The sequence below is a fragment of the Leptonychotes weddellii genome, chromosome 4, assembly GCF_054177405.1.
Source record: "Leptonychotes weddellii isolate Sample4059 chromosome 4, ASM5417740v2, whole genome shotgun sequence".
NCBI classification, from domain to species: Eukaryota; Metazoa; Chordata; class Mammalia; order Carnivora; family Phocidae; genus Leptonychotes; species Leptonychotes weddellii.
Genome location: NC_138372.1, coordinates 109,887,686 through 109,959,774, shown reverse-complemented (window position 1 = coordinate 109,959,774; position 72,089 = coordinate 109,887,686). Strand labels below are relative to the sequence as shown.

Genomic DNA, 72,089 nt, shown 5'->3' with positions numbered 1-72,089 from the left:
AACTGAAAACATGTCTTTTTTCATAATGTTCCTTCCAACATGATGGAGCTTACATACTAGTATTAATCACTCATGTTGTATTCTTTCTGACCCCATACAAATATTGGATTTAATGGTATAGTAGGGAAATGTTAAAAGAAAAAAAAAAGAGGTCAAGCAGTTTCTCTATAAGCTCCACCGTCCCTTTACTATTTGGCTACTTTATAGTAAATCAAATCCATTTTATATAATGAAGTTTGTCTTTATTATCCCATTATGGCTGCCTTAGAAAAGAAATCATGTGTGTGCTTCAGTTTGGGGTCATTTGTAATTATAAAAAGATATGCAGGAAAGCTATGTACCCCTCGTATGCTTTTAAAATCTTCTCCTTTGGTTGTTCTGCACGTTTTTACTGTTTTATAAAGAAAGTGTTGGAAAGCTGTGTTTTTATTGCCTTGATGCCTTTAATAGTACATACTGTGAAACTAAGCTGGATACCTGATTGATGCCATTCCTACCTGTCTAGGAAGATAATGATCAAACATCGAGGGGTCTGTTCTCCAGGTGATGAGTGCATGGAACTCCCATTAATGTTAATGGGAATCCTGCAGCTAAGCAGAGTGACTGGAGACAAGAGGCTGAGGTGTGGTAGGTCCATTAATACTTCTTTCTTTCATAGCAGCTGGTTGGAATATAAGTAGTAAGCAGTCCTTTTGAAGCTAACAATCAGCCATATTTAAAAAGTGAGGCTTGTGCAAGATATGTAGATGTATTGTCAATAAACTCTTTGTATAAAGTATACTTATGCCATATTTTACTATACAAAAAGTGTTCATATGAAATGCTTGCTTTTTTGAGTAATGTTTCCGTACTGAATCTTCCTCAAAATGGCTGATTAGAAGTTGATAAGGAATATTGATAATTTGTGGCTAATTGAAAAAAACAGATACAAAATTTAAGAGCCCCCCAAAAAAGTGCTTTAACAAGTTGATGACATACACTGATTAAAATCTAGACAAGACAAAAAAGTATAATACACAGAAAATATGAAATTTCATGCTTAGGCTGAATTATTTAAAAATATGACTTTTTATATGCTCGTTGCAAAAGTCATTTTGAGGGTTGTGTAATGTTATATGGAGTAAATCTTCCAAAATGTCTGTTTAGTACTTAGGTTCCTACACATTCATAATTTTTATGCCTTTCAGTTGGATTATTCTTGTTAGTAGTGACTCTTTTAATCCCTAATAAATTTCTTTTGCATTTAAATGTATTTTGTTTGATATGTATATGTAAATATATATGAGTTTCAACCAAGTGTGTTGTTGTCATCTTTTTACTCAGAAATTTCTTATGATAATATGTTTTGGGTTCATCTTTTTGTAGATAAAATTGGATGTTATTAGTTGAATCTGAAAATCTCTTTTAAATAAATTTATTATATAATATATGATAAATGCAGAATAATATATTTAATATATATTTGTGTTTTTTATATATGTATTTATACAGGTATACTTATCCAAGAATAATAAGAAAATGAATACTTGTGAACTCAGTGTCCAAATTAAGAATTCGGTTATTTTCAATTCAAAATAAATGAATAAGTAAATAACTAGCAGGTGGAGAGTCTATAGCCATGGAAGAAATGATGGAGAGGGAGTGTTGGAGGTCAAGTCTCAAAAGATAGTTTGACATCTGATTGTCAGAGGCATTGAACACTATGCAAGGAATGTGGGCTCAATCTTGAAGACATCGAGGGAGCACTCCATGTTGTAAACTGAGGCAATGTGATCAGATTAATGTATTTCAGGTGATATTTTGATGGTTATAGGAGATGGACTGAAATCAAAAGACAGTTGTCAGTCATAAATGTGGTAGTGTAAGTGATCTTTGATGTAGGAGATATTTAGGGCTGGAAAAGGTAGAAATAGGAGTGAAGAAAAATTTAATTGAAAAATATTTGATGGTGGATTTACAGGCATTGGTGACCACTTATATGGGAGAGGGAGGAAGATTTGAGAAATAGTTTTAAGAGAGAATGTCATCTTTTGAGTTGTCAAAATCCAGGGGATAGGTGAAATATTACAGGGAAAGTGAAGAGATCTGAGGACATGGTACTGAGGAACACAGATATTTATCAGGCTACTGAGAAAGGGCATGTGAAAATATGAGGATGAGTTGGTATCTGAAGTCTTTTGATTATTTACTTCCTATGATGAAAACATTTAATCATTATGGATCTTAAAAGTAATGTTTAAAATGTAAAGTTTACACTCTATTGTTGTAGATAAACTGTTGTGTTTATTGAAGCTTTGGGCTTTGAGGTACCTGAATTTAATTGAACTTGCTAAATAATTAAGATTGTTAAGAGCCATAATCAGAGATTGATATAATCTCAGATTGGATTTAAAAGTGCTTTGAAAAGGGTATACTTGTAGGAATTAGGCTGATATTGTGATCAACCTAGTTTTACCTTTCATAAAAGGTCATACAATAAACTTCTTTTATGTCATCCACTAGCCTTAGAATGGTGCTAGACTTAGTAAACACACAATATATATTCTAAATTAACTTAGATATTTGAAGTATATCAGGCCATAAAGATTAGCTACTGTTAATCCAATGGTATGGAAACTTCATTTGTTAAAATTCAGATATCATGATATGGGATATATTTTTTAATTGTCCTACCCACTTTTAAATGTATCTGTCATAAAGTCTTGCCTCATCATAAGCTAGAAATTATGGCAACAGTGGTGTTTTTACAGTCTAGTTAAAAAAGGAAATTACTAATGCAACCCTTTACTGATGATGCGGTCAGCTGCCTAGGGTCTCAGTGGCTTCACTTCATTCAACATGAAGAAATATAAAACTGACATATAAAAATTCCCCAGAGGGCCTATTCATAATTGTTATTTTTTTAAACTTAATAAAAGTTTTTACACAGATAAGGCCTTAAGATATCCATATTATTTTCTATTTTTTTAAAGATTTTATTTATTTATTTGAGGGAGAAAGTGAGAGAGAGAGCAAGAGAGGGGGCAGGGTCAGAGGGAGAAGCAGACTCCTCACTGAGTGGGGAGACCGATGTGGGACTTAATCCTCGGACTCTTGGATCATGCCCTGAGCCAAAGGCAGACACTTAACCAACTGAGCCACCCAGGGACCCTCCATATTCTTTTCTAAATAAACACACTAATTTATGTCTCATTGTAGACTATAAATTTGATTTACATTTTCTTCTATATGTATGCTTGTTTTTTTTGCAGTCTTAAAGAAGCCAGATTATCATTTTATCTAGTCATTATCAAAGGCTTTATATGATAAAAATATTAATAAAGCATTCATTGGCTTCTTTAAATTGATGTTCTTATACTATAATTCACATAAAATAAAAATAAACTGAATGCACCCATTTTAAAGCTAATAGTTTGGAGAGTTTTGATACATTCATATACCCACATAACCACCACCCTAATCAAGATACATGATTATCTCAAAAACTTTTTTCATGCCCCTGGTGTCCCTTCCTGGGCAGTCTCTCCAGCCCTCCCCAGGCGCTTTTGGTCTGATTTCTATCTCTATAAATTAGTATTACTTTTTTAGAACTTCATATAAATGGAATCATATAGTGTATATGCTTTTATGCCTGGCTTCGTTCACCCAGCATTTTTTTAAAGATGCATCCCTGTTGTTTGTGTATCAATAACTTGTTTCTTTATATTGCTGACTAGCATCTGATTGTATGAATATGTCACAATTTGGACATTTGGTTTCCACTTTGTGACAATTACTAATAAAACTGTGAATATTCATGTTCTAGTCTTTCCATAGTTAGGTTTTCCTCTCTTGGGTAAATGCACCGAGATGTGATTTTGCTGAGTCCTGTAGCAAGTGTATATTTAATTCAAAAAGATTTAGCCATTCTAGTGGTAAGTAAAGATAAATCACTGCAGATTTAATTTATTTTTTAATGATTTTTAGTGATGTTGAGCCCTTTCTCATAAGCTTGTTGATAATTTCTATCCCTTTTGTGAACTGTTTATATTTTTGTCCATTTTTATTGTTATATTTTTTATGATCGAGTTGTGTTCTACATGTATTCTGGACACAAGGTTTTTGTTAGGTATATGTGTTATGAATATCTTCTTCCAGGTTGTGTTTTGCTTTTACATTTTCTCAATAGTATCTATTGAAGAACAGGTTTCCAGTTTATCATTTGTTTTCCTTTGTGTTTTGCGTTTTTTTTTTTTATGTCCTATTAAAGAAATTCTTGCTTATCTCAAGGTTGCAAAGATTTTCTCTTGTTTTCCTCTTAGAAACTTTAATTCTTTAGTTTTATGTTTTGTTTTATGATCTATTTTGAGTTTAATTTTGTGTATGGTGTGAGGCAGGATTTGATCTTATTGGATATTTCATTCCAGTTGTTTCAGAAACATTCATTGAAAAGATTATTTATTCATTGTATTGCCTTAAATTTTTTTTATATATGTAGGTCTAGTTTTGACTTTCCATTCGGTTCTATTGATATATATGTCTATTTTTATGTCATATCCACATTGTCTTGATAATTTTAGTTTTATATTAAATATTGAAAGTCCTTCAAATTGTTCCTTCTTTTCCAAATTATTTTAGCTAACCAAGGACTTTTGTATTTCCATATATATTTTATTATTTTTTTAAATATATATTTATCTTAGAGAGAGAGGTGCATTCACGGGAACGGGGGAGGGGCAAAAGGGGAGGGAGAGGGAGAGAGAGAATCTTCAGCAGACTATCTGCTGAGCATGGAGCCCAACTTGGGGCAATCCCACGACCCTGAGATCATGACCTGAGCTGAAATCAAGTGTCAGATGCTTAACTGACTGAGCCATCCAGGCACCTGCATATATATTTTAGAATCAGCTTTTGAATTTCTACAAAGAAACTGCTGACCTTTTGATTGGAATTACACTGAATTTATATATCATTTTGGGGTGAATTGACACCTTATTAATGTTAGTCTTCCAAACCACAAACGAGGTATATCTCTCCATTTATTTAGGCTTTCTTTAATTTTACATGACACTGTTTTGTCATTTTCAGTGCATTTTTGGTGGTCAAATTTGCCATTGAGTATTTTATACTTTTAATGCTATTGTAAATGTTTGTTTGTTTGTTTTAAAATACATTTCTATTGTCCATTGCCATTGGATTTGGAAAACTTTGGTCAGGGCGCCTGGGTGGCTCATTTGGTTAAGCGTCTGCCTCAGCTCAGGTCATGGTCTAGGGGTCCTGGGATCGAGCCCCGCATCAGGATCCCTGCTCGGAAGGGAGCCTGGTTCTTCCTCTCCCTCTGCCCTTCCCACCAGCTCATGTGAAACATAAAGTTTCTAGCATGTAATAAAAATTCATTAATCAGTGTCCATATTTGAATGAGCATTAAATTCTGATGTAGTTTTTTCATTCAGATTTTGACTTAGCACATATTTGTTACTTAAAGTTTAAATTTCTTTGACATGTTAATATGATTAACTTTGTAAACTGAAGCATAATATAGATGGTTAAGCGTCTGCCTTCTGCTCAGGTCATGATCCCAGGGTCCTGGGATTGAGGCCCGCATCGGGCTCCCTGCTCTGCGGGAAGCCTGCTTCTCCCTCTCCCTCTACTGCTCCCCCTGCTTGTGCTCTCCCACTCTCTCTGTCGAATGAATAAATATAATCTTTTAAAAAAAAATCAAAAGCAATGTTTCCACTAAGAAAGCAAGCTTCTGAATTTAGTAGGGCCAAATATTTAGAGTTTGTGGTTAATATTTTTAAAAAATATGTTTCATTTGCTTTGTTGCCCACTAATGACGCTAACATGTAAACAGGAATAGGTACCAAAACTTTAAGATAAGCATTAAAGTCAACAGAACTTAAAATCTAGAAAGTCTGTTCATCATGTAATTCATTTGTCATTTTAAAATAGAATATCATAATTTTTTTTTAAGTATTCCAGCACAAAGCACACGAGTATATTGCAGGAGAATAGCTCAGTAGTCCCCACACTCTAGCGTGCATCAAGATTACCTGGAGGGTTTGATAAAACATTCTTGGAACCCACACCAGAGTTTCTGATTCTGTCGGCGGGAGTGGGAAGCCCAAATTTTCACTTCTAGCATGTTCCCAGGTAATGATGCTGGTACTGGCTTGGAGACCTTTAGAACCATTAGTCTAGACTTGAAGCAATGGTTCTCAAACCTAGCTGCACATTGGACTCATCTGTGAGGGTTTTCTTATTGTTTCTTAGTACAGATTTCCCAACTGTACTTAAAACTTATTATATCATTATCTCTGGGAGTGGTACATTGGAGTCTGTATATTTTTTCGAAACTGCCTAGATGTTACTGATGATCACCTGTGTTTTGGGAACTACTGCTTTACCACACTGGTTCTCAAACGTGGCTGCACAATGGAATTAACTGAGAAGCTTTTAGAACTACAGGTACCTAGGTCTCACACCTAAAGTTTTTGACTGACTGGTTCTACAGTATGTTCTGAGCAATAAGATTTTAAAAGGTATTTTTTTTATTTTTAATTTTGAGAACTATTGCTCTTGATTTTTTATTTTGTTCTTTAATGTTGGCTGTTTTCTTACCATATGCTTCTTTCTGATGCCCTACACATATTTTTTAAAAATCTACTATGAGCAAAGTGTTATGCTAGCTGTAATATAAAATATGAAAGACTAGAAGGTAAGTCTTTTTCCCTAAGTAGACTACAATCTAACTGAAGAGATTAAGGGATATGGACATGAAAAATTAACTAGAAATATAAAGTGTCTGGGATTACTTCTGCCTGGGAAGATTAGAAAAAACTCATGTAATACAAGTAAATTTAGTGCTTCAATCCTAGCTAACTGAAGCTTTGAGGGTATTTGATTTCCAGATTTCAAGAATATAATATTTAAAGTAAAGAGAGATACCAATAAGAGAAAATAATTATTTAGTCACTCATGTATATTAAAATATAAGGAATTAATTTTAATGATAATAGTAATTATGATATAGTTTCTGGCAAAGATCAATAATTGAAAGACTATTTTTGAAAAGCATATAAAACAATTCTTATCTTTATTGTGAATTTTCTGAATATTCATTTGTATTTTGTCCTACAAAATGGTCAATATGACTCCTTTTTCCTGTGTAATTTGGAGTTAAATTAGCACATTTGGTTAGAGGTTTATGCCAATGATGCCAATCTAATTAGTTTGTTCCCCCATATAAACTAGGTAGCTTTGCTTTGTTTTCCATCCCAAATTGCACCCCAGTGGCCATTTTGAAATTGTATGACATTTTTACACAAGATGTCTTAATGAGGAAATGTGGATGTATTAGTGAAATCCATAACCTTTATTTCAAATAATAAATGTGTTTTGCTTGATTGATGCCGAATCAGTCATGTAATCTTCACATGTTAATTTTATCTAGTTACCTGTCTGCTTCTTCATGTGGCATCTCTTTGTGGGCACCTGGTGATGTGAAGCTTATCTGGGTGACCCACCAGTCAGCTGATGACACCCCTGTGTTCTATTTAAAAAAAAAAACTATTGTGAAAACTCTGTCTCTTGAGAAATGCCATGGCCTATTTACTTTAGAATTCACAGGTCCTGAGTTTTATAGTATGCTGGTGGATTTAAAACTTAGAAAACCCATTATTCTCTTACACATTCTGTAATATATGTATCTAAATGATTTTTTAGAATGCAGTGGATGTCTAGTTCATGTCTCCTAGGTTGAACATTGTACTCTTTGTATTTTGTAATCACTTCCTGCTTCAACAAATTAAAAAGAGTGGCAGTACTTTTAGTAATCTCACCATGCCATAGTAACAAACCACTGTGCTTTTAAACAGGATGGATAAGAAAATAACTTGGTTAAGATACTAAGTTGTTAAACTTAGTATCTTAACTAGTATAAACAACAGGAAAAAAGAAAGAGGAAGGGGGACCCCTTTAAACAAAGGCTAATGTTGAAAGCTTAGAAAAGGAGAGTACCAACCACTTAACAGCCTTGATTCTGACAATCTTGAATGAAACATAACCCTCTCCCAATATTTTTAACATACCACATATGAGTTCTTGATATTTCATGGAAACAGAAATTTTAGGATAGCAGTAGCATGCCAAGGAGTAGGTAAATATGGGATTCATGCTGGAGCCTGAATAGACAGAGGATTTAGTAAGTGACTGAATGTCACAGCATCAAGAATGATCCCCCAGGATTCTGTCTAAATAAGAACATGGATAGAGGTGCTATTTACTGAGATGTAGAACACTGGAATTGGGCAGTGATAGATGATCAATGATTGCTTTTGATTCAAGTTTGAGATCTTGTGAGACATAGTGACAGTTGGATTAAACGTTGAAAATAGATCTGAGCTAGATATATACATTGAGGATTTGTTGGCAAAAAGATAGCCTTCCAAGGTATAAGAGTAAATGAAATAATCTAGAGAATATGGTATGAGTTGAATTTCAAACCCCTGGATTCACAAGTTTCCAAGCCCCTCACTACCCACTTCCCCCAAAAACGAATTGTTGAAGTCTTAAATTTCAGTATCCTATAATGTGGCCTTATTTGGAGATAGGGTCTCTACAGAGGTCATCAAGTTAAAACAGGCCATTAGGATTCTAATCCAGTCTGACTGATGTCCTTATGAAAAGGGGACATTTCAACACAAACACATGCAAAGAGAGAATGTCATGTGAAGATGAAGGCAGAAATTGGGTGATGCTTCTCAAGGAATTCCAAAGAGTGCCAGCAAACCACCAGAAGTGAGAAGAGTGGCATGAAACCAATTCTCCTTCATGGCCCTCAGAAAGACACCTTGATCTTGGACTTGTGACCCTCCCGAATTTATGAGAGAATACATTTCTGTTGTTTATACACCCAACTTGTGGTACTCTGGCAGCCCTAGCAAACTAATAGAGAATGCATGTTCAGTGAAAATACGAGATTTCAAAACAGCCCTGCAGTGCTCCAGTATATAAAGAGAAGAAACAAACCCTAAATGAGGCTGAGATTGAGAGGTCAGAGAATTAGGAAAAATAACAATGGTGTGATATCATGAAAGTCAAGAATAAGGAGAAAGTATCAAGGAGGGATTGGTCACCTGTCCTGCATGTGACTAAGAGACAGGCACTGTGTCTTTAATGTGATATTTGGATCTAAAATGTTATGATTCTATTATTTGCTTTAGGGCACAGTTTGATCAAGGAAAAATAAACTCATTTTTTATAAGTTATAGTCCTAACAGCAGGGTCACAGGTTGCCTGTTGGGCTCAGAGAATCTGTCTTCTCTAGAGACACTGAATGATGTTTTCAAAATTTTATCAGTAGATAACTCCAATTCTGACACCAATCCCAGTGTGTGGGTTTCCAACACCACCAAGCAATTTTTTGACACCAGTAGGAAGTCCTACAATTGAACTCAATTCTGACACTATCCACCTGTAGATAGCCTCTCATCCCATACGTTAAGGGCTCACCTCAGTCTCACAAGACTGTCTCCCACTTCAGATGCCAATTGCAATTGTAGTGCTTCTGACCAACTGCCTATAAAGCAGAGATTTCTACAACCCTCTCCTTGGAGTCAATTAATTTGCTATACCAGCTTACAGAACTCTGAGAAACATTTTACTTACTAGATTACTAGTTTATGATAAAAGAATATAACTCATGAACAGCCATTTGGAAGAGATGCATAGGGCAAGGTATGGGGGTGAGGGACAGAGCTTCCAGGCTCTCTGAACACACCACTCTCCCCAATCTTCACATGTTCACCAACCCTAAAGTTCTCCAAAAGTCGTTCTTTAGGGTTTTTATGGAGGTTTCATTACACAGGCATGCTCGATTAAATCATTGACCACTGGTAGTTGAACTCCATCTCCAGCCCTCCCTCCTCTTTCAGGAGATGGGACTGAAAGTTCCAACCCTCCAATCATAAACTTGGCCTCTTTGGTAGTTCCCATCCTTAGGTTACGTAGGGGCTTTTGAAAGGTCATCTTATTAAATAACAAAAGATACCTTTTCTGCTCTTATCACTTAGGAAATTTCAAGGATTTTAGAGGAGTTCTGTGACAGAAATGGGGACAAACACCAAATATATATTCCTTACTATAAATTACACTAGCACAGTAACATAGTTACTTGGTTCACAATTAAAAAGTGAAAAGTCCCCTTCCTGTTCCTCCCAAGCCATCCAGGTCCCCTCCACAGGGGTAGTAGCTATTTACTCTTTTATTTTGTGTCCCTCCTGAGATTCCCTAGGCATATACAAGTATTTATAAGAAAATGTGAACATATATTCTTCTGTCTTTATAATATAAAAAGTGGCATGTTATAAGCATAGTTTTGTACCTTACTTTTCCCCTTGATAATGTAATTCCAAGTTCTTGCCATACTAGTATACAAAGAATTTCCTTATTCTTTTTTATAGTTTATTTATATTCTGTCTTCTGGATATAATTTATCTAATCAGTCCTCAGTGGATGAGCACTTCTGTTGCTTCCCCTTTTCTAATAGAAAATATTCTATCATGTTGTATGTACTTGTATGTTATTTGAATGTGATCAAGTTTATCTGTAGGATAAATTCCTAATAGCGGTATTGCCAGGTCAAAAGATGATGAGCTTTTAATTTTGATGGGTATTGCCAAATTGCACTCTGTATGGGTTTCAGCAATTTGAATTTACACCATCCAAGTAAAATAGGATCTGTGTTTCCTGTACTTTTCCCAACGCAGTTGTTACCAAATTCTTAATCTTTGTCAAGTTGGTAGGTAAAAAATGTCATCTCGGGGTAGTTTCAATTTACATTTCTCTAATTCTGAGTAAAACTGAACATCTTTTCTTCTGTTGAAACATTTGCTCATTTTTCTATTGGGTGGTTAATTTTTCTTATTATTTTGTAAGGAGAAAATTATATATCAGGGAAATTGATTCTTTTTCTATGATGTGAATTGCAAATTTTTCCAAAGTTGTCTTTTTTACTTTGTTTAGAGTTCCTACCACCCCCGCACAGATTGTTGATTTTTACAAGTCAAATTCATTAACATTTTCCTTTATAGGCAGACCCTGCTTTTCTGTCCATTGGGCACACTTTAGACTATGGTGTAAACTGGTTTTGCCTTAATCTCAAATGACATAATGACATTAACTGCATATAGTTAGGATATTAAATGCTTGTTAATGTATTCCATAGAAGTTCTTAAAAATCAGTATGACCTCTTAAGTCATTTAAGATTTTTCTCCAGTCTTACTTCAGTCTTAAAGATGGTTTGAAAAAGGAAAGAAAATGGAAACTTTAACCTAATTTTGATATTTTTTAAATAAAATTGAACTTAATGAGGATGAAATAAATAAAATCTTAGAACATGTTTGTTAAGCATAGCTAGCATTCCAAATGTTGATTTTTTTTTCTTTCCCTCTGGTGTATATTAAACTACATGTAGCCAGCCAATTTTTTTTGGTGGTATTGTGAAAAGATAAACAAATCCTTCAAAAGAAAAATTTTAAAAAGGATTTCATGAAGGAGTCACTTAAATTATCATTAAATTTGAATTTTGATGTGGAATCAAAGTATATTTTTGTATGTTTGCTTGTTTTTCTGATATTCTATTTAAAACATATTGCCAAATAAGTTATATTAACCAAAAAAACAAGGATAGAATTGCTTAATAGCTCACTCCATCCTGTTCATATGAAAGTAAGAACTTTGTTGTAACTTTTATTCCTTATGAAAGAAAAACGATTTCAGGAAGCACATTTCTATGACCAAAGTCAGAAGTGAAAGATTAACCATAGAAACAGAATCACTGTCCTGTGACTGAGAATGAGACAACTAGAACTGATATTTGGTGTGTCCAGGAGGAAAGATATATCTTGATGCTTAAAGGAAGAGTTTTGCAAATGGTATCTGATAATGTGATTTTTTTAATCTGGATTGAGGTAAAGAATCCCTTATTGTCCACTGGACTTCATTTTTCTTTGACAATATTTAAAAAGAAGTAAATTTTGCTCAATTTGACCTAGGTAGATAAAAGCAAAGAGGACAAATTACCAGAATTTATAGTATTTTATACTTGTATGCTCCTGCTTATAGACTTGATTGGAAAAGTTATTATTTTTTTTTGAAATAGGTTTTTCTAAAAAAAGTGTAAGATACTAGGCTAAGCACAAATTCCAGACAAACAAGTTCATTAGGTCACTGTGGGCCTAATTCACTAAAAGTTTGAATAGATCAATGTCTTTTTTGTAAAAAGTATTTAAAACTCTATTTGGTCTTGGAAGCCCATCCTGATGAATAACACATTACAATGAATGGATAGCAGAGGGGGGTGAGCTTGTCCACTGACTTATTGCCTGACTTTGGTCAAGTCATCCCACTGACTGGAATTCTGGCCACTTTCAGAATTGACACAAAAGGACACTTCCATTTCTAGGAGGATTTTATTAGAGCCAGACCTTAAAATTAGTTTAAGTTAGTCTAAAATTCTTAGCACAAATTTTTGGTCATACAGTCATACATCTGCTGACAGGATCCATTTAACTTTGTCCTTTTGGTGTTTGTGGATACAGTATATTTTACTAATTTAAATTCATTATTTATTTTTTCCTGGGAAGTTGATAGATTACTGCGAATAAAAGCTATAGTTTCTTCCCCTTCAACAAAATCTCAGTGTCAAGATAAAAAGAATTCCCCTTTGTTAAGAATGATTCCATTTAAGCATCATTCATTAACTCCATGCAATTGATAGAGTTTAACACTTTATTTGCTCCTCCAGCCACACTTTTTTTCTCATAGAAGAGCAACAAATGAATGAATATTCACACCTAACTTTTAGCTTCAGGCTAAAATGTATTATGCACCGTATTTTGGTTTTTAAAAATAATCACCTTGTCACAGTTCAATGGCAAAGTGAAGTCAACTCTGTCAATAGAGACAATTTGAGGGGGAAATAACACTCTTTACCCCCTTGAGTATCACTTCATTTGAATGCTCCTGATTTTTTACCTGCTACTTTTTTGGGAATGCTCCATGGGACAATTTAATGAAGTCTAAAATACCATACACTGAAAGCTCATCTTTGCTGACAGCACATAGCTGACAAGTCCTGGTGTTCTCATACATTGTCCCTATTTGAACACTATATTTTATGTACCTAAAATGCATGTCTAGAAGGTTCCTTTTAAACTCCACAAGCACAGAAAAACCTGGATGCCCATATGTCTAACAATGTATTGCATGAATATATTAACACCATCACAGCACCAACTGTTTTCATTGTTTTGCTATAAATGGGATCATAGGATATACATTACTTCAAGTGTATTTTTCAACATATCTCAGAAGAAAGCAAAATCATCTGTTAAAAATATTTAAGTGATAAAATAAAAGTAGTAGACATTATCTATAATAGAAGATATCAGCAATTGAATGCCGCTGACATGAATTTTTTTTGACGAGAGGGGTGATAGGGTTGTAGAGAAGGTTTGCGTTCTATGATTTTAGAATTTATTCTTCAAGAAAGACCAGAATGACTTTCACAATTTTGTCTTTATATTTTAGGGGCCAGAGACTTTTAAATTTGCCTTTGTTTAAAGTAGATTAAGAGTAAATTAAGATTATTCCTTAAGAAAATCAAGATATCTTTAATGGCTTGAGTGGTTCAATTTTCCTACCTTTATTATTATTATTATTATTATTATTATTATTATATTATTATTTTAATTGGGATCAAAGCCTTTAACTAAAGAATTGATATTACTCTGGCATATTTTCAGATAAAGCACAGAAAATATGATTACATAAATCAATGAATTAATGCATAAGAACAAATAGAAGAATTCCAGGGTTCTTCTACAAATCTCAAGAGAAAAAAGATTATTCCTCATATAAATGTGTATATAATTAATATAGGTTTTGCCTTAATATTTTATTTTTTGCCCTGGTCTTGGCACTTCTGAAAATCACTAAAGCTTTCAGTGTTTGGGACGATGGTGACCACAGGACTAATGGTATCAGGCTCTACCTTCTAGATAGTGACATTCTGAAGTCATAAGAGATTTATAGAGATTTTGAGGTCCCCAGAAGAAAAGCTGCATATGAATTCAAGTGGCAGTCACTGCCAGGACTTAAATATACTACATCTAAGAAAATCTTTGGTTTACTCTTTTCTTAAATTTCAGGAGAAAAAGTTAAGAAAACTCATATTATAACAGGCGGCAAAAAGCCAGTAGTTCAAAATGGTTGATCCAAGAAAGAAATTGTATTGAGCTGTGGTAAATGAGCAGAGTAAGAATAACTTCAGTGAATTTCATAAAGGTCAAAGACAGCTTTGAAGACAAAAGTCCCAAGCTGTGTTCTGTAGCTCCTCATGAATTTTTTGTTGTAGAATTGCATATATGTGGACCTATTTTTCTAAGGGGTTGTAATAAAAGCCACCAAAGAAAGTGTGGGCTACTATGCAAATTAGTAAGTCTATCTATAGATATATAACTCCATAGATGCCAAATGAATACACATGTGAGGGACAGGTATAGTTAGTGATCATTTTAAATTCCATTTTACAAACTTACAAGCTTTCTGGACAGAGTGAGAAAGATATGCAGATAGTATGAGATTGTCAATGTGAGAAAGATATAATGAACTAAGAATATTTTTGTAATGGTTTAAAACAGTCATCAGTTACATACCATTTAACAAAATCCAATTAGGTAGTCAATTATAGACCTTGCTCATTTCTTAGTGTCTCCTTTTTCTTCTAAGATGGTTATATAACAAGATAAACTCCTTGTGCTATTTGAGAACAAAGGAGGTGAAAACCATATCTTATTGTGTGCCTTGAGTTTCTTCTTGATATCACTAATGCTTGTGCACAGGATTTGGGGATTAAGCCATTTTTATTGAATTGAATTGAGTGCTGTCCGTATGCTCAAGAAATATCACTAAGATGGTGTCTCAAAGGGAAGGTTATGCAGCTTTAGTAGCAGCTTAAGAGAGGCATAGACATCCTTTAAACTATTAAGGTAACTATGGTCTGCATTAATCAATACATAGCAATGAAATGTAATGGTATAACTATTCTGGGAAGACCACATTTGGAGTAATGCATCTGTTTCTCAATAGTGCATTTTGGAAGGTCATTAGTGTACAATATAGTTGGAGAAAGGTTTGAGAAAACTAGAAAAGTTCAACCTGGAGAAGGCTTTTGGGGGCATTTTCTTTGTTTTGGTTTTCTCAGTTTCTTATGAAGTATGAGTATATATTTTTTGTGGCTCTGGAGGAAATAAATAAATGAGTAGCTATAGTTAGAGAGAAGCACATTTAGTTGTATCTAAGAAGGAAATTTTGATTTTTCAGTGTGTTTAGTATTCTAAATAAAAAGAAATACGTAATTCCACCTAACATTACCATTTTATAAATGTAACCATGTATTCACACTAAAGTAGAATAGACATAATCTCATAGTAGAGGATATTCTGTTACTATGAATAAATTCAACTTTAAGAAAAACTCAGGGCATTCTTCTTATTTCTCTCAATTTGTCATGGGCCAATGAAAACATCACAAATTGGCCCTGATCTAAGGACTAATTTTGGGAGCCATTGGCCTGGATTCTGTGATTCAATTCAATGCAAGGGTGAAGGACAACTATTGGTAGTAGTTTTATTTATTTTTATTTTTTAAAAGATTTTATTTATTTATTTGAGAGAGAGCGAGAGAGCATGAGCGGGAGGGAAGGGCAGAGGGAGAAGGACAAGCAGACTCCCTGCCAAGTAGGGAGCCTCATGCACCTTGGGGTTCTATTGCAGGACCCTGAGATCATGACCTGAGCCGAAGGCAGGTGCTTAACTGACTGAGCCACCCAGGTGCCCTGGTAGTATTAAATCAAAGATTTTAAAGTTATTTTAGAGTATGAAAGCATCTCTCATCTTGTATAAATGATTAACAAAATATTAATCTCTCTAGAATTGGAAGAGAAAGGGTTAAAAATTTAAAAAAAGACCTCACTTTCTTAAAGTCCTCTAAAATGCATCTGGCTATTTCTTCTCTTTATGTTAAGCTCTATTTAGATGTTGGTGCAAATTGGTTACTGAAATGGACTTTTCTGCTTTCTCATTTTCTCTTCATTTTTTTGATGGGCTGACTGGTTTCAAATCTCATGAAGTATAATGATAGGCCATAATTTATATGTCAGAGTTAGCAAACTCTAGATGAATGGTAGTAAGAATGGAAGAATGTAGTCAGTATTTTTCAAATGTCCTATAGCCTTTTTCAGCTTTAGAAAGAAATGTGAAACTACATAGAGAGCTAATCACTTCTTCCACTGGAAAGTAGCCACCTTTCTATCCAATTGTAACTTTATCCAATAAAGAAAATGTATTTAATTTATTATTTCAATTTACAGAAGTGCATCCACAGCCCAGACCTCAGTGTAACACAGAGTATATATTTTATTTCAGTAAAGAAAGCCTGAATTGCATCAATATTTGAAGGACCTGGAACTGTATGGAGGTCAACAGATTCTGGAGCACTCAGACAACCCAGCATATCTGTCTGTGTGTTTGAATGCCTGAGGCTATGTACCTTACTGAGTTCCCTACATATTTAAAAATGACACACCTAGGGGATTATTATCTGAGTGCAACAGGAGTCCCTATGAAATCTGATGCATAATCAATTCCTAGTCCCTGCCTCCATCATCACACATGCAGCTTGACAGCTGCTTAAAGCAAAATCATTTATTTCAAAGCCTTTCTAGACTGAACAATTCCCATGTTCAAAACAATCCATTTAATTCTGAATTGCAGGCTAAAGTGACATATTGGAACATTGTAAATAAAGTTGTATGTTTCTTTAAAACCTCCCTTTAGAAGAGTTCATGCCCCTCCCCCACTTTTTTTTTTTTTGAGTTTCCATGAAGTTCTAGGACTTTAAATAGCATCAATATCACTCAATACCCTTGTTTAAGCATCCCCAAAATCTTGGTTTCTGTTATACACTGGGTTAATCTTCTTTCTATGTTCAAAGTAATATAATATGTACTTTTTCCCATGGTTATCACAAAAGTAACATAGTGATTCCAGCAGAAAAATATAATCAGTGTTATAGAGGATCATCCCAAAGCCACTGTTGATATGAATCTCCTTGCCAAGTTAAGGAAAAGGAAGTAGCACAAAATGGGTCTTCTATAAACAAAGACATTCTGAGATCTAGCTTAGAAACCTAACTTAATTTCAAGATCAGTCCTCCATCATGGTATCTTGTTTTGTGTGTGTGTGTGTGTTTGTTTTTATTTTTGTTTCTGTAACCCCATCCCCCAGTTCTTCTCAAAACTTTCCATATTCTCAGTAATGTGTGTGTGTGTGTTTTCTCCATTCTTAGACTCAGAATCAGTTATACCATAGCACTCTGAAGGGCAGTCTAAAATATCTCATTGGAGTTCAGGGACATGATCAAAGTCATCTATATAAAGGTTAGTGAAAAGCGTGAGGTAGTCTGAAGTAAGCATTCCATGATTCTTTCATGGTTTGGCACTGGAGCTCTGTGATAGGCATCCAGAATAGGATTAGCAGACATGAAATTGTCTCCAACTGAAGAGTGTATATGCTTACTTTCATCTTTATCTTAAGACTCATTACTTTCTGATATTGGCTAAGATGTAGCCAAGCTGTTTTTGAATGCCAACCAAAAGTAATGTGCTAGCCCCTCACTAACTAAAAAGCCCCAAACACAATCATGTCTAGAATAGAATTTTGTTGCAAAGTTGTTTCTAGGCATTTATTTGGAATGAAAAAGGAATATTCTAATAACAAATTGTTAAAAATATCATTTTAAATTAGTATTTCCCTTTTAAGAATATTTTGGTATTCTGGACATGTTAGCTGATCTGTCATTTTCTTTTCAGTTTAGGAAATTTTCTAAGAGGGCGCCTGGGTGGCTCAGTCGTTAAGCGTCTGCCTTCAGCTCAGGTCATGATCCCAGGGTTCTGGGATCAAGTCCCACATCGGGCTCCCTGCTCGGCAGGAAGCCTGCTTCTCCCTCTCTCATTCCCCCTGCTTGTGTTCCTGCTCTCGCTGTGTCTCTCTCTGTCAAATAAATAAAATCTTTAAAAAACAAAATTTTCTAAGATTTGAAGCACAATTTTTTATAGCAGATGCTAATCTTTGTTTTCAAGTAAGGCATTTTGGTATTTCAGGAAAAATTTTTATTAAGCTTAATTACTTCTGTGCTCATTTGATTCTAGACCCTAAATAGACTCTAGTTTAATCAATGAGCCTTAGGCCGTAAGAACAAATGGAATATTAAATCTGCACAGACAGAGAGGAATGGAGGGACTGATTAAGAAGATATGAGGAATTCACGTGTCAACAGAAAAGATGAAGAATGGATTAAGGCATTATCTGGAGAAGGTACTAGAAAATTACCATTATGGGGTCAGTAGAAACATTTTTGTAGTATTCTAGAAGTGCTTTTGTTCTAGTAAGAAAATAAGATTCTATATAGCAGAGTCACTTCTGTGGCCTTTACTTGCACATAAAAATTAAAATTCCAGAGGTAAGCTTCCTTATTTCTATTATTTCTAGATTATAATTTGGCTCGGAGATAAATTAAAATACAACTATTTTATCTAATTTTAACTATTTTACAAACATTCAACAAATGTCTAACTTTTTCTCTCCTAAAAATTATCTTTCTATATGTGGGAATATTTAAATAGATTATAATTTTTCTTTTACCTAGGAAATGATTACTGGTGGTTGTTAATTTCTTTAGCATTGTGAATCTATTTGAGAAGTCCAACAAAAGGTTTGCCCCAGATAAATACTTACATACTCATACAATCTTAGAAAAAAAATTATGGCCTTCACAAAATGCTTGAAGTTCATCCAGAATGTTTAAGAAGCCCTAGATTAGAATAAGATAAGATTGCAGGTTGGTTAACAGTTGCCATGACTGGAAGAAGTTTTGTTTGTGTCTCAGAAGTAAAAATAGCTGACAAGGCACACAATCCTGGTTGTAATCTTTAGAAATGATGTCGTTTATTAGCCTATAATGAATGTTCAGGATTTTGGGAGTTTCACCAACTTCAGTTTTAAAGTGAAACTTCATTGCTATCCGATGCTGCGTTTACTTCAGAAGTGAGAATAATTACGTGTGCATTCTAAATAGAGTGCAAGTTAATTTCTATTAGTGACAGAATGTGCAATATCATATGTAAACAACAACAAAAAAGTACCTAATTAAAAGATTTCAGAAGGAGATTTCAATTTTCTAAATGTTGGTGCTCATACTAAATAATATGTCTCAATTGAGCTAGCTTATATCTTTGCCAAGTTTCTGTCATTTGGCAGGTTGTTCCAACATTTAAATTCAAATATTCAATGAAAAGAGCTCTGCAGAAAGGACATTTTTCTGAATGAACAGTCTTACCTGCCATCGATATATGAAACAAACTATTGCCCCACCCCAGTTATCATTGGACAGCCAGTCATTAAAAATTGATTGAGTGCTTACTATGTGCTAGGTATTGAAGTACAGTACAATCTTTATCTTAAAAAGCTGTGGTCTACAAAAAGAAATAAAAGGCATTCAAATTGGCAAAGAAGAAGTCAAACTCTCACTCTTCACAAATGACATGATACTTTATGTGGAAAACCCAAAAGACTCCTCCCCAAAATTGCTAGAACTCATACAGCAATTCAGCAACGTGGCAGGATATAAAATCAATGCATGATGCATGATAAAATCAATCAATGCACAGAGATCAGTTGCATTTCTATACACTAACAATGAAACAAAAGAAAGACAAATTAAGGAATCGATCCCATTTACAATTGCACCAAAACCCTAAGATACCTAGGAATAAATCTAACCAAAGAGGTAAAGGATCTGTACTCTAAAAACTACAGAACACTTTTGAAAGAAATTGAGAAAGACACAAGGAAATGGAAAAACATTCCATTCTCATGAATTGGAAGAATAAATATTGTTAAAATGTCTATGCTACTCAGAGCAATCTACATAGTCAATGCAATCTCTATCAAAATACCATCGAAATTTTTCAAAGAGCTGGAACAAATAATCCTAAAATTTGTGTGGAACCAGAAAAGACCCTGAATAGCCAGAGGAATGTTGAAAAAGAAAACCAAAGCTGGTGGCATCACATTGCCGGACTTCAAGCTCTATTACAAAGCTGTCATCATCAAGACAGTATGGTACTGGCACAAAAACAGACACATAGATCAATGGAACAGAATAGAGAGCCCAGAGATGGACCCTCAACTCTATGGTCAACTAATCTTCGACAAAGCAGAAAAGAGTATCCAGTGGAAAAAAGACAATCTCTCCAACAAATGGTGTTGGGAAAATTGGACGGCCACATGCAGAAGAATGAAACTAGACCATTTTCTTATACCATACAAAAAGATAAACTCAAACTGGGATGAAAGACCTAAATGTGGGATAGGAATCCATCAAAATCCTAGTGGCTAGGCACATCTCCAAAGACAAGGGAAACAAAGGCAAAAAGGAACTATTGGGACTTCATCAAGATAAAAATCTTCTGCACAACAAAGGAAACAGTCAACAAAACCAAAAGACAACTGACAGAATGGAGAAGATATTTTCAAATGACATATCAGATAAAGGGCTAGTATCCCAGATCTATAAAGAACTTATCAAACTCAAAACCCAAAAAACAAATAATCCAGTCAAGAAATGGGCAGAAGACATGTGTAGACATTTCTCCAAAGAAGACATCCAAATGGCCAACAGACACATGAAAAAATGCTCCACATTACTCGGCATCAGGGAAATACAAATCAACACCACAATGAGATACCACCTCACACCAGTCAGAATGGCTCAAATTAACAAGTCAGGAAACAACAAATATTGATGAGGATGAAGAGAAAGGGGAAACCTCTTACACTGTTGGTGGGAAGGCGAGCTGGTGTGGCCACTCTGGAAAACAATATGGAAGTCCCTCAAGAAGTTAAAAATAGAGCTACCCTATGACCCAGCAATTACACTACTAGGTATTTACCTCAAAGACACAAATGTAGTGATCCGAAGGGGCACCTGCACCCCAATATTTATAGCAGCAATGTCCACAATAGCCAAAGAAGAAAGAGCCCTGAAGTCCATTGACAGAGGAATGGGTAAAGATGTGGTATATATATAATTCATCAAAAGAATGAATTCTTACCATTTACATCTATGTGGATGGAACTGGAGGGTATCATGCTGAGTGAAATAAGTTAATCAGAGAAAGACAATTTTCATATGGTTTCACTCATATGTGGAATATAAGAAACAGTGCAGAGGATCATAGGGGAAGGGAGGGAAAACTGAATGGGAAGAAACAAGAGAGGGAGACAAACCATGAGAGACTTTAACTATAGGAAACAAACTAAAGGTCTGGAGGGGAGGTGAGTGGGGGGGAATGGGGTAACTGGGTGATGGGCATTAAGGAGGGCATGTGATGTGATGAGCACTGGGTATTATATGCAACTGATGCATCACTGAACTCTACATCCAAAACTAATGATGTACTCTATGTTGGCTAATCGAATTTAAATTTAAAAAAAAGCTGTCTTCGGCGCCTGGGTGGCTCAGTTGGTTAAGCGACTGCCTTCAGCTCAGATCATGATCCCGGAGTCCTGGGATCGAGTCCCATATTGGGCTCCCGGCTCAGCGGGGAGCCTGCTTCTCCCTCTGACCCTATCCCCTCTCATGCTGTTTCTCTCTCTCTCTCTCAAATAAATAAATAAAATCTTTAAAAAAAAAAAAAGCTGTCTTCTACTGAAGAAGCAACTAGGATTTAGTGTGATAAATGTTATCACGGGGCAATAATATGGGTCAGTCTAGCTTCTCATTCAGACTTAGTTGTTATGGAAGATTTATTGATTGTATGTTGAAATTTAGACGTAAAGATGAGTAGAACATAGTATGAACAATGCAAAGGTATTTGGGAAGATGAAGATGGAATGGAAAAAGTTAGTTAGGGACCTAAGAAGAAGATATAACAGGTTTAGAGTACAGAAGCTAAGGATTTTGATTCCAAGAGCAATGTGAAACTAGTACAGAATTCTAAGCAGAAGAACGACATGCATTATTTTGAAAATTAGAAACATCATTCTGGCTGCAGTAGAAAATAGTTAGAAAGTTGGATGCCATTGAGAAATTGTAGGTAAAAGATATTGGTGACCTCAGTAAATGTAGGTAATGGACAGGAGTGGGGTATTAAATAATTCATCAGAATTAACACGTGAATGATTGGGAGGGAAGCAAACAGTAAAAAATGATGCCCTTATTTCTGTTTTATGTAACTTGGTAATTTTAACTTCTGTTTTTATGTAAACGATAGGACAATTTACAGTTTATGATAGAAGAGGTTTTGGAAGGAAAGAAGATGAGTTCAGTTTGAAGTATGTTGCATTTTAGTTGAATATGGAAAATCCACAGAATGCCCAGTTAGTAGTTAGATAGGTGGACTTGATGTTGTAAGACCAAGGATATGTATATAGGTATGGATGTTATTCATATATGCACAAATATAGGACAGAGGTGTCAAATCCCAATTAAAGTAAGACTGAAAATGAACCATTGAATTTATTGACAAATGTCATGAATGTGCCCGACAAACATGAGCCTTTGAGAACAATCTTAATGAAGGTGAATGGGGAAGCCAAAATATCACTGGTTGACAAATAGGAAGTGAGGAAGCAAAAGCAGTGAATGGAAGCTACTCTCTTAAGTAGCTGCTAAGTGGAGGGCAGATACCACTGAACAATGTTCACGTAAAAAAAATTTTCCAGGGGTGCCTGGGTGTCAGTCGATTACGCGTCTGCCTTCAGCTCAGGTCATGATCCCGGGGTCCTGGGATTGAGTTCCACCCTGGGCTCCTTACTCAGAGAGGAGTCTGTTTCTCCTTCTCCCTCTGTCCTTCCCCCAACTTGTGCTCTCTCTCTTTCTCTCTCTCTCAAAAAAAAAAAAAAAAAAAAAAAACCTTCTGTATGTTGCTTGAAAGAGCTGCATTTTTCGTATATGTAAAGCAAAATTCTACCAACTATGTATTATTGTCAAACTAGAATTAAACCACCAAACATAGGTCTGAGATTTATTAGGCTTTGTACATTTTGTTTTCCTTCCCTTATTAGGAAAATCGGGTTGTTTACAATCACTGCAAATACTATTTGGCTTTTATTTTCATGTGTAATGTCAAGATTGGGTATAAGAGTCAGAGACAGAAAAAAAGAAGAGAAACCCAAGCATATTTCTCTTGGGTTTGGATCAGCTGAGGTTCTCCCTGAAGGTTGGAAGTAAGCTTATTAAAATGAAAGTGCCTGCTCTCTTTTAATTATTATCTCAAAATGTCAGATCACTGGCTTGAAGGCCTGACTAGCTGAGCATTAGCCCTTGAAACAGTCAAAAGGCACAGCGTAAGAAAGTGAGTTCAAGTGTGATGAAATCTCCCTGTTCCATTGGATTCTAGTGATCAGAGCCATGGTAGGTTAGGGCAGCTGTCCACGAGAAAGGTCAGGAGAATTGGGGTGCCAGTGTATTTCTACAGAGCCCACTATTAGCTTAGTGTGCAGAGATATTGCATACTAAATTTACACAGCGCAAGGTTTCTGATCATAGGTCTTTATTCTTTGTTAGTGAAACAATGGGCTGAATTTTGCATCCAGTGTTGACCTGATGCTGTAAATCTGTAAGTTGATAAGCTAAGAAATTTGTCAAATCTATGATAATTATTTTTCAGTGTACAGTGATTCTAATTCATTGGTCACCTTGTTGAGTGGGCCATACCAAGCTATGACAGCTATGTACTGATAAGATAATTAGGTAAAAATTCTTTGATCATTTGAGTTCAAATAAGGGAAGTGATCTAAAATATTTTAAAAACTATTTTCAATATAATTAGTTGAACTAGCATCTAAATCATATGTTATTAGGCTTTTTATTTAGTAAACTCATCTAGTACACATCATTAAAGTGGCATTTACTGTCTCTATTTAGCTAGCAATTTTTTTCCCAAGTAATATGGGATGAAGCCATAGTATAGGAGTTAAGAGCTTGGGATCTAGAGTCAGACAAGCCAGGTTAGAATTTCAGTTCTACTATTACTAGCTGGGTAATTTTGAGTCAACTATTGCTTTCCTCTGTGTCTCAGCATCCTCATCTATAAAAAGATGATAGAAATGGTACTTCTTGCCTTGAGATATGAGGACTAAAAGATAACTCAAACCATCTATAATAAGCATTCAGTAAGTTTTCCTGGGTCTGACTTTGATATTTACCGCATGCTCTGATCCCCAACAGTTCATGAATAAGTTACCTGGCATATCTCACAGGTTGACCTGGGGGAGCAAGCAAAATGGCCATAGCCTCTGAAAGAAGGAGCCGGGCAGCTTAGCCCTGGGAAGGCCCACAGGAGGACCCAGTCTGCCTCTTCCTTCAGCCTCTGCCCACTCTCCCCAGCTGTGCATCCAGATGTGGCTCCTCTGCAGTGATGGGGCTCACACTGGTGCAGGCTGGACTGCTTGTTGCCATATATACTCCTCTTGCTGAAGCTGCTGGGCCAAGCAGCTCCGAGATGCTAAAGCCCAATGTGCCTTGTGGCTGCTCCCACTTTTTGCTTCAGGCCAACCTACCCAGGGAAGGACTTAGGTGCAAGTCAGAGTCACAAAGGCAGCTGTCTCCATCCACACTGTGCAGCTTTCCTATACCACTTGCTCCTCTTGTAGAAGGTCCTGGTCGTGACCATTAGGTACAAGTGACTGTCATGCTTAGTCATAGTACTAAAATGCTTGTTTTAAAAAAAGACACTAAGTTCACTTTTCTTGGCAGCTGCCATTAGCCCCCAAAGACCATGGTAAGTCCTAGCTGTGTCGATGGGCTCCGGGAACTGCTCTGCAATCGGGCTGTCTGTTATGAGGCTGGTGTTGCTGGAGTACTTGCAGGTGAAGATCTTCTCTACCAGCTGGTTACAACTCAATTTCCCAGCCTCAGAAGTCTGGGGATCAACAAGCCGGCCATAGTGTAGAGCTATGCCTAGCAGGGCAAAGATCCTGTACTCAAATGTATACTCAAAATCTGAGACACCTGTGAATTGCACAGTGACATCCAGACCTGTGGCCAGTTTAGGCAGCATCGTCATTGCATCATGCACAGTGTGCTGGAAATGAAGCTGAAGTCCCTCCGATTTCTGGGGATTGATGGACAGGAGGCAGTCTCCAAGATGGGCCATGAGCTTATCTAACATCTAGCTAAATAGAGACAGTAAATGCCACTTTAATGATGTGTACTAGACGAGTTTACTAAATAAAAAGCCTAATAACATATGATTTAGATGCTAGTTCAACTAATTATATTGAAAATAGTTTTTAAAATATTTTAGATCACTTCCCTTATTTGAACTCAAATGATGTGTGTGTGTGTATATATACGTACATACTGTACACACACATGCATGTGTATATATATGCATATATGACATAGATATGGCATCTTTATATAAAATTATTACTTTGGGTTTTATTGGCTCTTACAGTGTGCTCAAAGTGCTCCTTTAAAGTAATGTTTTCAATGCTTTTTTTGATAATTGTCTAAAAAATGTTTAAATGCTGTTAGTTCACATAACTTATTTTGATTTCTAGCCTCATCATCTTTCACATTACCTTTAAAGTATAGTAAAATGAAAATATTTAACATTTGAGAGAGAGAATATAGAGAACATTTCATCTTCTGTTATAGAACCTAAAATACATGTGTGTGCATATATGTGTATACACAGACACATGTACATACAGACATATACACATGGATGTATATACATATAGAATACATATTTACACATATATGTATATATTTATGCATACATATGTATGCATGTATATGTGTGTATAAACACATTAACATTATAGGCATATTTTATGCTATATAAAATACATGTGTGTGTTTTTCCTTATATTTTAACAATGGAAATATATAAATTTTAAGATAATAAAATATAAAGAGACAAAATGACTTACTTAAAAGGTACTTATTATCTCGGACAATAATTTTCCCTTCTTCTAACAACTAACAGTAAAAGACTTCAAATCCATCTTGAGATGTCACATAGTTATATATGTGATTAACATATACTGGGTTTCTCATGAAAGAAAAACAACAGAATCTCTACATCATCTAATACTAACTTCATAATGGGCTCAATTGAAGGAGATGTGAGAATTGGCAGTTCTGAATTTCATTGATATGAAGTTTGATTACTCTTCTAAGCCCCATATAGTTACATTTTACTATCAAACAATTTTGATAGGAATGGTGGAAATGACTGTACTTATAAAAATATTGTCCAAAATTTATAATCAATTTCAACAAAAATTGTTTCCAAATGTACATGAGACCATCATCAACAGAATTTCAGTAGAGATAAAATACTTCCTCTGTGTGTGTGTGTGTGTGTGTGCGTTTTAATCCATTAGAAGATTTAGTCTGGTCTGCCTGACATAAGGGTGATAGGTTTCTATCTCTCAGTCTAATTAACACCTTTAATCTTTTTTAATGGTTAGGCCTTCTCTCTTTGGTTTTGAGGCATGCTAGAGATAAAAGCATGGGAGGATGGAGGTTAATCCTTCCTGTAGTTTATTTCTTAATTTCTGCCACAGGGATTTCCTTTCTATTGTGGCTATTTATTCAGGAACCCTGATGATATACTTTGAGTAAGAGACAACAGATAGTTGGTTTAGAACTATCATTGAATATTACTTAGATATCAAATTACAGGGGCTGTAATTCATAGCTATTAAATGAACACAACTCCAAATTCTTCTATGTCTTTTTATTATTATGCCTAAGAAATGAACCACATTAGTGTTTTTAGAATTGATATTGAAACCAGATAGCACCATACCTTGAATTATTCTAGCAAAATGGTAACAACGGTGGCAAACAACCCCAGATTTAGTGAATCAAGGGTGTTATAGATGAATACTAGTGTATTGATGATGGCTTCCTTTTTCTCACTAAAATGGAGAATATTGAATTTCCTGGTGTTGATAATAGAAATATGTTAATTAAAATTTGGCAATCAATAAATTATAGAGATTTGATTTTTCATTTTAAAATTAGGATTTTTTATGGTTAATATGTCTTACATGAGGTAAGATGTTTTGACCATTTGCCCCAGAAGCCTTAACATTTTTTTTAAATAATTTATTTATTTATTTGAGAAAGGGAGAGACAGCACAAGCAGGTGGAGGGTCTGAGGGAGAGGGAGAAACACATTTCCCGCTGAGCAGGGAGCTGGACTTGGTCCCAAGACCCTGGGACCATGACCTGAGCTGAAGGCCACCGCTTAACTGACTGAGCCACCCAGGTGCCCCGCCCTAACATATTTGTAAGACAAATTTTTTTTTTCAGAATTTTTTGAAAATATACTGAGATTTTATTTGTAAAAATGTTCTGTTTTTCAAAATTCTCCATTTGGAATTTTAAGCAAACTTAAATTTTTAAGTATTTTGAAATTAATAAAACCTCTTCAATAGACTTGTATGACTTGAGATTTCAGCTCAAATATTATATATTTGATATATGTATATTTATATATCTTCAACCAATTTTGCTTTAATTGAACCAATATGCCATCTCTTCAGAATTGTAACTGAGGAAGAGCTTTTCAAAATGGACTTGTTTTCTTTAAAAAAAAAATGAATTAAAATATTCTCAATTTGACAAGAGTTATTAAAGTAAACGTTCCTGCATTTTACATACACATGCTCACACACACACACACACATTCTAAAGATCTCTAAATAATTTTAGGTAGAAAAACTCAGGAGTCAAGGATGCTAATTAAATATTTTAAAATGGGACAAATTCCCTGGAGAAAGTACAATTATAGGTAACTTATAAATTAAAGCACTTTCAGAATTCTCTATTATGAGCTTTTTAGAATGTTTGGTAAAATATATGTGGGGAACACACTTGCAAAGAAAAATATAATAATCAGCTCTACCTTTACTTCCTGCTATGGGCACTGCTTTTATTCTGCATATATAACTACGTAAGGTAAAATATATTGGTCTAAAAGAGATTTATTTCCTTTCTGAAATATTCTCTTTAGTGATTTGTGAAGGGAAAAAAAGAATAATGAATAATATAACAGCAGTCTAATGAATTTGAATATTACCTGCTTTGTGTCTTCATAAACCTAACTTCCCTGGTACAAATAGATGATTATTATTTATTCTAACTTTTTTTACATTTTATTTTTGGACTATGCAACTTTCATGTGCTTATTGAGGAAAATCTAAGTACAAAACACATTTTTTTCTGTCCTGCCTCCTCTCCTCCCATTCCATTTACTAGCTACTTGTTCTTGACCAGAATAATAATTGACCTAGAATAACTGTTGAATTCCACATCTTTAACTGAAAAATGAAGATAATGTCTGCTTTAGAGAGAGAGAGAGAGAGAGTGTGTGTGTGTGTGTGTGTGTGTGTGTGAAAACCAAATATGTTTACAAAGTTCCTAACACACAGACTGCACTCAACAAATATTAAGGATGCCTTCTCCTTTGAGAGAGCTCCCATCTTGTAAGCAGCTTCCCATTACACAACTGAGTGGTGGTAGTTAAATGCATGTAAGATGTCATCTTTTGCAAAGCCAGAAAATCATGATTCAAATAAGTATTACCTCTCCCAGGGAAGCTTGTCTTTGTTCTCTTTTTTTTCCTTTCCTTCATTCTCTTTAAGTGTCTGAACCAAACACTTTGCTATCTTTCCAGCTTCTTTTCCTTTTCTTTTACAGTCATTGGCTTATAGCAACTACACCCAGTTCATCTGCAATAGAAATCAGAAACCACAGCACATGTTAAGTCTGTACAGAGATTAGACAGTGCAGTTGGAAGTGTTGGAGTGATGTGGGCCACCCACTAGAATGAAACCCTGTGCTCCACCCCTTAGCTCTACCCCTCACTGTCCTGTCAGGAGCCTGAAGACCTGGCCTGGCCCCTGGCCTTGTTTCCCTTTGGATATCTGCTCCCAGGCCATCTTCATGGGCCAGAGTGGTCACACACATTCAGAAAAGTCCCACTGTTGGGGTTTAATGCTTTGCTCTCTGGTCTTGAAATCCTTAAGAATTTTATCTGTAAATTTACATCTTGTGAGTGAAGTGATCTAGGACAGTGGAGCATGTGGCCAGGACTTGGAGCCTGGCTCACACGCTGTCCTCCTCCTCAGGATGTGTTCTCAGGCAAGCTCCCAACTCCCTGTCCTCTGCTCCCTCATGCCCTGGGCCCTCCTCCCATCCCTGCCCCATGACTGCTGATGCCCTCTGCCTGGGGTGGCCACCCATGTGAGACACTCATTTCTCCATCCCCCTTTGACCTCTGTGGGGCCTGGGCAAGGACCTGGAGCGGGTTGGAGTCAGGGGCACATGCCCAGTGGTGTTTCAGGGCAGGGAATGGCAGCAGTACCCCTGTTCCGGTAGGCAACTCAGTCGTATTGATCCTGTCACCCATCCAATGGGGTCCAGGAGTACAGGGTGTTCAGGTACAGGAGCTCCAATCTCTAGGGAGGGATGCTGGCAGGTCCACTGTGTGTTGGGCATCAGTGGTGGGAAGGGGAGGTTGACTTCCCTATACGCCCAGGTCTGTGGGTCTACCAGGTGGCTTTACGTAGGCGTCCTGGCTGTGGTAGCCGGCAGACCCTTGCAAGTGGGGTCCCTGGGCTCCTGCAAGGGTCTGCACTTTCTGGGTAAGTATTTCCATGGTGAGTGAGGGTATCATTAAATAGTAAATAAATGCAACATGACAGGTCAATAAAGAAACCGCAGAGAAAGGAACAAGTTTTATATTTTATTACCTTTAATGACACTTTTATCCTTTTTATTTTTAACAAGGGACCCTGCATTTTCATTTTTTGCTCAGCTACAATTATATAATAAGTCCTGCCTGTTGGTTTGTTCTCTGAATCTTCTGAATTGGTTACCAAAGACTGTACCCACCTTCCCTCCCTGTTCTGTCTTTCAATCCAACCAGCTACTTTGAACTCTAGCCAAAGAGAGTTGGTCTGCTGAGGGACAGGGGCACCCACATTGTCCTTTAACTTCACATGCCCTACTGGTGCCTGAGTATTTGTTCCCTAAGAAACAGTGTCTTGAGTGAAATGTTAACTCCAAAATTTATGGTAATCGTGCTAAGGGGTCTTTAAAAGGATATTGAAAATATTCACACATATTCCTAACATTGACCCTACTCTGCTATTCCTTAATGTTTGTTATTTAGTATTTTTCCATTTAATCAATATTTCTTGATTGCTTACTAAACACCATCCACTCCACCAAGTACTGGGGATACATTCATTTATTCAACAGATACTTATTGATGTTTACTAGACTCTGTGCTCTAATCTAGAGATTAAGGATATAATGGTAAACAAGAGAGCCAAGATATTTGCTCTCATGGAGTTTATATGTTAGTGGAATGAGGGGCAGTAGACAGACAATAAACAACTAAATAAATGAAGTCCAACTTTTGTAAAGTTTAACAATATTTAGAAGTTCCTGAAATTGTTTGAATTTTTAAATTACCTTTATAGAACAATGCATGCACGCACACACACAGACACACACCTGTTCTTTTAGTTACTAGAAATATGGATTGATTTTTCTAGCATAGGAATTATTTTTTCTAGGTATCCTATATTATCAATAACCAATGGAAGTTAGTGATAGATATAATCAGTAAGTCCCATGTGCCTAAAGGAACATAGGTTAAGGAAGACTAAAAGGCTTGAGTGAATTATGAAAAAGCATAGATATTAGGCAAAGATTTTTTTTTTTTTTGGTAGAACTAGGTTTTATGAAGCTATGCCTTAGTACAGCCTCTGGGGCTTGCCCATGGTGCTCTTGATCTTCTGCCAATTCTTCTGGAGCAATGACACCAGGAAATTGACTAAGTGGATGTTGTACACATCATCTGTTATCTTCATGTGACCAATGACCACTGCCAGATACAGCACCTTCTTCATCTGTAATTTGATCATGGACTTCACGTCATCCATTTTGGCCATCATGTTCCCGTTGTACATCAGCAAGGAAGGGAACTTGCCAGCCTTCTTCACGTCTGGGCCCGGATTCATGGGATCTGCTTGACCAGGGATCCTGAAGCCAAAAACTTCTTGGCCAGCTTCTTGACTAATTTTTTTTTTATTTTTGTTGAGTTTCTTCAGCGCCTCAATGTTCATGTGGGGAATAGCCACAGCCTTTGCCTCATCACAGTCCTGCTGTCCCCCCAAACACATATGGAGAACTTGGGGCGAGAAGTGGACTTAAGCCTGACAGTTTCCGAGAAGCGTTTGTCTGTCTGAGGGTCATAGTTCTTCAAGCTGATCTGCAGCTCCACCATCTGCAAAAACTTCCTGTGAGCCTCTTACAGGTGTCATGGGAGACTTTGCTGCTCATGGTGCCTCATGCTACAATAACCAGAAAAGAGTAGGCAAAGAATTTTAGGCATTAGTTTGTAGATTATATAAGACACTAAAGATCTGGGGAGACATGATTGGAAATGAGACTTTTTAAAAGATTAACGTAGTGTTAATCTATTTGGTGGTGTGGCTCACACAGAAAGTAAAGGTGAGGGATCAATTATGATGTTTTGGAAAACAACACAATTTTGTGAAGGGACAAAAGTTTGAATTAGGATGAGGACATTTGGATTAGACATGAAATGTGGATTGGCATGATTTGGAATGGGTGCTATGGAAGACAGAAGAATCAAACATGACTGAGGTATTTACCCTAAGTGATAAAGAGAAGAATGGAAACTTTCACAGAATCAAAAATAGGTGATGAATTTAGAAAAATGAACAACAGCAGCAACTAACTAAAAAGCAACATGTATCCACAGCATACCACCACCCAATGTTGTTAAAAGCTGGAACCCACCATTCTCCCTCTTCACTAGCTCCTTGACTGTGTCAAGTCAAACCTTGACAATGTGGCTGACAGTCCCATTTGCCCTTAGAGGCCAAATAGCATTCACTGTCATTGCAAATAATAGCTTTTCCTCAGTGAAGGTTAAACTAAATTACTTTAACAAGCCTAAATTAAAAATCAAACATGTTGATGCATTTAATGTGAGGCACAGAGGACACAAAAGATCATCAAAAATGAGTGGCAATATTGATTGTCATAAACAACCTTTCATGGAACAAAATAGATTCAGTGCTGACCCCTTGAAATGCAGTTACCCTATTTCTAGTATATTTACTTATAGGTTATGTAATTTAGGAGAATTATTTCTTTTTTACTTTTAATGTGTTATCTTAACCTTTCTTACCTCACCACAATCTATTTTTCTCATAAATGAGGATAATGGTGATAATAGTAATTCCATATTAAAGCTTAGAATTGTATGAAAGTCTTTCATTCTTTTATATTAAATGTGTAAGATAGATAAAATATATCTAATTATACCTGCTTTGCAGAAAAAAATCTTATGGATTTTAGAGATATTCTGACAAATAATGTGGATATTATGAAGCAGTAAAATTTTTATTGACTCTTCTGAACTTTTACTTTATTTTCATCCATTTTCTAATGGAAGTATGTGCCCTACCTGAGCCTTACTACTTTGGAAGTTCGAATTCTGTAAAATAGCAGAGGATGGTCTTTTAATTTGGTTGTGTTATAAAATGTTGGAAAACATCATGAGCTTATTTGAAATTTGTTTAGATTAAATCTTTACAGAATTTTTTGATTAAATATTATAATTCATATCTAAGAAAACTTGAGATGAAGTTAAAAAATTTCTGGCAGAAATTCTGGGCATTAATATGATAATTCATTGTTGAAAATTTGGTGATCTTCTTTTACTAATTTAGAAAAAAAATATTTTTTAATATTTATTCTTTATCTTCATGGATACTTTCACCAAATCCTAGAATAACATGTCAAACCATGGAAAATATTGCTCCAAGAGCTTAAATATAAACAAGTACAACTTGGTTTCTATAAATTTATGATTGATCCAGCCATATTACAGTATTATAAGAAGTTAGAAGTATTTTTGGAATAAATGCATAAGTCCTTTATCTGCTTAATTACTATAAAGTATGGTAATCATGCTTTCCTGCCTAATATCTGTTACCAGAATTGCAATACTGGATAGGATATGACATGGATATGAAGCAGATTAAGAGTTCTTATTTTTTTCTTACTGTATATTCAGAATGTAATTCAGCCCTGACATACAATATTGCATGAATCATACTCCCATTCTTCAACCTAATATCCCAATAAATCCATAGTAATGTCTCCAGACATTTCTGCCAACCCTGCAACAAATATATCCCATCTTTAGCCCATTCATTACTCCTACCCAAGTTTTCTCTCTAACACATAGATTTGATTATATCCCTCCTATGCTTCACAGCTCTGTCTATAGAGTAAAACTCCTTTTTGTGTTATTCAAAGTCCTTCAGAATCTGGCTGTCGTAAACATTTTATTCTCTCAATAAATAATTATGAAATCCTTGCTCATTGTAGAACCTTAGCAGGGGTTTCTGAGGACAGGGGAGGAGAAGACTGGTCTCTGCTCTCATGTAGCACATAGCAAACAAGCAATTACAATCCAGTGTGGTCAGTGATTCATCTTTGTGCATGTGTAAAGATCAGCTCAAATTGGAGTAGTGTCTGAGACTTGTTTAATGGCTAGTTCATCAGATAGAAAAGAAGTAAAAGGATCTTCTGGAAAAGGAACATGACTTAAACAAAGTCTCAAAGGTGTTACCAAATGTAATATGCTCCATGAAAGGCAACTAGTTCCCTACACCGATGCATAGGGTTTCAGGAGAGTCTTGGACAGGTAAGATGTTGGAAGCAATGACAAGTAGCTTTCTGTTCAAAGGGATGTGGTCTTTATCAACCTATAGAAGGAATCATTAAAGGGTTTTTGAAAAGGTGCATGAAAGATTATCTGTGGGGAAATAGAACAAAGGAGAACATACAGAATAAAGCGAGGATCCGTGCAGAGGAGAGCAGGTAGTTGAGCTAGAAGGAGGCAGCTGACAGGATGTGAAGGCAGGGCAGACCGGTGAAATTAATAAAAGCAGCATTGTCATAATTTCATGATGAGATGGATAGAGAGGAAAAGGAGGAATGCAAGATGACCTCTATGTTTCCAGCTTGTGCAAATGGCAAAATGTTGTCTAATACTCCCAGAATGCAGAAGTAGGAGACAATCTGAATCAAAGTAGGGCAAAGAAGAGACAAAAAGTTTGGTTTGGATCCTGTTGAGTCTGAAATCCCATTAGGGATCTGAGTGGAAATGTTGTACTGTTGGCAGTTGGGTAGAGATGCCTCTAGTTCAGGAGATAATTGTGAACTCAGCTATTGCTCTGGGAATCACTGGGAAGCAGCTGAATAGGGGCAAAAAGTGGCCAGTGATTGTTCAAAAGTCCATACTCAAGACAAACTTTTTCCGGGTCAGATTTATAGGTAAATTTGGTGTACCCTTTATCTGCTCCTAATTTTCTCTCTTTCTTTTTCTTTTTATAAAAGGCTCAAGGAATTTACTCACTTTTCCTTTTAGACACATTCTCCACTGGCAAATATACTCCTGCTACTACATGATGCATCAGTGAAGTTTATAGCTATTGGGTTAAAAAAATTCTTATGGTAAGGTATTACCCTTACTTTTCTAAGCGATGGTATGTTTTTGTTCTTGTTTAATTAATTAGGCACCCATCCTATGATTATGTTTTCCATTTGAGTTGCAGTATACACTGAAGGTATACTAATTTTGCAGAACTTACCATACCTTCAATACACTGAAGCCCTCAATTTTTCATTACCTAAAGTGAGAAATTTAATTCAAAGGCATTTACGTTTTACTTGGATAATCTGCCTGAATTTTTGTATGTGTTTCTTGTTACTATAGATTTATTCTTTATTCCTCCCCTTAATGTCCACTATCATATATTAGTCTCTAACCCACTTCCACAATTGCTTTAGTTCATTTGCTTGAATGTCCTAAATCATCCACAATGTAAAAAGAGAAAAATTACAAGGGATGGAGGCAAAACTGATAAAAAAAAAATAAATAGCTAACTGTATATAAAATTCTAGTTCATAAAAGCTAAAATTGTGGTAAGTTGTTCTAAGGACATAGAAAAAAATTTAAATTTCACTGGTATTCAATGAACAACAGAAAATCAACATTTTCTAAAGATAAAGAAAATTCTGATAAATATTAAAGATAAAGAAAATTCTGATAAATATTAAAGATAAAGAAAATTCTGATAAATATTCTAATGTTTTGCACAAAGACAATATCATAAATAATAACATTATAAAAATAGTATCCAAATACAAGGAACCAAAAATGTGAGCTGTACACAGAGGAAATACAGAGGAAACTGTATTTCTTCCTTCCCTAAAACTCTCTAATAAATCAGACAAATAAGGAAACACTTCAGTGTTTCCTACATATAACTTTTCTTTTAGCCGTGGATCAAAATGTTACTCCAGTTCTATATCCTTAAGTAAAAGAGCAGTTTCAGGCTTATGGATAAACTGAACAAAAAGTACAGAAACCTAACACTGTGGCGACAGATGATAATTTCATTGAGTTTTAATTCTTCCCTAAGACCTACTGGAAGGACTTGTATGGGCATCAATATCAAGAGGATTTGGGGCATTGTAGGGCTTTGCTCTTCTTGTGCTTGATTTGCCCATCATAAAAGAATGCAACTCCCTGAACTTACAGTTAATCAGTTTAAAGAACAAGGCAGAGAGAGAAACAACTTATATAGGACCTCCCTCTGCAAAATGAGAGCATATCCCTGTATGACAGAAATGACTAGATTCAGGGAAATCGGACTAAACTTGACTCTTACACTTACCCTAAATCCTTTATATGTGTGATGATTATTTGCCTTTCAGAATTTATTTTGAATTTTTAGGGCAGAGAAATTTTTCTGTGTGATAATGTAATGATGATACATGACATTATTCATTTGTCAAAACCCACAGAATGTACAACACAAAGAGTGAATGGTAATGTAAACTCTAGAATTTAGTTAATAATAGTGTGCCAATATTGGCTCATCAATTATAAGAAATGTACCATACTAATGCAAGGCTTTCATAATAGAAACATGTGAGGGAGGAGAGAGGTATATTGGAATTCTGTAGTTTTTGCTCAGTTTATCTGTAAACTGAAAACTGATTTTTTGAAAAAGTCTATTAATTAAAAAAAATCAAATTGCTCTCTGTAAAAATCCAAACTCAGAAAAATAGGAAGAAGGAAAAAATTACCTAAAATCTTACAACTCAGAGATAACTACTCTTAAGATTTTCTGGTGATCATTGTTCATTCTCTGTTTCTGTTTCTCTTTCTCCCTCCCTGTTTCTCTCCCTCCTTTTCCTTGTCCTCTCCCATTCCTTGTTTCCCTTTTCCCCTTGTATTTTATTGTTTTTCAGAATTCAAGTTAGAAACATAGATTGGTTTATTCTGCCTCTGCATGGGTTTTATTCCTGGCTCTGCTTCTAAAAAATGTGTGGACTTAGGCAGTTCATCTACCCATTTGTGCTTCAGTTTCCTCTTTTATAAAATAGGAACAATTGCAGTTTTTACCTCATTGGATTGTTGAGAGGATCGGACGTAACAATACTTGGTTAAGAGCTGATCTCACTGCCTGGTGCATAATGAATACTATGCTACTTCTCTTACTCCTCCTTCATATTCTTATTCTTAATACAGTGTTATTCCATGTCAATGAAATGGAATGAATATCATCATTTTTAAGGCAGCCAATGCCATCAATACTTTTATCAATCCCCTTTTGATGAACACTGTTTATTTCTATGGGGGAGGGAACATGGATGGCTTTTATATTATGCTGTAGTAAATATTCTCATCCATGAATCTTTATTGATTTATTATCTCCTTAGAACAAATTCCTATTTATGGAATTGCTGGACTCCCAGTTACTTTTAGGCTCAATTACCTTTATGTAGTGTATTTGGATCTCCATGAACTTTCACTTACCTGCTTCTCCAGCCTCACCTCTTAGCTGCTGCTTCCATTCCTCCTTCACCTTCCAATTATATTGGGACACTTGCAGGTCCTCCAATGCACTATACCCTTTTTCTTCTTTGGGCACTTGCATAAATTGCTCCCTTTGCCTAGGACATAGTCAACGCATTTTCTTCTTATCAGCTATTTCCTCGTGTATGTTTCTTACTAGACTACAAGCCTCACGAAAACAAGAAGCATCTACTTCTGTCTTTACAGGTGTCTCATCTCCCTTTTGACACCAACTGAAGCAATGATTCTGGTGTTCTAGACCAGAAACCGCCTCCTGCCCTGAAGTAAATTAAGATCCTGATTTAATTATCTATATAAATGAAATTTTATAAAAATTGATGTGGCTACCTTGTGTAAATCTCACTTACCAGTGTAGCTTCCCATGGCTCACTGTGATCCTAAAAGCAGAACATAGTTTCTGGTAACACTTTTGGCCCAGATTAGGATCTTGGATTTGGGAAGCTCCATTCTGCAAGAATGTATGCTAATAATCTACATGTTTCTCTTTATATTTACCATATCAATTTATCCTGTTCTTGAAACCAAGGTCAGCATCGGAAAGACTAAGGATGACCTTCAAAATTTTGTCTTCCTTTCTTCTATGTACGAGCCCTGAATAATCCCCAGGACTGTGAATATGATGAATTTTATTTCTGTGATGAGCTTGTGTTAAATGGCACAGTTGACCTTAAAGAGATTATCTGTGTGAGACTTAGCTAACCACAGGTCCTTTAAAAACTGAGAGTTGTCTCCATCTGGTTGCAGAAGAGGAAGTCAGAGATTCGGTCCATAAGATTTGACATACCATTACTGACTTAAAGATGAAGAAGCTATGTTGCAAGGAATTTTGATGATGTCTAGGATCCTAGAGCAGCCCCAGCCAACTAGGAACAGCAAGAAGACAGAAACTCAGTCCCGTAACTGCAAGAACTAAATTCTGCCAATAATAAGAATGGTCTTGGAACTGGATTTTTCTTCAAGCTTCCCCCATGAGAACTCAGTTTATCCAACACCTTGATTCTAGCCTTGTGATATCATAAGGGAAAGCTCAGCTCAGCCATACTATGCTTGACTTTAGACCAACAGAATTATACAGTAACAAATGGGTATTGTCTTAAGCTACTAATTTTGTGGTTACGGTGAAGCACTAGAAAACTAATAGAGTGGAGGTGAGGAGCGGGAGTGGGAAAGCAGAGTGAGTGCCCAGGTGGCCCTGAAAAATATCTCTGCTTCCTGTTTTGAGCATTCTTGAGAGTCTGCAAGTATTTGTCCAGTGAATGAACATGAATCAAATCAGTGGGGGACATAATAAAGAAGGCACACACTGGGAAAGAACTGTGGCCTGCGGTGGGTGGTACCAAGGCTCTGCACAGCTACAGAATGCCTGATTTCCTCTCCACTGATGATAAATGACCACGTTCTATTCATGTAGCTGATAATTGGGAGTTTGAGACTTTTACCCTCTCTCTTTTTTTTTTTTACTTTTAAACTTAATGATTGTTAATTGTTTTCTTTATTGACTAAAAATATTTCTACAACTGTGTAAAAGATGTGATAGCGAGTGGGATGTAGGGAGAAATTCCCTCTCCAGGAGTGTAAGGTATTTTCATGAATACCAATGCAAGTTAATGGTAGGGAAAAGACCTCCCCACTGGTAAGTGAGTCCTTACCTAGTAAATGGTCAAAGACTCAGAAATAGTTATTAAGTGCCATTAGGCATAGAGCCAAAAAATAAGCATATTTTTTCTGTACTTGAGAACACATTTATAACCATAGTTTGGAAAGAAAGAACTAAGAGAAGAATCTGATGGCTTTGAGACAGCTCACTAAAGATATTATTAAATATTATAAATATTATTAAATATTCAGGGATTTTGTGATCTGGTGGTCAAACCACTGGTAGTCTTTTATTTTTTTTCCAGCTTTATTGAGATATAATTGACATATAACATTGTGTAAGTTTAAGGTGTACGATATGATGATTGAAATCAGTCTCCTTGGGAGCATTTAATCAGTAAACACTGTAAATCAGGGCTTTTGGGGAAAAAGTTGGTCCTTCAGCACACTAACACTACACTACATTGTTTCCATCTGATGTGCCACATGCCTTCCGTGTCTAACTTTAAAATCAATGATTGTCCCTAGATAATGCATGTGTTAGTAATTTGTAGATGACAAAAGTACATTCTGAAGAAATCTCTAGTCAGAATTAAAATTCCATGGAGGTGGAGTTAGTGCGAAGAAAGTTAAGGGTTTTTGTATTCAGGCAGAAATTCCTGTGTCGGCAGTAAGGAAAAGAAAGGAATTTCCAGATAAGTGGAGAAGGGTCATTCATGTCAGAGATGTGAAAAGAGCAAAAAAAAACCATAGTAAGATGGCTGCATGGGTGTATTCATTTCTTATCAGTTATAACAAATTGCCACATATGTATCGGCTTAAAACAATACAAATTTATTATCTTACTGCTCTGAATGTCAGAGTAAAAAAAAAAAATGGGTCAGCAGGGTCTCGTTCCTTCTGGAGGCTCTAGGGCAGAACTGTTTCCTTGTCTCTTTTGCTTCTAGAGGCTGCCCACATTCCTTAGATTGTGGCACACATCTCTCCAACCACTGATCCCTTTGTGGCATCTTTTCTCTGACTCTCTTGCTTCCCTCTTTCACTTAGAGGGATGCTTGTGAGTACATTGGGCCAGACTGGATAATCCTGGATAATCTCAAGAACTTTAATTTAATCATGTCTGCACTGTCTCTTCTGCCATGAAAAGTAACATATTTAAAGGTTTGGGGAATTAGGATATGGACATCTTTGAGAGTCTGTTATTCTGCCTAACATGATGGGTAACAACGGCCAGTTGATTATGAGTCTTAAATGGCAGACTGTGGAGATTAGAGATTTATTGATATCGAGCAAGGGAGTGATTTAATGAAAATAGTATTTTAATAAAATTAATATTGCAACAGATGGTTCATCAAAACTGGAAAGAGTTTCTGTAGTAGATTACTCATAGTAATCTATGTAATAGTGATTAGAGTGTGCACTAGGGAATGGCATTGAGATCTATGCTAGCACTAGATATTGTCAGACTTTGACATGGACGGGTATAAAGAAAAGTATCTGATGTTTCTAATATATATGTAACAGCTTTTTTGGGCTCTCACATCTCATACACCTAGCACATTTAAAGTATACAGTTCAACGGTTTTTATACTCACAGCCTTTTACAACCATCACCAAAACCAACTGTAAACCATTTCATCACCTCTAAATAAACACCTGTTCTCATTAGCAGTAACTTCTCATTTCTCTCCCATACCTCAGCTAGAGACAACTGCTGACCTCTCTGTCTCTACAGATTTTTGTATTCTTGGCATTTTACACAAATCATACAATATGTAGTCTTTTGTGACTAATTTCCTTCAGTTAGCCTGTTTTTAATGTTCATCCGTCTTGTAGCATGAATCAGTATTTTGGCCATTTATTGCCAAATAATATCCCATTGTATGAGGATGACATATTTATTTATCCACTGATCAGTTGATAGACATTTGGGTTGTTTCCTTTTTTTTTTTTTTTTTGGCTGAAGTGAGTAATGCTTTTAGGAATATTTGTGTACAAGTTTTTGCATGGACATATGTTTTCATTTCTTTTGGTATATACCTAGGAGTTGAAATGGTAGGTCATATGGTAACTATGTTTAGAGGAACATCTTGAGGAACTGCCAGCCCAGTTCCCAAAGTTGGATGCAACAGTATATATTCCAACCAGCAGTGTACAAGGGTTCCAATTTTTCATTCCCTTGCCAAGTTTTTTAAAATATGTCTTTTTTATTTTAGCCATCCAACTGTATGCGAAGTGGTATCTTATTGTGGCCTTGATCTATATTTTCCTTTTTTTTTGGCTAGGAAAACTTTATTATACTCCACGTATTTAGGGAGCTCATACAAGTACGTGTACACACACACACACACACACTTGCACACAGGCATGCACAGCTAATACTGCTCAAGGCACTGTCCACTGGGCACAGAGTGGCCCTGGGGTTGAGAAGAGGCCCAAATTCTGCTGATCCCTCCTCACTCTTTAGTCTCTTGTACTGCAGGCTGGGGCCCCGGTAGGTAGGTGTCCTGGAGGCAGCGCCTTCATACCTCCAGGCCAGGACCCTTGCTCAGTCCCAGTGCCTGCACCAGGTCCTCTCCGAGCCTGCTCTTCAGTGTCCGTCTCAAAGACTTGCGGTTGCCCCAGGAACGCTATTTTCCTAATGACTAATGGTGTTGAATAACTGTCATTCATTGTGTTTATTGGTCATTTGTATATCTTCTTTGGAGAAATAGCTATTCAGATCCTTTGCCCACTTTAAAGTTGTGTTATGTATCTTTTTACTACGGAGTTATAAATTTCTTTACATACTCTGGATAGGAATCCCTTATCAAATGTATATATGTAAATATGTTTTCTTGTTCTGTGAGCTGCCTTTATTATCTTGATGATATATCTTTTGAAACACAAAATGCTTTAATTTTGATGAAGTCTAGTTTATCTGTTGTTTCTCTTCTCACGTTTACTTTAATGTCATATGTAAGAAGGCTTTGGCTGGCCAACATTCATGAGGTTACTCCTTTGTTTTCTTCTAAGAATTGTATAGTTTTAACTCCTACATTGAGGTTTATGATCCATTTGTGTGGTGTGAGGCAGTGGTCCAGCTTTATTATTTGCATGTGAATAATCAGTTATCTCAATACCATTTGCCAAAAACGATTGTTCTTTCACAATTGAATTGTCTTGGTACCTTTGTCCAAAATTAACTAAACTGTTCATGTGAGAGTTTATTTCTGGTCTCTCAATTCTATTGCATTGATTTTTGTGTCTACCCTTATTCTAGTACCACACCTTCTCGATAACTATAGCTTTGTTTTACGTGTTGAAATTGTGAAGTGTATCTTCCAACATTGTTCTTCCATTTCAAGACTTTTGCCTATTTTGGGTACCAGGAATTTTTATATGAATTTTAAGAATAGCCTATTAGTTTCTAAAAAGAATCCTGCTGGGGCTTTTAGGTGTAATACATTGAATCTGTAAAGCAATTTGGGGAGTATTGCCATTTTACCAATATTAAGGTTTCTGATCCAGAAACTCAGAATGTCTTTGAATTTATTTAGATCTTCTTTAATTTCTTTCAACAGTGTTTAGTACTTTCAGAGTACATGTTCTGTCTTTATTTTAGAATTTTATTCCCAAGTATTTCATTCATTTTGATGACATAATAAATGGAATTGTTTTTCTTAATTTCATTTTTAAATTGTTTATTTCTAGTGTATTGATTTTTGTATATGAAGTGAACTCTGCAAATATGTGGAATTCATTTATTAGTTCTAATGATATTTTTAGTTAATTCCTTATGATTTTCTATGTATAAGATCATGTCACTTGTAAAAAGTGTTAATCTTATTTTTCTTTTCCAATCTGGATGCCTTTTATTTCATTTTCTTGCCTAATTGACCTGGCTAGAAACTTCAGTACAATGTTGAATAAAGGTAGTGAGAGAGGACATATTTTTCTTGCTGCTAACCTTAGGGAGAATTCAGTATTTTATCATTAAGTATAATGGTAGCTTTTCATAAATGCTTTTATCAGGTTGAGGAAACTCTCTCCCATTTTCAGTTGTGTTGAATGTGTTGAATGTTTTTATCATGAATGGATATTGGGTTTTGTCAAATGATTTTTCTGAAACTACTGAGATGATTGTGTGGCTTTTATCCAATTTTCCATTGATATGGTGTATTATATTAATTGATTTTCAGATGTTAAACCAACTTGCATTCCTGAGATAAATCCCACTTACTCATGTTGTAGAATCCTTTTTATATGTTGCTAGAATCTCTTTGTTAGTACAATCAATCCTCATTATTTGCAGTTTCCATATTTGCAAATTCACTTACTCACTAAAATCTACTCGTAATCCCCAAATCAATATTTGTGGCACTTTTGTGGTCATTTGTGAACATGCACTGAACAGTGAAAAATTTGTTACCCAAAGGTGCACATTTCAAGCTGAAGTTGAAAAAGACAATAATCTGCTTTCTTATTTCATCTTTCATACTTTAAACAAGTATCCTTTTTGTGGCCTATTTAGTGTCATATTTTCCATGTATTTGTGCCATTTGTTGATGATTTGCTGTTTAAAATGACTTCCAACTTTCATTCTCAAGTGCTGTCTAATGCTTTGAAGTGCAAGAAGGCTGTGATGTGCCTTACAGAGAAAATGCTTGTTAGATAAGCTTTATTCAGGCATGAGTTATAGTGCTGTTGGCCATGAGTTCAATGTTAATGAGTCAGCAATATATATTAAATAAAGTGCCTTTAAACAGAAACACACATAAAACAAAGCTATTATTGATCAGTTGATGAAAATGTTATGACCAGAGGTTCTTGAGAACCTAACCCTGTATTTCTCTTATGAGCAATGGCTCAGCATTCACTAATTCAGGGTTCTCAGTGACTTCATAGAACATATCTTCTGCAAATAGTAAGACTCAGTGTAAGGGTTTTTTGGAGAATTTTTGCATAGATAGTCACTAGAGAATTAGTTGGTGATTTCTGTTCTTGTGATGTGTTTTTCTGGCTTTGGTATCAAAGTAATACTGGCCTTATATAATGAGTTGAGACATGTTCTTTCCTCTTCTTTTTGAAAGGGTCTGTGAAAATTTGATGTTAATGCTTTATTTATTTATTTTTAATGCTTGGTGGAATGCACCAGTGGGGGAAAATGGATCTTGGCTTTGCTTTGTGAAAAGCTTTAAATTTTTTAATTGTGCAGAAATTAGAAAATTTCTAATTGTTAAGAAGAAAGTTAACTTACAGTTGGCTGGTATCTGGGCACTTGGATTTGGGGAGGGTTCCCACCATTCCCAGAGTTGGTAAGAGTGGCTCGCTGTGTCTTACCTATTTGCACAAACAATGTGGCTTATGCCGAACACCTGCTTTCCTTCTGGGAGTCTGTAATGTTGATATGTACTAGGCAGAAGCTGTTATATGACCAGCCTCAGGATGCTGAGTCTCTCGTGAGCTCTCATTAATCAACATTTCATATGTGTTGTCACAACTTTTTGTTGGGGGAATTAAGCATGCACTTCATGACTTCAGTGAGAGATGACCCTTGGAAACTTATGCTTTGTTTCCCTTGCGCTTTGCCACATGCACCTTTTCCCTTTGCTTATTGTGTTTAGCATCCTCTCATTAGCCATGGTGTCCTCATAGCCATGAATACAATTATGTGCTGAGTCCTGAAAGTCTCCTAGTGAATCATTCGTCCTTAGGGTGGTCTTGGGGATCCCTGATATATTAATTCAATCTCTTTACCTGTTAAAGGCCCTTTCTCATTTTCTATTTCTTCTTGAGTAAACTTCAATACTTCATTTTCAAGAATTTTTCTATTTCATCAGAGTTAACAAATTTGTTGGCATGTAATTATTCATAGTATTACCTTATAATCCTTTTATTTCTGTAAGGTCAATAGTAATGTCCCCTCTTTCATGCCTCTGTTCAGTCAATTAAAGGTTTATCAATTTTGTTGATATTTTCAAAAAACCACTTTTTGATTTCATTGATTTTCTCTATTATATTTCTATTCTCCATTTCATTAATTCACACTCTAATCTTTATTATTTCTTTCCTTCTGCTTGCTTTAGGTTTAATTTGTTCTGCTTTTTCTAGTGTTTTAAGGTAGAAAGCTTACTGGTTTGAGATCTTTCTTCCTTTATTATTATTTTCATTGTGAAGAGGCATCTGTATGTTATAATTAGGTAACTATAAGTCAATACTTCTTTTTCTTGAAGATGCCAAATCCTGTACACACCAGCAATGAAATATCCCTTAACTTAGTTATCTTACCAGTTACCAACACTCAAGCCCAGCCATGCTATTTTTTTAAAAGTGGAGATATAATTGACATGTATTATTTTTAAGTGTATACCAATAATTCTATATATGTATATATTGTGAAATGATCACCACAATAAGTCTAATTAACATCCTATAAATAGTTAACAATTTTTTTTTCTTATGATGAAAACTTTTAAGATCTACTTTCTTAGCAACTTTCAAATACATTATACAGTATTAGCTGTAGTTACCATGCTGTGCAATATATTCCCAGGACTTATTTTATAACTGGAACTTTGTACCTTTTGACCACCTTTCCCGGTTTGTCCTGCTCCCAACCCCCACCTATGGCAACCAGCAATTAATCTCTAAGTCTATGAGATTTTTATTTTTTTCCCCCAGATTCCACACATAAGTTAGATCACACAGTATTTGTTTTTCTCTGACTTATCTCACTTAACATAATGCCCTATGAGGTAAAGTCTTTAAGCTCATTGATTCTTTTTCCTGTTTAAATCTACCGTTGAGACTCTTTAGAGAATTTTTTGTTTCAGTGATCTTGTCAACTCCAGAATTTCCATTTGGTTCTTTTTAAGTTTCTTTCTCTTTGTTGATATTCTTTATTTGATGAGACCTTGTAATTATGCCTTCATTTACTTCTTTAAGAGTGATTTCCTTCAGTTCTTTGAACATATTTATGATGACTGCTTTGAAGTCTTTGTTAAGTCTGACAACTAGACCCTCTCACAATTAGTTTCTATTGCTTGCTTTTGTTTCCATGTGTAGGCCACACTTCCCTATTTCTTTGCATATCTCATAATTTTCAGTTATATTCTGTAGCAACTCGAAATACTCTCTCTCCCACCTCTTAAGGGCTTTTTATTATTGCTGCTCGCTTGCTTATTTGTTTGTTTACTTTCCTGGACTATTTTAGTAAAGTCTGTTTCCCCACAGTGTGAAGTCACTGATATCAGTCTTCAGTGGGTACAAAGTTGAGCATGTGCACAGTCACCTGAGATGACAGTGGTTTTATCAGGCTCTCTTAGACTTTCTTTTCTCTGGTCACCCCAGGGCTAGGCTACTAAATGCCAGCTAATTTTGCTACTGTTTTTTACAATACTCTGGAACATAAGTGCCCCCACAGGCCAACTAAATTTGAGCCCCTTCACAGGGATAGTTTTGAGACTAGTCTTTAAGATTTATTCTAATTCTAGGAGAGTTCTTCCTAGTTTTCTCTTACCCTGGTTCTCAATTATAAACTAGCTGATGTTGCATCTTGCTTGTTGATCTCATGGAGTTCTTAGCCTCTTCTTATTGCTTATGACCAAAATCTCCATTATTTTTGAGAGCAATCTTAGACTTGAACTTTAGTTCCTTTAAGAGAGATCCCTGGCGGTCTCCATTATGGCGCTCCGCTTCCCTTGAGGACAATCTCTGAGCCACCGTTCTGGAACTGGGGATGGAGAGAGTAGCCCACTTCTTCAGAGTGACATCCTTGCTTCATGAGTGGGGTACAGAGGGGAATAAGTAGCCTCTTATCTTTCCCACACACCTCTCCCCATGTGGAGTCTCCCCATTATAAGCAACCTGAAGTGTTAATAAGGACATTATTCTTGGTCGGCTGTATCTGGGGTAAAGCATCTGACCTGCAAGTGGGGACTTGGTAGAGAAAGGGTGCCCTTGAACTCTTAGATGCAGTCATCTGGAATTTAGTTTTTATAACATGGAGCTGGAGGAAATAGGAAATGCTGGTGGCCTGCCCCTTCCAAGGAGAAATCATAACTCTTGACTAGGAGCATGGGGGAGTGGGATTCCTATCTTTGCAGCTGTACCTGCACAGGGTAGATCTTCTGTCATGCTTAGCTGAGAGGGAGACAGAAAGGGGTCAGGTCATGGCTCAAGAGCTGCAGACTCTCATTATTTTTTTTGTTTTTGTTGTTTTCCAAATCTACAAATCTACCATTTCAGTAAATCTTCTTGAAGAAGAAATGTTTCCTGATTTGTTGTAAGCCTTGGGACAGCTTCCAAATATTTAAAGCTTTTTTTGTATGTGTGTAATTTTCATCAGTTGTTTCCCTAGGGAGTGGGTCTGCAGAGCTTTTCTCACTGCCACAGCCAAAGTGGTCATCCCTCCATGTTAAGAAACTTGCTCTGGTATTACTTTGGGATGAAAGAAACACAATATAAGAGAGAGTAAACAATAGCTGAATAACCTTGAGTAAATTATTTAACCTCAGCTTGCTCAACTATAAAAATGCAGATAATAATTCCTGCATCATAAAGTTATTTCATGAGTCAAAATTAGACACCGAATGTAAACATTTAGCATAGTGCCTGTCATAATCCACACACCTAAAAAATGTGCTTGAGCAACTGAATGAATGAATACACATTTGCAAAGGGATATGTGTCTTCCTTGTTAATCATTCCTGCTCGCAGCTTACTTTTCCTCCTTCTTTCCTAATCATCATCACTTTGCAATTTTTATAATTAGAAAATACCAACATTACTTTTTGTAGTGGTCATCTCTACATCACCCTGGGGCACTGTCATGCTCTCTAACATGCCTTCTTTCATAATTCTTATTGATTTCAATATCCACACAGATAAACTTTCTAACACTATGGCTTCTCAGTTCCTTGACCTTTTTTTCCCCAAATGATGGTGTTTTCCTCTCTACCTCAGCCTTACTTCAATGCTCATTCCCTTGGCCTTTTTCCCCCAGTTGCAATGACCCTGCCATCAACTCAGTTTCAAATATCTATCTCTTTGATTCTCAACTCCTATCTTTTGAGACATTACCCTTATTATCCTAACTATAGCATTCCTCAACCCCACCTAGACCTAGTTAGCCTCAATCCTACCAGCTTTATACTTCCGCTCATTTTCTAATAGTATTCTATCCCCTCATTTTCTTCTATACCCACCTTAAATTTTGTGTCCTATCATTATAATCACTCCCTTGCATACATCATCGACTCCCATGCCTCTCTTGCTTCATCATATTTTCCTGATGAAACTGTAACTCAAAGAAAGTAAAACTTTCTTTCTGCAATGCACTTACATGAGTACAGTTCAATGTAATTGAAAAAACAAAGGGAGGGGCGCCTGGGTGTCTCAGCTGCTTAAGCATTGGACTTCGGCACAAGTCATGATCCCGGGGTTTTGGGATTGAGCCCCGCATTGGGCTCCCTGCTCAGCGGGGAGTCTGCTTGTCCCTCTCCCTCTGCCCCTCCCTCTGCCCGCTTAGGCTCGCTCTCTCAGTCTCACTCTCTCTCAAATAAATAAATAAATAAAATCTTTTTTTTTAAAAAAAAAAAAGAAAGGAAAACGCACAGCTCTGATAACTGATCTTATTTTAAATTCATTATCAATAGCTTTAAGGGAGTCTCTTAATGCAAGCATACTATATTTTCTTCATCCATTTTCCCTTCCACTCTCCTGGATGATTTTTCATGATTTCCTCTATTTCTTCAAACCCCTAGTATCTCATCCTTGATCCTTACTCCCAGTTGATGTCTCAGTTTCCTCATTCACCGAAAAAACTGAAGCATTTTAAAGAGAACTTCTGTAAGTTCCTAGTGATGTATCACACACTTAAGAGTACCTATACTCTCATATTGCACAGTCTCTCCTGTTACTGTGCTCATTCATGTTTCTACGCAGGCTGTGTCTCCATCTGTGCATAAATCCCATCCATTTTTGCCTGTTCTGCATTTCTCCATATATTCAATAGCATCATATATTTTCTATCTCATTTGCATATAAGCATGCTATTAATTCACTCATCATAAAAACTCTCACTTGATACCATTTTGTTCTACAGCTATATTCCCAAGTTTTTCTATCCTTTATAGCAAAACTTCTTGAGAAGTTCTCTATCTACTGTTACCAATTTCTTTCTTACCATTCTCTCTTGTATTTACTGCAGTCAGGTTTTTCTCTCATAGTCCATTGGAATTCCTTTTGTCAAGGTCACCAAAGACATTCATATTGGTAATTTTGATTACCAATTCTCATATTTGCACTACCCATTGCATTGAATGCAATTGATACCCTTCTCCTAGAATTGCTTTTTTCCCTTAATATCCATCATTTCTCTGATGTCTCTGACTACTCCTTCTCAGTTACTTTTGCCAGTTCCTCCTTATTTTCCTGAATTCTAATCCTTACACCTTCTTTCTTTTCTACCTATAGTCACTTCCAAGGTCATGTAATTTTCCCTCTCATGGTTTTAAATACCATTTTTATGTTTATGACAACAAAATTTGTATTGTGCAGCTAGAATCTTCCTCTTAACTTCAGACCTATATATCCAGCTGCCCATTCAACATACATTTATCTCTCAGACAACTCCCACTTGAAGTGCTTAAAACTCTGCTGCTAGTGTGCAACTTCTGCTCATTTTTCTATATTGGTTAATGGGGCTACATTCTTCCAGTCACTTGGATCAAAAACTTTGGTATTAATCTTGGTTCCTTCTTCTTATATATGGTCCATGTTACTATCATCTCTCTCCTGGATTATTGCAGTACTTTTTAAATGGTATATTAGCTTCTACATTTGTCCCTGTAGTCCATACTTGACAGCCTATTTAAAATTTTAAGTGTACCCCTGATATTTCACATTCCTTCTTTGTTTTATGTTTTCCCTTTAACATTCATTTCCATTATATTAATATTTTACTGTTACCTGTTTATTATCTTTCTCCCTCAATAGCATGCATACTGCTTGAGGACAGGTAATTTTTATTTTTATTTTTTTCACTACTCTATTTTCGGTGTCTAGAAGAATGCCTGCCTGACATATAGGTAGAAGCATGAACAGTCCTTTTTTTAAGTAAATAACTAAGGGTCCTATAATAAATTTTGGAGAATGGAACAGGAGATAAAGTAGGAGATAAGATGTAAGATGTCCAGGAGATAAGAATTTTGGTGTAGAGGAGATAATTAAAACACTTGAATGTAAAAAAAAATATGTAAGTATAGAGGAAAATCAGCAGATAGACAACAAAGAGAATCACTAAATTGAGGGGTAGAAAGAAGAAAAAGCCCAGTTGGTGGGAGATACAGAGAAAAAAAAAAAATCACAGATAGTATGGAAACTAAAAATGAGATAAGCTGTATAAAGTGTAGTGGAGAATTTGAAGAGGATCCGAATAAAAAAATGCAATTCAATTAGAAAAATGATTTAATTGAGCAGTGTCAGAATATTGATGGGTCCATAAATCAGATGACAGGAGGTTAAGGAAGTAAGGGATGGTCTGTGAGAGCAGTGGGGTCTGGAGGTAGGTTGCTTGTTTGAGGATCTTAGCTATAACATAATACCAAAGAATAGGACAGTGATTAAAGTGGAGCAATGGTTTCAAAGAGGAAGAATTTTCAAGGTTTTGGAAATGCAAACATATTTCAAGGAGAAATAAGAGTTAAAGAAAATAAAAACTAAAGTAGAAAGAGTGAGCATTAGTATAGGAATGTTATCTCTTTGTAAGGATGGATTCCATCCAAAACAAAGGAGGTCAGGTTTTACTCTGAGAAGGTTGTGTGTGTGCATGTGCGTTTGTGTGCGTGTGTGTGTGTGTGTGTGTGTAAAGGGCATCATGGGAAGAGAATTGCTGTGCGAAAGTGAAAACAGTGAATTAATGGCCAGTAAGTACTCTTAGGGATTGATTAGAAAATTCACTATTGGGAGAACATAGTTTTAAGTATCTAATATTCAACTGACATTGTGGATTGCCTTTCAGCTTTGGTGGAGGCCTCTCAGAAATTCAGTAATTCTGAGTCTCAAATAACCAATATATGTGCTTAACTCTGCAAGCATATAGAATGATGTTGTGGTCAGTGAACATCATAATCTAAAGACTCTGAAAGCTCTCGGGCTGTGAGTAGATCTTAGTCTGAGTCTGAGGCAACCACAGTCGGCAGTTGGTTAATAAAGTAGTGGGGCTCTCCCTCCAGACTAGCTGCTCCAGGCAAGCTCCTCCTTTGACTCTGCCGGAGGCAGGCCTCCAGTCTGAATATAACCTGGGAGGGAAGGAACTGCTTGAAAACGCTGATTCTACCACTTGCATTCTCTGATCTTGCCACCTTAACCTATTGATGCCCCAGGTTTTTGTAATCTGCACCTTAATTTCCTCATTGCCCATCCTAAGAGCTTAATATGTAATTTTTATAATATCTAAAAAACATAAAATTTAAGCACTGCTGATGTTGTGGGTTAAGATGGAAGATTACTCAGTTTATGAAAAAAAATAGTAGTGATGATTGTGATGTTGAATGTGCTGATTTACTTCCAAAAATATATTTGTTCATTTGTGAGTTCTGTCGCAGTAGTTATTTTAATACAAAATTGAATGTTATTCCTGGCTGGGTAGGAAAAAAGGCTGCTCTTTGAAGGGGTCAAGAATAATATTTTGTGGTTAAGACTGATGTTGGTTTAGTGCAACTCACTTATTGTTATTACTATTGTTATGTTATGTAAATAAAACTGGCCTTTCTCTTCAGTGTGGTTCTGTTGTGGATTTAATTAAATTTGAAATTAAGGAAGGGCAGGGAGGCTTATCAGTTTTAAAGAAATTAAAAATGGATTCTAACAATTTAGAGTTATAAAGCATTGTGGTCTGTTTAAAGTTAAGATATTAAAATAGGTTCTTTAATCAACCACTGTTACATTAACAGATTCAATCCATTAAAAGCATTCAATAGAACTATATTTCCTACATAAAATTATCCCACATCAGCATTGCTGCATGGTATGGCACTAACCAATGAGATGATTTTTACTTAATTGAAGGTCAAAAAAATTCAGATTTTTGAGTAGGATACAGAAATAGTTTCTGGTCAGCTATATTATCTGGAATAATCTCACATAACATAATGGGATAATGACCATTTTGCTATTTAAAATCTTTCTTTTAAAGGCATTTTGGTCTTCAGCTAATTAAAATTACTCTTTTTTGTGGGGGGGGCGGGGGCAGTACTTTTCCAAGTTGAGTGTTTTACCTTTCTGGAACATGGAATTTCTGCCCAGGAAAGGAGATAAATGTAGTTTTTTGTTTCTTTTTTTTTTTTTTCACTTGAGCACTAGTGTAGAGGCATCTGTGTTCAATATTCAGTGCTTACATATTAAATACAGTTCATTCATTACAGATTATTTGCCTCCCTTTCTAATTACAGAAGATTTGTACCTAGTGAAAAGTCATTATTTATAATCTTCGACCAATTTAGTTAGGGCATTAGTTAAATCTTTATTCTTTCATAATATGAGGAAGTAATTATGATAGAAGAAAGAAATGCTGATTTAAAAATAGAGGCATTCTTATGTGTTTTTTGTATGAACAAAATGGTTTTAAAAATAGTTTTAGTTTAGATTAATTCATATTGCATTGTACAGCTAAGAAAGGAGTTCACATTTGGGATTAAATTGTCAGAAAAATCCATAAGCACTAACAGTGAAATAATGATGCCCTGCTGATCATCCAAATTTGACTTAATCGGAACTTTTGTCTATTCCTATAAAACTAAAAAGACAGTTGGTCATAGCAATTGTAGTATAAATAATGATCAGTATCAACACAATACAGCCAGTGAAATCTATTGTTTTCTGTTAAAAGAGCAAGAGATGTTTAATCCACATCATAAGAACTATCTTTCATTATAGTTCAATATCTATCACTTTATTTTCTTTTTTAAAAGCAGCCTATGTTTATTTTTTCACAATTGAAAAAAACATTTTCAACATTATTTAAAGTAAAAGAACAAAATCTGGGATTAAAAAAACAGCTGCCCATCTGTCCCATCCCCACACAATTGTTCAAACTGACAAGCATTTATTCTGAGACCTTATTTTAGCAAATGTGGGAAATTGTGCATTTGCAAATGACTAAAAAATCATACTGATATTTTAGTAGCATTTTATATTGCCTCCTTCATAGATGAAATATGGTATTCTTTTCTTTATAAAGAGAGAGAGAAAGAGACCTTACTGTGTCACGTGATTGATTGCTATAGAGTTCTTCTTTAAAAGGCATATCTGACAACACAGAATAGCAGATTGCATAGATGGTATTCATATTGTTCTGCTTTATAATATAAAACTTGTTTAGTAAAGTACATCTTAAAAATGGGGATTGTGTGTTGTGAGCAGAACAGTGTTGCAAAGGCAGCTAGAAAATAGGCAATGTGCAGTTGTCCTTTGAAGAAAGCAATAATATGGCTACTAGAAGATTTCTGAGAATGTCTGGTATAAATTCCAGCCTCTGACCATGTGACTGAGTCTAAAATGAGCCGAGGGAAAATTCTTTCTATGTTAACATATTTCCGCTTCAAACATTCTGACTAGACAAACTCACCTTGCTGGGGTATCCTCATATATGCAATTTTATAAACAGAAGAAAATTACAGAGTCCAAGCCCCAACTTGAAGATAAAGTATTGAGGATCTAATTCCAATATCTTGCAGGTACATGTTCATGCCTTGCTTTTCAACATGCATATAAAATGGCTATATGTAGAAAGGCGTTATAACCATGGTAATTGTCGGTATAAATGAACACTGAATGTAAGAATTGTCACTATGACATGTTTTACACTACCTACATGTTAAAAATCCTTTTATGCCAATAATTTGCATAACATGCTCAGACAAGCATATGTTGTCCCTCAATTTCTTAAAAGAAATGACCCAAGTTAACAGTGCAGTAAGAAATGTCTTCATATTTCATTACACACAGTTAGTGTGAACTATAGATGATCCCACACTAACTAGAAGAAAAAAAGATAGAAATAAGGAAATTAGAGAACTGTTAAACCGATAGTTTGACAACAACATATATATATACACAAACATACTTTGTGTATATATAAATATATATATGTGTGTGTATCTCTATATTGCAATTTTAGGAATTTATCCTTATGAATGTCCTTCATGTTCTCTTTCTTCTGCAGATAATTCCAGCTTAGATGGTCAAAACATATGTTGAATTTTATATTTACAATACTGTGACAGTACGCACTTGATGTTTAATCTAAAAGATTTAAATCTATTAATCCAAGTATCCATAAGCAGTACAATAGTTTCCATAGTTTTCTAACACATACATTAAAACCAGTTGTCAAATCTGAAGAAAGACCAGGCTCTGGAGATCCTTGCATACATATTTTTTAAACAACTGATAATCAATTTATTCAAAGAATTGATTTAAGCATCTGCAATGGTAACTTTAACCTTGACTCTTGGCTATATCACCTATCATGTACTTGTATTCCAAACATCATCTACTAAAAAGTAAGCATGTTGCTTTAGTAGACCAACTGCAATAATATAAAATGTGTTGTAGAGAGACTTTCTGAACAGCATCCCTGGCTAGCAGAGCTGCACTGAAGTTATCACAGTCTGCAAAATAACACAGCCGACTTCCGTGCTAGGAGAATCTATGCCCAATGGAACTGCTGCATTTACCTTCTTCTGACTTTCGCTGTTTACCTGAACTATAATATAAAAGTGCCATTTATCTACTTTAATTTGAAGCTGTACACCACTTCAGTTGAAGAAAAATAGCAAACACGAATAAAGACTTTTATCAGAAATAGGAGAATCCGTGTCATTACTTAACAGAATGAAATATCATGGAGATGAGAAGGTTGACCCAGATACCATATCTTTGCCAGAGATTTTCTATATAATCACCTGAGAAATAACTAATGAAATATAGGTAGATAGTTTTGTGCTTGGTAATTCTTGTTCTCAGGTATTTCAAGCTGGCTTCTTACCTACATGGGTTTCAGGTCATGTAAACTCTTTCGTGAGGATGAACATGTCAGAAAATGTGTATAAAGGACCTAGTTGCATACAACACAGTGAGTTTTTAATAAATAATAAGTTCTTTCCCCCTTCACCATTTTGGATTTATTTTGAATCTTGTAATTGTGACACCTGTAATATTTGGATTTAATTCAACGGTTCTAGATTTTGTGTGAATTCCCCTTTTTTCCTAATGAAGCTTCTGACTGTGAAGTAAAACTCTTAGTAAGCTACCTCTTTCTTAAAAGAGGAGTCATCTGGATAAAGACTAATGAGTGATCCTGCTTTTCCTCTCCATTTTGGATGTAAGCAGAGCACCCCCTCCCACCTCCATGTTTCTCCCCCTCTACCTAGATCCCCTATATGAATCAAGCTTATCTTTTGGGGAACAGGAGGCTGAGGTGAGATTCATGGAATTGAATCACAAGCTGGGGAAGAAGCATCTTTTCCGTAGCTGTTCTCAAGTAGCTGAGGTAGATGTTGCCTGTTTCATACGTCCTAGGCTATGCTCCATCCATCTTATACACCTATATTAAAGCAACAAATGTCAGTGTCAGGAAGCACACTAGCAGTGTTAACTCCTTGGCAAGGCTGCAGATAAATCAGTGGAAGGTACTTTACTTGGTCCCTATTTTAGTACTTCACTATCAGTTTCTTTATACTAAGAAAGAAAAAAAAAGAAAATTTTTATAGCATCTACACTAGTAGATTAATCTCATTTATTTTCTTTCTTTGCTTTAGTGGAGATAGAAAATAACTGGTTGGACTGAAATGATTATCTTCTCTTTAGAATCAGCTATCATGTGGTGGACCAACTACTGGACTAAGGGTAAGAATCCAGGGTTCTGGTGTTATCACTGCCTTACCTTTTTATTTAAAGGCAAGTTGCTCACACTTTCTGAGGCTGTTCCCAGCCTATAAATTGGTTTAAAATAGTATTTTTAATTGCCCAGAATACAGCCTGTCACATAAAACATGTTAAAAGTAGAGGGTGAGATATTATATGAACTCAGTAATCCAAGTTCTTTCAACCCTCCTATTATAGAAATTCACATATAGGGCGCCTGGGTGGCTCAGTTGGTTAAGCGACTGCCTTCGGCTCAGGTCATGATCCCGGAGTCCCGGGATCGAGTTCCGCATCGGGCTCCCTGCTTGGCAGGGAGTCTGCTTCTCCCTCTGACCCTCCCCCCTCTCATGCTCTCTATCTAAATAAAATCTTTAAAAAAAAAAAAAGAAATTCACATATATATCTTCATAGATACATATACATACATACATACATACTGATTTAATATTTTAATACTGTATTCTACCCTCCTTTTGTTTCATTAACAATAATACGTTGTGGCTGTCTTCCAATTTCATGTATACTCTAACTTCAGTTTTAATTTTAGTATAGTATTTCACAATAGGTATATACTGTAATTTATTTAATTAGTCCCATATAGGTCAATATATAAACTGTTCTTAATTCCTCATTATTACAAATAATGCTGCAATAACATACTTGTGCCATCTTGGTTTTGTGTTTTCTTTGTTTTATGTTTGTCTTATTTTTCAAAACAGAATTTTGATATAATCAATCTGTCCACATTTTAATTTTTGTTTGCAGTTTTTATGACATGGTTAGTAGGGTTTTCCTAAAGCCTGTTTATAAATATTTCAGTCACTTTCTATGAGTAAATTCATGACTGCATTGATGCAAAAAGAATTATTACTATTTATATTCCTGTTATTATTGTTAGGTGGAAGAAATGAGGAAGAGATCTCATTTTATATATTTTTTTTCCAAATGGCTAACCAGTTGTTCCAATATCATTACTGAATAATCTATTTCCCTATGAATTTGAATATTTTCTTATATATTATTGCATTTATTCCTGCACTGCCTATTATATTCATTTGGCTTGCTAATGTTTGCACTGGCACTATGTTTTTCAAAATACTACAGGTGTTGTGAATAAAATCATTATTTATCAATTATTAACATAAGGATTTAGTAGGGAAAATTCCCAGCTAAAAGTGGGATTGGAAGAATTGGTTCTGTGATTTCAGGACTTTGAATAATGTCTGGAAAAGGTTGGTGGGAACAATGAGAGAAGTAAAAGAGGAGGGGGTGAAGAAAATATAGATGGATAACGTTGCAATTCCAAAGGAAGTTGGAAACTGTATGTGCATTGAGGTACTGACTTCTCCTCTCCCTGTGTGTATTTGTATCAGAGTGAAGAAGGGATAATGATTGGATTGTTCCAGCACCAATATGGGCTCAGAGGCATGAACAAAAGGCTAAGTAACATGATGACCTATGAGGCCGATGCTAATTGCAGAAGGACATAAAACCAGGAGAACCCTGATAGATTGAGAAAAGGAGTAAAAATTGTCATGACATTGTAGATGTTGATGAAATTCAAGGACACATTAAATGTAACTTAGAGTAACAGAACTGAGTGGGTAGAGTCTTGATCAGAGACAAGAATATTGAAATTTATGTGGCTGCGACCAGCATAAGGAATCCATTGTTCTTTCCTTTGTGCTGCCTGTTTTTATAGGAAACCTATCATAGAGGTGAGATACAAGTTGGATAAAATGGACAGAGAAAGTATAGAATTCTTCTGCTGAAATGAGGCAGGAAAAGGTTTAGAAGAAAAGGAAGACAAACTATTTTTTTAAAAAATGAAGCCTTATTAGGATTTGGGGTGTGAGCAATATATTTAATAGAAAAAGAGGAATGGCAAGCATTTTGGAAAAAATGAAAGTGGAGCTGATCTAAAATGTGGTACAGAATTATTGATGATACGGCAGGAGGAGAAAGAGAAAGTGGGTATAAATATTTGAAAGGAGTTCTCCAAGTTCAATTAAATGCTTAGTCAAGTCCCCAAATTAAATTAGATGCCAAGAAATAGTTGGCAAGCAAAGTGTAGTAATTGAGGGCCATAGGGCTAGGAAGTGCTGAGCCTCACCTCATTATGCCACCTTTTCGTGGCCCTGTTCACCGTTCCGTAATGGGAAACTTCATAAGTGCAACAAACAGATCACAGTCCAAAATGGCACCAAACAAGATAACTGAAACCAGATACTAAGCATAAACACAACTGTGGCCAGAGATGTGGATTCCAAGAGCAGCTTTGCATTGGCTAAATGGGAATTTACTCTCTTGTATGAACAACGTGCCAGGCTCCTGGGGTCCAGCCTGAATGAAGGAAGATGCAATGTTCACAGATGAAAGCAAAGCAGACTGTAAATTAATAAGCTATTAAGTGTCCTTCAAATAAAGGTATCTGTGGATTCGTAGCCTGGGTAATAACCAGAATTTTAAACTTCCAATATAAGTTCTAGTAGACAGACACTGGGCTCATGTTGCAGCCTGGGTGGAAGCTCTTTAGTGCCTACAGTATAAGCCTGTTCTCAGATCAGAATGTAAATAGCAGAATCTTGAAATAACTAAGCACTCCTACCAAAGCTCCAAAGTTAGGCCACAATTTGTAAACTATGTAAATATGTATATTTCACTTGTAGTTTGATTTTAATTTCAATTTGGTTGTTATAATGGTGTTTAACACAAGTAATCCCACCTCCACATCATTATATTGGTGTTTTCTATAGTTGTTTTTGTATAGTAGAGTGGTCTTTCTGATGGACTTGAGAAGGCATTATAAAAGATTGCAATTGGCATAGGGAAGTAACTTGGAGTTTATTTGTGCCTTAGATCAGAGTATCTAGCAGACACACTTAATTACTTCACCTCTAATGGATAGCATTAGTTTTGCTGTGTATGAACACAAAGGGGAAATGGTAGCAGTTGAAAGAAATTTCTGTTGCTACCTAAGCATTTTGCAAGGATCAGAAACCACTTAATCCAATGAACTGGAGTTGTAAGGTGTAAAAAGTAGAGATTTAGAAATTACTTCTTACTTGTTATTAAAAACCAGTAAAAATATCTACAGTAGAGGAGTCCTCTGCATCATGGTTATAAAATAGGAGGTGGTTTTCTTTCACTCATTTTCTGGAGACAAATGATTGCATCCATTCACACAGCCTTCTTTGAGTGAAGTAGATCCAGGGACCATGATCTCCAATTTAAAGATGTACAGATGGGTGCAGACGGCTCTCAATGAACTGCCCAAAGAAGTACAACCAGTATCAGAGCTGAGATTAGAGCCTGCTACTTTAAATGTCTGCTAAACTGGACCCCACTCTCTTTGATACTCCTTAGATTCTTAAAGCCTAAATTGTCACTAGAATATAGTTCTTCAATAAAGCACACTGTACTATTACAATATCATAGAAATTGTAATATGGGGTTGCTCTGTTCTTGATAAATGTAACAAAATCACCAACAATGTACTAAATTTCAGGTTATAGCCTCAAGTGTTTTTAACTGAGTTGCAGAAAAGCATAGAAAGCAGAAAAGTTTTCCACTTTTATAATTGACAGCCAAGAATGCATGTAATAAGTTTTGTATAAAAATTACTTTTGAATGGCATTATGTGTTAGAGAATTTTGCCTAAATAAATAAATTATCTGTGAAATGGGAATAAAGCCTATGACTGCTTTGCTTTATATAGAGTGAGGATTAATGAATAACCCTGACAGACTGCTCCAAAATGATTGGAAAAGACTTGAAAGAGGGATTCAGGGTATTGTCAAAACACTAGGATTAATGGGGAAAGAGATTTTGTCCAAGAGGAAATGCTAATTTATTTATAATTTGAGTGGTCAATCCAGAAGACACTTAGGTGTGCTCTCCATTAGAACCATATCCTAAATATAAGGTTAAAGCAGTTTTATTTTATCTCCAAAGGGAAACAAATATGAGAGAAATTTAAATTTAAGCAATAGAGATTAGACTAGATATTTTTAAATCTCATTACCTTACAATCTGCTAATTTATCATTTGTAACAGCTCAACCAGGAACGGATTGAGCTTTAATGTAAACTTCTCCTTTTTTTTTTTTTTAAAGAAAAGACTTCCTAATTAAGTTAATAAACAAAATTGTCCTGTTCTTCTGAAAAGAAATATTTATCTTACTTAAACATTCAGGCTGGTTTTAAGTAGCTTAATAGTACCTACTGGCCACAAATAGTATTTTTTCAAATGTTCATTCTCACAATCCAAACGTTTTATGGAATATCTACTTCTCAATACTTTATCTACTATTATTTTTGTTACTATCTGTAACTGAAAGTCATTCCACTGCCTTTCAATTTTTAATCATAAACTTCAAGCTTCTAGTGTTCAAACTGACCTGTCTCCTGAGAATCAAACTTTTCTGTAACAAGTCTCATACCCTCTCCTCCTCCAGCTTTTCCTAACGGTCATAGTTTAGGCCACGTGATTTCTCAAGTAGATTACTGCACGTCTCCTATATGTCGTATTGTCTCTGGCACAGACACTCTATCTCCCTGGTCTCTCCCTTTCTCAGTGTTCATCTGAACACACTGTTGCCATAATGATATTTGCAAATGGTAGCCATTATTACTACCTTTAAAAAAATTCTTTAATGATTCCCTATTGCCTACAGAATAGTCTGACACCATAATCATGTCAGACATGAGGTTCCATGCCTCACGTAAGTGTTCTTTCACAGCTTCATCTCCTAGCCCTAGAGTCTATTCACAGAGCTTACACTGAGGTTTATTTGCTTTTCCTGGATCCCTACTCCCTCACTTTTCATTCTTCTGTATCTTTTTTCCCAAACTGGTTATTCTTCTAGAAATGCCTTTGATTGCTATCCTAGTCTTCTCTACAAATAGTTGAACAGCTCATGTATCCATATATATTTAAGATTTACCGTTTCGGTGTTGACTTTCTCAACTATTGTTTTTATGTACACCTACTGAACTTTATAAACACATTGATAAACAATAATAATAGCTAATGTTTATTGAATACTTTTGCTAATCACTTTATGAATCATCAATTTAAAATTCACCATAATTATATGAGAATGATACATATCAGCTCCTCTTACTGATGCAGATCCTAAAGCTTAGAGAGTTTAGGTAATTTGTTCAAGGTAACTTAGTAAGTGAGTTGCTGAAGTCAGATCCTTGCTCTGCTATCATGCCTTCCAATGACATTCATTTGTTTTACATCTACCCTTTGATGCTACAAAGCAAACTCTGGGAACAGAAACAATGCCTCTTCAGTATCTCCCCCACACAGTAGAGATTGTAGAATGAAATGTAAGAATATAAAAATAATCAAATTGTGACAGGAACAATTCAAAGACATAGTGAAATCATTATTAATACAACTGTAAGATTTAAGATTATGTTCATCCTTGGTTTCCTGTTGCACTTGTAAAATTTCATTTTATTAAATGCCACGTCTGGTTTTCTATCCAACAATTGTACCTTGCCTTTACTTCTTTGCTAAAAGAAGTCTGTTTCTGGCAAAGGTGTGAAGGACTACATAGTTTTGGAGAGGCTTCAAGAGTCAATACTAATTAATCTAAGCCAATCAATTATTTCTTCTTTGCTGGTGATTAGTTTAGGAATGAACATGTGGTACCACTCTAGCTGGAAGAGCTAGTGTTCCAGGAAGTTTATGGGAAGTTTCTTAAGAGCAGATATAAGAATCAGACCCTCTCTCTATTTTGGCATTTGGATGTGTGCAGTGATTTGCTTCCTGGTGCTCCTGTAAACATCTTTGATCACAGAAGGAACAGACTCTTTGCTAAATAAGGCAAAAAGGAAAGATGGGAAGAATATTGGTTCTTGTCCTGGGTTAGATGCCCAACTAGTCAATTCGGGAACTACTCCATTTCCAGACATTTTATGATGTGTGGTAAGACATTTTCTTTTCTGAGTATGTTCCTTAATTTTTTTTTTTAATCGTTGGCTTTTAGTAGTCGCATTATAAAGTGTCTAGGTGTGGTTTTCTTGGTATTTATTCTACTTGGTTGGGATTTCTAGGTGGATATATTCATTGTGGATTATGGTGGATGTATTTTACCACCTTCAGCAAACTCTTGTCTTTATCTCTTTACTATTCTTCCTAGCTCTTGTTCTCTCTTCTCTCCTTCTGCAACTTCAGTTATTCATATATTATATTGTTTGTTGTTTTCTCCCAGACCTCAGATGCTCTGTTCTATTTTTTTTCCCTCTGTGTTTCAGTTTGTATTATTTCTGTTGAAATTGTCTTCGAGTTCACTTAGTCTTTCTATTCTGTGTTCCATATGCTTATAATACCAAATGAACCCTGATTTCTGATATCCCCTTTATTTCTACTTTTTCCATTTGGCTCTTTTTAAAAATGATTTCCATGGCTCTGATGAAGTTTCCTTTCTGTTTACTTATATTGTCTGCTTTTCCCTTTTCATTTAACACATTCATCGTAATTATTTAAAAGTCCTTGTCTGATAATTCTAATATCTATTCCATTTCTGGATCTGCTTCTATTGATGGGTCATATTTTCTTGCTTCTTTATATGTGTCATCTTTTTTATTGTATGTAAGGAATTATATTTAAAAAAATAGTAAAGACTAATAAGTAAATAATAGTAAAACTTAGAAGAGAGCAGACTCATTTTTCTCTCTGGCCTCTAGGGTGAGGGGTTGAGTCAACCTAATCTATAGATGACCTGAGACTGTTCTCACTATAGTTTGATCCAAATCTCCACTGAGATCAAGTTTGATCCAAAGCTCCACTCCGACTTGAAATGATTGGAGATCGAGATCAAGACATTTCCTTCAGCAGGACTAGAAATCTAAGCACCGGGAGACTCTTATAACTCTTGTGCTTTATAGTCTACCACCAGCTTTTAAGCCATGGGACATAGCATGTTCCCAGCAGGCTGCCACTTGGTTGGATTATTGTTTGTATCCTCAGCTCTCCAGTGTTGAGCCCAGGTTTTGGTGCTTTAGGACACTGTCCCCTCACTCCCTGCTGTTGCCATGTACTCAGGTTTGGAGGGCTAAAGGGGTAGATTTGGGGAAGGCCTGAATTCCCTTGAGGAATTTTTCCTCAGTTCTTTGGCTCTGCCCCCAGTTTTGGCTGGCCCTGCCTGCTTGGTCATCCGGAAGTGGTCTCTCTCAGCTCTTCTGCTCTCCCCCAGCCTTTGGCAGCCATTGATTCATGCTCTGAGGGGATATGCTGACCCTGCCCTCAACATTCCTCAGGCTCTTGGCTCTACCCAGTCTTCTATGTGAGTACTCAGGAAAGGCCTATGGCAGTGTTGGTAGGTGGGTATAGATTCTGCATGTGGCTGCTGCCTCCTGAATTCTAACCTGTCATGCTTGTCCATATTGGCCTTAAAGTTTCTAAACATCGCAGTGATTTCTCTTTACTTTTGTCCTTCTTCCCTCACTGCTCCTCCAAGAATGAAAGTGGTTGTGGGAAGAGTTTGTCACCCTCTAGGTTTCAGTTATTTAGGTTTCTTTGCATCCTCAGGTCTGTGATGATTAAAACACACACACACCCACACACAGTTATGACTGTATAGGTTATCTGGGTTATTCTCATTGTTAGGATGGAAGGACATTACCCTGTAACTGTCTTTAACCAAAGTGGAAGTGGAAGTCTCTTTAAGACACTGTTAATTGAGTTTTCTGATACTTGCTGCTGAATTTACCCTAATCAGATCTATACTATATTTGAATTGTTCTTCAGGATGAGAAAGACCATAGATCATTTTAATTTCTTTTTTCATGATTATAAAATTAGCCATTTTTGTTATAGAAAATACAAAAAAATACAGAAAAATCTCAGAGGAAAATAAAAATTACCCATAGTCACTGTTCATAGATATAAGCATTAATGTCATTTTGTTATATATCTTTTCAACATCCATTTATTTGTAGTTTAAAACAAAATATGCAATTTTATAAACTGCTTTCTATTTATGTAGGACTATATCATGCACATTTTCTATATTATTAAATATTCTAAAAGCATGACTTCTAATGCAGTATTGTATTTTAGGATTTTTCAAAAATTTATATTTAATCAATCACATATTGGGCATTCTGAATATTTGGGCATTCTGAATGTTTCAGATTTCTCACAATGACAAATAGCCCTGTCATGAAAACTCTTCTGTACTGGAAAGGTCGAAACTTGTTGAAGGTCATATAGCTAGTTGGTGGCTGATCCTGCACCAGTTGTGGGGTCTACACCACTGTTCTTTCCTCTGCCACTGCTCTTGACTCTACCATACACTACTTGTAATGGAGCAAAAGGAAGTGTACAGATCAAATTAAAAATAAAGATCAAGGAGTTTATTATGGTAAAAATCAGGACCTAATCTAGGAGCCCAGAGTGTAAGAGGTTGACAACATAGGAAAAATCCAAGTTAGAGAAATCTAGGGCTAGGCAAGGTATGTGATTAAGTGTTATGAATGGACTTCTTTTAATATTTCCTGGCCAGCCACAAAATGGATCGAAAGTGTAATCTGCTTGCACTCTCAATACCGACTGATGTATATATCATCTACTTCTCTCATAGAGCACTCACCTTGAATTGCTTACTTTCCTTACCTGAGGGGAAACTTAATCTCTCTTTTTCCAATCTTTGCTATCAGTGCCTTGTTTTACCATCTCACCATTTCTATTTTTGATTATTGCAACAGCATCCTTATTGCATTTTTCAATGGTGGCCTGGTCTCCATCTAATTTATCTAATCATGTTATTCCCTCTGATTTAAAACCTGTAGTGTCTTTTTACAGATTTCAGTAAGAATCAAACTCCTAGCTTGCTAGACAAGACCTTTTATGATCTTGTCCCTGCCTATCATGTTAGCAATATCATTTGCCAGTACTCAACATAGACCCTTCATCCAGGGAGCTTCTGGTTTCCCAAATAAATGTGTTTAATTTCTCTATGCATTTACGCATGCTCTACTAAATGCCTCCACTCTCCCTCCATCTCTCATGCCAGTTGTTTTTCTTGTTAATTTCCACCTATCTTTTGAAACACAGCTCCAGCTTCATCTTTATTGGAAATAGTTAATAATCCCTCAAACTAATATAGATTCTTTACTCTCTGCTGCTCAAATATCCTTTTCATGCACTTGTAGTACCAATTACACCATACTACAATTTTTAGTTTTGTTTTATTTTTCTTTACATAAACAATGGTTTTGTTTTGACTTTATATTCCTAGCACTTAGTGCAGGGCCTAGATCCTAGCAATTTCTTATTTGATACTTTTTGGAATGCTATAATAATGGTAATATATTAATCAGAAAAAAAGTGTAAGTGCCTAATTACCCAATCATCCACCCCCCACCCTCTCTCCTTAAGCCTTCCATGCATCAGTAAGAGAGCCTGGCACCATTTACAGAACTGTTAGGGCCAAAAATAAAAAAATCATCCTTGATATGTCTCTTTCCTCCAATACTCATAACTTACTCCATCAGCAGGTCATGCTGGGAAAAATGTATCATGACTCTAACCATTTCTCATCCTTCTGTTATTCTGGCCTACACCAAGCTATTGTCACCTAGTCTTGGCTTCATACAAGTCTCCCTGTCTCTCTCTTTCTCTCTCTCTCTCTCCCTCCCTCCCTCCCTCCCTCTCTTTTTTTCAACTCTAACATTTTCACCATAGTCTATCTATTCTTTACATAGTACCTGGAGAGCTTTTTTAGAAATAGAAATCATTCCATAGTTCTCCAAGCAGTTTTACCATCATATTTAGGATGAAATCCATAGTTCTTTGTAAAGCTGACAGGGTCCCACATAATTTGCAACTGCCTCTCCCTCACTGTCTCTGGTCATTTCAACCACTCCCTGCCTTGATCATCCCAGTCCAATTGTACTGATTTTCTTGCAGTTCCTCAGTACATGCTGATCTTGTTCTTACCTCAGGGACTTTGCGTTTGTTGTGCCCTTGGCTAAAATGCTCTTCCTCGCACCATTCAGGTTCCGGATCAGATGTTACCTCCTCAGTGACCTTTAACAGGTGTATTGCTATAGCCCCCATCCTATCCCTGGTTTCATTCTCTAATCCTCTTATCTTCCTTTCTTTCCTTCATGGCACTTATCATTAGAGATTACACCATGTATACATTTTGTTTACTTGTTTATTTTCTGATTTTTCACTGTAACATAAGTTCCATGATTCCACAGACTTTGTCTTGTTCACTGTTGTACTAGTGATATTTATTGAACATATAAATTAAGGAATGCATTTCAGAGTCTAGGTTTTATTTTTTCTATACTTTTTATATGCTGTTTTATTGGAAGATTTTCCCAACTGTTATGAACATGATTCCCTGTAAGAAATACATAATACATCACAATGTATACACTCAGAGACATACACATAACTGATAAATGTGTCTCACAAAACAGTACTTATCTTTACTATATGAAATGCATTCTCTTTTTTCTGTCCTGTTCTATTTTTCATAAAATTGATTTTACTACTTCGTTATGGATTATAACCAGGGCTACCACTTATGGCTTTGCAGGCAGTATTCTGCCAAAGAGGTTATAGCCAGATCTATGTATATATGTATGTATCTATGTAAAAATAAGAATGTAACATATGCACATATTTGAAATATTACATTAAATTTATTTTCAGAATAACAGAGTTAGAAGAAAACATAAATTTAGTAAACTATTTCCTGGAAATTAGGATCTTGCTTTTTTAATTTTTATTAAACTAGCAATTTCTTTTGAGATACTGACTTAACATTGAGACAATATTCATTTTTTTAAAAAATTGGATGAACTATAAAATTATTTAAAACTAAAAATGATTAAAATATTTTGTAAGTAAGGAAAACAGTTTTAAAAACAGGGAACATTGTATAATTTTGCTAAGAAAATGTACATGACAAAAACTTAAAAGTTAATGTAAGAATAAATGAAAGTCATTTTCTTGAGTTCTGATCATGGCTCCTTTAGCCAGGAGTCCAGCTTGAGAAGTAAAGAGATAGGTGTACCTTCTTTGTGAACTTGTCTTTAGAATTTACGTCTGGCAGCATGGGGAGTGCACATTTAGGGGCTCTGTGGAAAAATGGCACTGATGAAGTAGGGTCAGAAAAGTTGAAATAAGGTCAAGAGATTATTTCTGTATCTTTTTTTTTTTTAAGCCTATAAATTTCACTTTGATTTGTCATGTTCATTCATCTTGTTGCATTTCTCAGGCAGAACACTGGGGAACAGCAAAGAGAATTTTATTTATATAAATTAATGTGCTAATTAGCAGCAGTCTCACAGCTCTTGGAAAATTGCCATTTCATTTTATTGCACACTAAAGATTGGGTGTCCCAACCCTTGTATGCCACTGGAAATGAAGAAATAACCCTACTAAAATATTTTTGCCACTCCAAAGGGAAATGTTAAATATAGTGGCCTCATGTTCATTTTCTGAGTGCTTCTTAGTAGCCTTTTTTTTTTTTTTTTTACTATTTTTGCCGTTTGTCTAGAATCTCTCTTTTTCTTTTTTAGGGGGGAAAGAGGCTAAAGTCCTATAACATTTTAGCTCTTAAATCTTATTATATCAACTAACAATTATATTTACATATAAAATAGCATGTGTGTCTGTGTGTGTGTATGTGTGTGTGCGCACGTATAAATACTGATATACCCAGAAAAAGTATTACGCTAAGAAACAAACCATGTAAAAATGCATAAAATATGAATCTCAAAGTCTGAAATATTTTAATTAATATTTTAAATTTTTGGATGCCATCTCTTTAAGGGATGAGTTCCAAAATGTTGTATTCTCATCTGGGATCTATCAGTATTGAGCTGAACAATCTTCATCAGCTAACTGGACTTCTCTTCATTTTGATGATTGTACAATGAGTGAACTATTTGCTTCCTTCATATTTCAGAATAATATTTTGGAAAGAAATAAAAGTGCTTTAGCTTTCTTGGAATAGCTTTGAACTTTTGTAAATTCAAAGATGCACTCAGGAGATATTTACTACCACCACACACATGAACTCCACCTAAACCAATACATGTGAGTGTTAGTTATTAATTAATGCCTCACTGAATACTAAATTGATACAGATGTACAATTTGTTTCTGTCCATCCTTCTTATATTTAAGATTTAGGACAACTGGCCTGATTCCCTATTTTATTTTGTTTCCTAAACTGCTGCCCAAGAGGAGGATTTGCTTTTTTCTACATCTTTTATGACTTCTTTCTATCAAAAGAGGTACAGGACTTTTTAATAGATAGTTGGTTTGTGAAGTTAGTTTGTGAAGTTTAATCACAAGATAGCCTAGGCCTTCTGGAAAACTCTGCTCCTGATTTTCTTCCCACAGGTAAATCTCAGTGACTGCTGATGAGAAGGATGTCCTATCTTCTCTATCTCCTCCATGTTTTTGAAGTTGAAGGAATGTTCTCCGTTGAAATACCTTAAATAGTTCTTGTGTATCCCAGAAAAAGAACCACAGCATTTTAATGACTCTTTTTGTGTTCTCTGAAATAGAAAGAACACTGAAGAAAACGTCACTCAAAGGGTAGGGGATGAAAGCAATGATTGTGGAACATAGAAGTGTTACATGTTTCCATAGGAATATAGGATTATGAATGACACAACAGAATGCAAAAGGGATAGGTACACTTCTTAGATGGCCTGTTCTCATTCCTCTTCCTGCCAAAAAAAAAAAAAAAATGTCCAGAAAGAAAAAGGTAAAAGTGTAATATCATATAAAGAGCACTACAGCAATCAGTGTGTTATGTGACCTTAGTGCTGGTCTTGGCTCTACTGCGAAAGATTTCCTTCAATTCAGGCCAGATTGTTTCATTTCACTGGTACATGTTCTTTCACCTGTAGAATGAGATGGCTGGCCTCAGTAAGTCCTCAAGTGCATTCTAGTTCCATGATTCTGTAGCTGTATTTTTATTTTTCAGAGACTATATAACCTGTTAATAAATTTCTACATATTGGCTATTGCAAACCATTAAATAAATTATGACAAACAATAGTGGAAAACTGCCTACAATGCTAAATTAGGCAGAATTCTCCAAAAACATTATTTAATAAAAGTGGTAAGATAAACAAGTTGCTTGGTAACTCTTAATTTTTGTGTTTAAAATATTCTAGAGTCGAAATAAAATAGTTCCCATCTGTTAATAGCTATGTGCTGTATATAGCATGTTTTACTATGAACACTGTTCAGAGAAGAAAACAAAGGAGATCCTACAGAAGTGATGTGAGAGGCTAGCAGCTTTTTAAAAGCTACTGCATACTCTATTCTGTTTTAAGTCTTTTCTCTAAAAGCCAATCAGATGGGGACTATTTGGGAACATCAGCATTAGCCTATCAGACAATGGCATTTGCATCTTGAATTATTCTATTAGATTCTAACCTTGGCACAGTATAACCCTTTTGCTGAAATATTTATAATTGCCTAGTAACATGGGAAATAAACAATTTATTCCTATTATCTGTGTGCATGTTTTGATACGGAAGAAGCAAACTGTGAATGACTAGATACTAATAAGATCATGGAATGTCCCCAGCTTGTCATAATGGCTAGTAACAAATATTTGCATCAAGCCTTGGTTATCCAGATATTCCTTGTGAAGAGTGTGGCTGAGTGGGTTTGATTTCTCTAACCTTGCAGAATCATTTTATTCTATTGTTCCTGTGATAGATATGTAGGGTAATGCAGTCCAAAGCCTCTAGGCAATGCATGAATTGAATATTTGCTACTTGTGTAGCATGTTGTTTCTGAAGCGTCTAATTTGGGAGTGATTTAGTAAATACAATCATCAAGAATGTGGTGATGTTTTCCCTTTAGTAGTTTTGCATAGGGGATTTTGAAAGAGTCTCCCTTCCCCCAATCATCTGTAAGAAAATGGGAAAAAAACTAACTTAACACTTATATTTTGAAAAAATGGGATGAAAAGCAAGATATATATATTTTTGGCAGTAGGGTCACCAAGTTTGAGGGAAGAAAATGGTTTCAACTAAATGCATGGATCCACATTATTGAATAGCTACATTTTTATGTTTAGTTTTATACCACCAACAGAAAAACTCTGAAATTATTACACAAGAGTGCTAACTCTAACTTACTTTGATTAAAAAGATCATCTTTGCAGGGCACATATGTATTGTCATGGACATTATCTGCAAACCTGAGCATAACATCAAAAGGAAAAGGCCTCATTGCAAGTCAGAACTATTTTAATTTAATGAACTAATATTAAAAAGATTCACATAATCCATCTCTCACCATCTTTTAGCTGGGAAGTATTCATTAAGGAAAACCTATGCTAATGTTAGCAACATAAACAGAATTCCAAATAAGGAAGAACACAATGAACATACTGAAAGCCCTGTGGTTTCCTTAAAAAATTCACTGCTTAGCTTGTCCCTCTGTCAGTGGTCCACCCCCATAACAGCTGCCTGAGCCCCTCACTGGTATTGCTACAGTGCCGATAAGGGTTCCAAAGACACGCTAGCTGCTGGCTACCATCACTGCTGATAGTGAGGGGACACTACCTGCTTTGGAAAAGTTTTGAATCAGCTCCAGTTTGGTGGTTTCGAAGCTTGACCTATTTTAGTCTTGACTTCTTTTGCATTCCCTCTAGAAAAAATGTACCATTGCATTATCAGGGGAAAACAAAACAAAACAACATAGTCTAAATGCCTTCCAAATCTTCTCAATTATAAACAGCATTAAATTAGGTAAATACAAATAGATCAAGAAAAAGAGGCTATATTTTTCCTTCCATTACCCATGGAGTATGGGGTGTGTCCTAAGACATATTAGAAAAATTCTTCACGTTTTACTGATAAAAATAAACTAAGTGACCTTGAGCAAAGTCATCTTCTACTTCTGAGTCTTGGTTTCCTCATATATAGAATATGGGATTAGAGGAAATTATTGAATCCCTTCTTGCTCTGAAAATAACCTATTGACCAATCATATTTTTATAACTTTGCCTGATAAAGTTTGGTGTTATAGGAAATGTATAGAAAATCTGAAGGAGCAGGGGAAGGTTTTCCTAAAATGTTCAGGAAATTCTTGAGCCCTGAATATAGTAGAAGTGGTTCTGAAAGTTGGTTTTTAAGCTCAATGGTTAGGGGATAAAATAACATATTAACAAATTATAGAGAATTTTCACAGCACATTTACAAAGTTTATCTTTGAATGAAATTTGAGGACTCCTCCATTTAAGTCAAAAAAGCAATAGAGAATTAAAAAGAGGAATTAAAATATTCCATATATTTACCTTTTAAAATACCCAAACCTACACATGAGAAATTGGCCCAGAGGAATATATTAATGGATTTGATGGCTCTCTTGCCAAGACAGGATCCTATATAATCTATGGACATTTACCTAATTTAAGTCAGTCAGTAGATAAAATGTTCATAATTGTATATTGATAAATCTAATATTACTAAGTTTTATTTTGTTTGTTCTTTGGGTTTTTTTTTTTTTACTTCTTTTCCACAATGCATTGAGATATATTAGTTCTTTCATATTCCAAGTTTTTGTGGTCAAAAATAATAATTTCTCCCAACAGCACATGATATTTTAAGAACACATTTTCCTGGAATATGGGGAGGGTGAGAGAAAATAAAATATTACTTCTTAAAATGAGTTTATTTTACAATTAATGTTAGTTTAGTATACCCTTTAATCCAGCTTTTATTCTAAATTGATTTTAACCCCTAAATAAAAGATTATTCATAGAGAGAAAGCACTAAGGTGACTTACAGTCACTACATTTAAAATTTTATAATTGTATGTTTTACAATAAATAGATGTGTGATAATTAATTTTGTGGAAATGTGTTAGATGCACACATCAGAAACTGGAGACTCAGAGGGCTGTCCCCTTCAAATAGTAGGGATCTTAAGCCAATGAATGGCATTGATCAAAATATTACTAAAAGAAATTTTTGGAATTTTTTTCACAATCAGTGACATGTTCTTTAAACTACACACACTGCCATCAAAGCCTGAGAACCTTTTTTCCTTTGAGAATTATTTTGTTTGAGAAACAATAAGAATTCATTCCAAGTCCAGTCTAATGTGTAAACTGAGTATCCCAAAGAAGATAATGCCATTTTAGGGGTCTAAAATAATGATGCTAAGGTAAAAAAACTGATGTTCTTGTGTGACTAATAGAATAAATGTCCAAATAAAGGACTCTGTAGGCAAAACCCAATGAGTTGGAACTAAGTGTAAAAGCTCTCTATTTACAAATGGCAAAACTAGAAGAAAATAATCAACTGGCTGGGACCCAAGCTACAGAATATACTGTTAGCTACAGTTTCTAACTGCTTTGCTCATAATTTTTCTTCTCTTTCTAGATGTAAATGCAGTAAAAATCATACAAAGTGTTGCCATAAAGTAAT

The 72,089-nt window shown here is 35.5% G+C and overlaps 2 pseudogenes; both read right to left on the bottom strand.

Moving 5' to 3' along the window:
• Positions 1-24,338: 24,338 nt before the first annotated feature.
• LOC102731261 (ubiquitin carboxyl-terminal hydrolase MINDY-1 pseudogene) lies at positions 24,339-25,268 on the bottom strand (annotated as a pseudogene).
• Positions 25,269-30,897: 5,629 nt separating this feature from the next.
• LOC102731563 (large ribosomal subunit protein uL1-like) lies at positions 30,898-65,723 on the bottom strand (annotated as a pseudogene).
• Positions 65,724-72,089: the final 6,366 nt, after the last annotated feature.